This window comes from Musca vetustissima, unplaced genomic scaffold, assembly GCF_032173495.1.
Source record: "Musca vetustissima isolate MV318-11 ecotype Yass unplaced genomic scaffold, APGP_CSIRO_Mvet_v1 utg315474, whole genome shotgun sequence".
Taxonomy (NCBI): Eukaryota; Metazoa; Arthropoda; class Insecta; order Diptera; family Muscidae; genus Musca; species Musca vetustissima.
In genome coordinates this window covers 6,919-79,007 of record NW_026886693.1, presented here as the reverse complement: position 1 = coordinate 79,007, position 72,089 = coordinate 6,919, and the positions used below count along the sequence as shown (strand labels likewise).

General features: G+C 33.9%; 3 protein-coding genes across 3 annotated transcripts in view; 2 read left to right on the top strand and 1 right to left on the bottom strand.

The window, feature by feature from the left end:
- The window catches only part of LOC133334181 (mitochondrial DNA helicase-like), a 1,633-nt gene extending 1,305 nt beyond the window's left edge, over positions 1-328 (bottom strand). The window contains exon 1 of the mRNA XM_061542476.1: positions 1-328. This exon is cut by the window's left edge and continues 54 nt beyond it. Within this exon, the coding sequence (XP_061398460.1) occupies positions 1-328 (328 nt within the window).
- Positions 329-4,343: 4,015 nt separating this feature from the next.
- On the top strand, positions 4,344-11,061 carry LOC133334182 (heterogeneous nuclear ribonucleoprotein 27C). Its single transcript, XM_061542478.1, has 3 exons — positions 4,344-4,519; positions 9,341-9,981; positions 10,197-11,061. Exons 2-3 carry the CDS (start codon positions 9,487-9,489, stop codon positions 10,968-10,970), a joined length of 1,269 nt encoding a protein of 422 aa, XP_061398462.1. The 5' UTR covers positions 4,344-4,519; positions 9,341-9,486; the 3' UTR covers positions 10,971-11,061.
- Positions 11,062-27,593: 16,532 nt separating this feature from the next.
- Positions 27,594-34,961, top strand: LOC133334180 (wee1-like protein kinase). The gene is made up of 6 exons (XM_061542475.1): positions 27,594-27,929; positions 28,233-28,397; positions 28,465-28,780; positions 33,638-34,342; positions 34,605-34,754; positions 34,829-34,961. Exons 1-6 carry the CDS (start codon positions 27,659-27,661, stop codon positions 34,959-34,961), a joined length of 1,740 nt encoding a protein of 579 aa, XP_061398459.1. The 5' UTR covers positions 27,594-27,658.
- The last annotated feature ends 37,128 nt before the right edge of the window (positions 34,962-72,089 follow it).

The window sequence follows — 72,089 nt, the reverse complement described above, 5'->3', positions numbered from 1 at the left end:
CAATGGCTTTCTGATTAGATCCTTGTTCGTATAGTAACATTCCAGATATATTTTCATTTTGGTGTGTTACCTCCAAACCATTTTTCAAATGGAATAATTTTTCACCAACGACTACATTCGCCACACTTTTCAACGGAAATTGTAAGACATTGAGTATAGGATCATATCCCGCCTCAAGTATTTCAAAATCCACTGTTTTCAGTCCCTTAATTTGCAAGCCATCACAAACGCTGGCCGGAACTTGCGTAATCACATTACAAGTGGTTCTAAAAACATTTATGACCCTTTTGCAATCGATTATGGCCCTTTCCTTCTCATAGGCGCTCATTACCTGTCGCAATGGAACTTTCACATTTTATCGAAAACATAACTTTTTCCCGTGCTTAAGCCTCTGTTCTGTCCACAATTATGCAAATTAATTCTTTGAGGCCATTTCGAAAGGTAAACAAAGCGCCTCAAAATCACCGGTAGATGTGACATTATAAAACAAAGACACACCAAACCATGGTGAATGCATACGCGGGCAAAGCAAACAGCTGATACGCCCTTGTGCTGTCAAATTCTTTCTATTTTGAATTCAATCACAATGGAATTATAGCTTTTGGATGACCTTTGCCCATGGTACAATTATAGAACGTAACATCAAAACACAGCTGATTTGATTCGAACGTAATACTCGTGTCAGTGTGAATATGACAAATTATGTTTTTAAAAATGACCCAACTGGAAGATTTGGTACGCATAAAATCTGAAATTATTCTTTATTATAACCATGGTACAATAATACAAGGTAGGGCAGCTTGAGGTGAATAACAAAAAAGCAACCAAGGTGTATTTAATAAGGTGTATGAATCAGATACAACAACAAATATTTTACAAAAACAGCATTGTTGTTATAGAAATTAAATTGCCATGCTGACAATAAGTTTTTGACAAAAATAAACAAAAACAATGATTAATTCTTTGAGGAATAATAATTAATGAATTCGTGTATTCTTGGGTTATTGGCGGTTTTAGGTCTGTGAAAAATAAAGTTTAAGACCTGGTCGCGATTAATTTTAAGTTTCCCACATGTAACCCATGGCTCCTTGTGATGTTGTGTATATTGTGGATTAAAATCTATTTTTTCTGTGGAGTGGCTTCAAATCTTGTCATCTTAAAGAAAATTGAAGTGCATAAATCCACGGCCAAAGACTAAATTATGGAAATTGTGTTGACCGTATAATTTTTGAATTTTTATAATTTAAAAAGCCGAAATGTAATATTAAAAATGTTTTTGACAGTTTACTTTACAAACAATAATGAAAAAAGTTTGAAACCATGTGATTGTCACTTACACCTTATTAAATACACCTTGAAAACAACTATTCACGTGTGGCCTCTTCTGCCAAAAATAAAATAAATATACGCAACAAGTGTTTGTGTTTATTTGACATTTATTCAACACAAAACTAAAAACGCGAATGAAATGAATGAATGATTTCTTCCCAAAATCCAGTAGGGAATACCATAAAATGTTTGTTTCATCCATAACAAAGTAATTACTTTCAGACGAACGTGATAAAAAATCATTTTCATTTCAATTAAACTTGAATATATTTCAATTTGTTTTGAATTTATTTGACATTGTATTCAAAACACAAAATTGGTCTGTTCCCGTACTGCAAGAATCTACTATTTTTACTTCGATAACGAATTTTCTTTTATGACATCGAATAAAATAGTAAAATAGGGTAGATTCTTGCAGTACGGGAACAGACCAAATATGTATTTTGATTTGATTGAACAAGCCACCTTGAGAAAAAATTGTAATCAGTTGGTAGCTGTGCCCTACCTTGTAATAGTTATACCATAATATATTTAACTTCCCCACTATGGCAAAATGTTTTTGTACGACAAAAATACGTTCTGTCATAGTTGATTTTTTCAACCTTGAAAATTCGTACGTCGGCGTATTCATACAAATACATGAGTTTTACTTTTGTTGTCAATAACTTCGAACAAGCAAGTTCAATTCTAGGTAGTGCTCTTAAATGTCCTACCGTATTCAATTTACTCAATCTGCCTGCTGGGAAATTTTAAAGGTACGTTTAGATATACGAAATACACTCGATCTCAAATGTCAATTTCATTGCTTATACGTCAAATATAATCCACTAGATTTGTGAACAGCATTAACGTGACGTATACGTAATGGAATTAAGATCTGAGATCGAGTGGATTTAGTAGTCTAAACGTAGCCTATGAAGACACCAAATCATTCTTTATAGAATAACTCGCAATTTCCAGCATTTGCTCAAAGATGTGGAACCCATAGAAATATAAATTTGATAGGAGGATTCCAAAATATAATTTTTTTAAAGAATATAGTCCCAATTTAGATTAGGCGAGTTTACTTGCGGCAAGTCTTTTTTTGTAGGAGAGAGGGGCAAGGGGAATAGAAATGAAAACAAATTTGCCCGTACCGATAATTTTCTGGCAATTCGTTTTTGAATTTCGTATTTGTTGACATTTTATATATATTTAAATGTGAAAAAAAAACAACAAATAAAAAAATATTTTGGAAACCGAATTGCCTTGTATAGTCGCATGAAGCAAGTTCAAAAGAGAACGATAAGAATTGCCGCAAGTAAACTCGCCTAATATAAATAAGGACATATTATAGATTTAGTTATTTCCATGGTATAATTATTACAAGGTAGGGCATACCTACCAACTGATTACAAATTTTTCTCAAGTTGGCTTGTTCCATCAAATAAAAATACATATTTTGTGTATGTATTGTTTAGAATACTATATCAAATAAATTCAAAACAAATTGAAATATATATATATATATATATATTTCGCGTCCTTCTGGAGTAATTACTTTGTTATCGATGAACTAAATATTTCATGGTATACCCCATGGTATAATAATAAAAGGTAACAGCAAGTGTTGTTGTACAAAAAACGATACAACAACCACATGGAAATTTGTTGTTGTAAGTTCTACTAGTGTCAACTCATTTGACAGAAAAATGTAAACAAACGAACAAATTATCATCAAATTATTTTTATTTTGAAAATGGAATATTTTCGAATCCTCAAAATAAAAATTGAAAAACATGAATGAAAATTTATCAAATTTATATTTCTATCGCTTCCACACCTTTCCTTTAATTGAGCCATTGCCATATATATGTGTAACACATATGACAATGCTGGGAATAGCGAGTTATTCCTTCAAGAAAGATTTGCTTCCTCAAACTTTCCCAGCAGGCAGATTAAGTAAATTGAATACGGGAGCACATTAATAAAGAACAATTGCAAATTGTATGCGTTCCCAATTTTCCAGTTGGGTGATTTTTAAAAACATAATTTGTCAAATTCATATTGACACTAGTATTACGTTGGAATCAAATCAGCTGGGATTTGTTGTTACCTTTTATAATTGTACCATTGGTATACCCCATGGTACAATAATACAAAGTAGGGCAGCTTGAGGTGAATAACAAAAAAAGTAACTATGCACGTGTGGCCTCTTCTGCCAAAAATAATATAAATATACGCAACAAGTGTTTGTGTTTTCTTTGACATTTTTTCAATCTTGTAATAATTATACCATGGTATACCCTACTGGATTTTTAAAAGAAATAATAACCTTTCATTAATTTTTCGCATTTTTATTTATTTATTTTGTTGTTTGTTTTTGTTATTCAAATTAAGCTGCCCTATCATTAGTTGTAGCATCTGTATTTATAGCTTAAGAACAATGTGGGTAAAAGTTTAGATATTAATACATTGCATTTTATTGACCGCAAAAAGTTAAAGTATATCTGTACATAGCATGTATATTTATATGCAATTATGAATGAAATTATCCATCTTAAAGTGCTTAACATCTTTAGAAAATATACATTTAAAATTTATAAAAAAATATATATGCCAATCGACATGCATAACATTTCATGGAATTTATTTTTCAAACTATTTGAAATTTATAGATGTGTTCCAAATTAAAATGGAAAGGATGACTGAATTACAGGAAAGATGTGGAAGCGATAAAAATTACAATTTGATAGATTTTCAACAACACTTGCTGCTACTTTACATTATTATAATACGTTTACATTTAACAGGATTTCGTTAACCCAGTGGGTTTTAATTGTCAATTCCTTTGCATATATGTCAAATAAATAAATCAAATAGAGATGTTGCAATCTAAACGTTATAAACACTCTTTTTTTCATTCATTTCCAATGCTGGTATTTAGGTTGACGTTGTAGACTGTGGGCGGATATGATTACCGGTTATTGATATCTAGTATTCACCACAACAATATATATATTCACCTTTGCTGTCAGCAGCTACAAAGCATTTGTCGACGAAATTCATATTTTATCATGGTTAAGTTAGGTTATATCGTCAACTCATAAAAATTATTTATAAGCTAGTTTTTTAAGGAAAAACTTAAATTTAGTGAATTTGCAGTGCGAAATTTTTTAAGATTTCCTCAGACGAACACCTGGCGAAAGCGGTGAGACATAAAAACATTTTTTTTTCTTTATTATACATATTAATTTACATAACTAAAAAATCAGACAAAAACAATTTCATCAAAACCGATCGACGACCGCACGGAATCTCGGTCGTCGTTTTAGGTCAAATGGATACGTGAAATTACAATCTTATATTTTGTGTATTCACAAATTTAAGGTAGATATTGTGTGGCTCGTGAAATGTGATGTGGTTCCTTATTAACAACAACGTAGACAAAATTAGTTAAAAATGTGGTTGTGAGTGATACATAAATATGGCTTCTTTAAAAAAAAAAACAACTGAAAATTTTCGAGAAGAAAAACACATGGATTATGCACAAAATACCATATTGGACATGACATTTTGAATGCATATCCGCAGAAAATAGTTAACTAAATCTTCAACCTCATTTTTTTTTTTTTTTTTGGAAAGTGAAATTTTCTTTTTATTTTTTATACATACAAAAAAATATACGTATGTATAACAATCATATACTGGTTGTTGGTTTACACACAACATCATTGGTGGTACACCAATCTACTGGTCGTCATATTGTCGTCACTGCTGTTGTATAAAGAAAAATTAGCAAATACATACAACACAAATAGCAAGAAGCAGCAGCAGCAGTGTTTGCAAACTTTGTTCAACATAAAGAAGCGCGAACTAGGAACCACGCCGCAATGAGGTTGCACTGCATGTTTTACCAAAATTATTACAGTGCGGCAGCCACTTGCATCGTATGAACTATTTCTATTTTTTCCACCACAAATACTTCTTGTTTTTGAATTAAATGGTTCCTTTCACACTCTGCTCAATGGCTATTTGTTGTTTTATAGAGTCAAAACGACAGAAAAATATGTATGTACCTATATTGGAAAGAAAAACGTACTGCGTAAATATGTTGTCTTGGTTAACACAACAACGAACGGTGGAGAAATAATGCATGTGTATGTGCGTGCGTTAATGTGTTTGTACGTACGTCGTACAAACACGAAATGGCGAATATATAGTATTTTCTTTTATATTTATATGGATTTGATAACATGTCAAAAGAAGAAGAAGGGAATTGATCTTTATCCAAATATTTGTGTATAAAATTGTTAATTGCATTATACAGTACAATATTTTTTTATAATTAATTTCTGTTTCTTCGTCTTTCTCAACATTGCCCGGCTGTCATCCATTTTGTTTTTTTGTGTGCATGTTTCGTTGTGTGAGATTCTCCAACAAAAGAAGAAAAAACAACGTGTGGTGGATTGTTTATTGTTGCCATATTTATGTTATTTTGTTTGCTTTGCTTTGGACTGTTCGCCGCCACGTAGTTCTTCAAATGTTTTCTTCTTTAACACACATTCTAACGAGCAATGATTAAAAACCGGTTTCATATCGGGGAAAACGAATATATATCCAGCCGCAGTTTTCACATCTTTAATCAATGTTCAACAAATTGTATATAATTATGGTTCTGTGAAGCAATTGATCTTAAATTATTATTTTTTTTATTTATTTATAATATCAATACAAAGGAAGCCTGAGAGGCCTATTATACATGTATTGATAGAATAGATTCTTAATCTAAAAGAAATTAAATCAAAATATAATATTTATAAGTGGCTCCCCAGCCATATGAATATTGTATATAATTATTTTTTTTTAATCATGGGATAACCATATAGTTTTAGCTTAAATATATGATAAGAGTATGAAAATATTTAAAGACTGTTGGGAAGATATAGTTCCAAAAGCCATAGACTCTAACAAGATATGAATGTTCATAAATTGAAGAGTGAACCAAAGGAATATCGATTTGAATATTACGCGTAGAACGAATAAAAGAAAAAGAATTTGATAACATTTCAGGTTTTTGGGGTTTCTTATAACTTTATGAAAGTGCAATACTATTCTTTGGCAAAGATAATCTCTAAAGGTACAACCTAAAAATGCATAAGAATACTCAATTGCACTAACATGATCATATATATGCAAAGAGTAAACATATCGTATACTTTTTCTGAATATTCTTTCTAGTTTATCAATATTATATGACCAAGTTCCTGAATAAATTTCTATACCGGTAATCAATTAATGTCATCATTAAGGGAAAAGCCAGTCGAATCTTCACAAATCTTGGGGGTATATATGACTTGCTAAAATTAAGATTGGAGTCCAGTATAACTTCAAGACATTTCAGGGAATCAATAAATTCAATTCGAACATTATTAAAATACAGTGCAGGGTAAATTATCTGACGATTTCTGGAATGGAAAATTATACATTTTGTTTTAAACGGATTTATTTAAAGTTGATTGCGAACCATTAGATTAGATATATCGTTAACTAAAATGCAAAAAGGCGTAACTAACAAAAAATTGAAAATTGACTTTTTGAATGAATATTGTGATTGTCAATAAACTACATGTGTTGACAAATGTGATTCTATTAACAAAAAAAAAAAAAGACGTAACTACAATTGGGTTTATTTGATAAATGCAAAAAGCGTAACTAACAAAAAATTCAAATTTTTAGTTAATTGTTATGACTGTCATTAAACTCAAAAACTAAATTTGTTAAAAAAAATTATTGTTTATTATATATTTTATTATATTATATTAAAAGTGAACTTTGAGAAATCTTCATTTGACATGTTTATAGTTTTCATTCAAAACTGTTTTTTTTACTTCTCCTAAACAATTATGCTTTTGTTAGTTACGCCTTTTTGCATTTTAGCTAACGATATTTATATAAGTGGGAATTAATGCTATATTCAGAAGAACCAGATTCAAATAATAGAAGAATGTCATCAGCAAAGACGAATGATATAAGAATGAAAAAATATGAGTCCCAAAACTGAACCTTGTGGTACACCCGATGTCACACATCCAACACTAGAGCAGAAACAGTTTGCAGGCACATATTGTCGCCGATCAAATAAATAATAGAAATTTAATTTGCATACCGTTTTTGAAAAATTAAAATTATCGCGTAGATTAGCTATTAAAATATTGTGGTTTATATGATGAAAAGGTTTCGTTATATCCAACGACCCCATTAAACAGCTTACATTGTCATCCAACTTTTTTCTGATAGAGTCAGACAAAGTAATTAACCCTTTCAGTGTCAAAAAAAATAAAAAAAAAAAATGGGATCTAAAATTTTGTATTTAAAATTATATAAAGGGACATAGTTTAGAAAAAAGCAACTGTCATTTTAACCCTCGGCCTGTTTCGTCTGTCTTTCAGCAAAAATAAAAACACCTATAGTAACGGTACATCGCAAAGAAAGAGAGTACTTTTAAATGTCGAATATATTCGACAAAAACACTGAAAGGGTTAATGCAGATGTGCTGTAGTTAGATCCAAAAACAAATTGATATGGGCTAAAAAAAGAAAATAGTTGATAATGTTCCAATATTCGACTTTTCATAATATTTTCAAGAATTTTAGACATTGAAGAAGTTGGTTAAGAACAAGTCTAAGTTTTCAATCTGATGGAAATTTAGAAGTGGTAAGAATTGTATTTATGAAATGTAATAAATACGCAGAAATTAGTGGATCGCTCTTGGCCCTTTGGCTAGATTCTCGTTTGCTTATGCTGTGTTTAGATTTACGAAATCCACTCGATCCCAAATGTCAATTTCTCATAGCGTATACGTCAAATATAATCCACTGGATTTGTGAACATGTTTAAGGTGTAACGTATACCCTATGGAATTGACATATGAGATCAAGTGAGTTTAGTAGTCTAAACGTGCTCTTACAATCCATACACATGCCATTCTTAAACCTAAGCAACATCTCATGCCATTCAAACACACTTAGGATCTTTGGTGTTTTATTTTTTGAAATCGAACAACGGTATCCTGGAGCACAACGCATTGTTCAAAATTTCAAACGTTGCATATTTAATGCACAATACATAGATGCTATATGCTATATATATGGGCTCAATTTGATACGTTCATGGGTATTTGGTGCAATTTTTAGATAAAATGAGGTATGTCTCTAAATCGATTTTGGTAAAACTCAATACTAGTCATTCTAGACTTCATAAAGTACACTGTACAAAGCTCTATCTCAATCGGAAACATATTGGGTCACCACCTGCACATTTTCCTAACAATATGAAAATGGTTTTTAACTATTTAAAATATCACTGAAACTTGATGATCAAATTTTCTATAAGATTGTTATTTTAAAACTTCACTTCACACAAAGTGTTATGGTTGTTGAACAACAGTCAGTAATCGATATTTTTTTTTTTTTAATTTGTCCAAAGTCCCAAAAAACGTTTCATCAAAAATTTCCTAGTAGTTTGTTATTCTATATCTTGTATATCGATGTATGTATTGTTCGCCAAAATAAGACATAAGATGCATAATATGGCACCTCTACGCATAGAGCTTGGCCTTATTTGGAAATCAAAAGCAAAATAAAAATTTTCGTTGTGGTGATTTATTGTTGTAATTTATGAATGATTTACATACCGGTATTTTACATTTCTCAGTTAAATAAATTCACCACACACTGGTGTGTATTAAGAACACCAGAGAACGATACACATTTTGTTAAAAAAGACAATAGTGTTGCTCCCACAACAACATATTTTGCATAATAGAAAAGGCTTCAAGTTCTTTAATTTGATCTAATACAGTCAAAGGCAAATGTATGAAAAAATGGAAACATATGACTGCATGAGACCACCTTGTATAATTATGCCATGAAACTGTATTAACCCGTAATAATAAAGAAAATGAAATTTCTAAATTGATGTTAATTGTTTTTCTTTAATTTAATGATATATATTTAAATTTCTCTTGCAGGACACAACCAAACATAACTATAGTGGTAAAAACATAACAAAACATCATCCACAACATTTTGTACAATAGTACTCCTTGAGCGGAAGGTTCTCCAAAAAAATCTTGGTTTCAAAATTACGTCAATTAAGAAGAGTCCTCAGAAAACCATGGAGGAAGATGAGAGGGGCAAACTTTTCGTTGGTGGTCTTTCTTGGGAAACCACACAAGAGAATCTTTCACGTTACTTCTGTCGTTTTGGCGAAATTATCGATTGCGTAGTAATGAAAAATAATGAGAGTGGTCGTTCACGCGGTTTCGGTTTTGTTACATTTGCCGATCCGGCTAATGTTCAACATGTTCTGCAAAGTGGACCCCACACTTTAGACGGGCGTACAATCGACCCTAAACCATGTAATCCACGTACATTGCAGAAGCCCAAGAAAGGCGGTGGTTTCAAGGTATTCCTTGGCGGTTTACCCTCTAATGTCACAGAAACTGATTTGCGTACATTCTTTGGCCGGTATGGCAAAGTAACTGAAGTTGTTATTATGTACGATCAAGAGAAAAAGAAATCACGCGGTTTCGGTTTCCTATCGTTTGAGGAAGAATCATCTGTCGAACATGTTACCAATGAACGTTACATCAATCTTAATGGCAAACAGGTAAGAAATATATAAAATTATTATCAATTATATACATAAAAAATTAATATCAATCAAAATCGTCGTCGAAGACAATCGTCTCGATAGAAATTACAATATAAATAAATGAGGGGTGTAATTAAAGAAGCATGATGTGAGGTTAACATAGCAATAAGCCGAATATTTTTTATATTTCAATTTCCTAATTCTGGTTTTTGTGTACAATTGTTATTCAGGTTGAAATTAAAAAAGCTGAACCACGTGATGGATCAAACTCACAGAATGCCAACAACAGTTCTGTAGGTGGCGCTTACGGCAAGCTCAGCAATGACCCCAGTCACTGGGGTCCACCCCATGCTCCTATTAATATGATGCAAGGACAAAATGGACAAATGGGAGGACCACCTTTGAATATGCCATTGGGAGCACCTAACATGATGCCTGGATATCAAGGATGGGGAACATCGCCACAACAGGGTGGTTATGGTTATGGTAACAGTGGCCCTGGTTCCTATCAAGGATGGGGTGCTCCACCAGGACCCCAAGGACCACCGCCACAATGGTCTAACTATGCTGGACCCCAGCAAACTCAGGGTTACGGGGGCTATGATATGTACAACTCAACATCAACTGGTGGTCCCTCGGGACCATCTGGCGGCGGCAGTTGGAATGCCTGGAATATGCCACCGAACTCGGCCGGGCCCACCGGAGCACCTGGAGCGGGTGCTGGCACAGCTACTGATATGTATTCCAGAGCTCAAACTTGGGCAGCTGGTGGTCCATCAACAACTGGACCCGTCGGAGGTATGCCACGTACAGGACCAGGAAATTCCGCTTCTAAATCTGGTTCTGAATACGATTATGGTGGTTATGGGTCTGGTTATGATTATGACTACAGCAACTATGTTAAGCAAGAGGGTGGTGCCTCCAATTATGGAGCGGGTCCACGATCAGCATATGGAAATGACAGTTCCACTCAGCCCCCCTATGCTGCCTCACAAGCTGTCTAAAAATGTTTCATAATAAAAATTAAAATGTTTGCGCCTACCTGTTGCATAATGAAAAAGCTGATGCTGTTATTCACTTCCAACATCAAAAATGTTTCAAACAACTATTGAGAATTCGAGTTTAAATATACTTTTACCCAAATACATTGACAACAGTAGTACCGGATTGATTGGAAGAACCTTCATCGGAAAAAAGTAAATACTAACCACCATCATCATAGCCACCACCATGCCCATGCATTAAGATCAAGTTATAGCCGCAGCAACTTACAAACAAATATACATCAATAAAAACAGGACATTCATTTACAGCTATTGCGCGTCGTCTGTTTCGTACAGTACAATTCAGTTGTTAAATATTATTTTTACGTATAATACAATAATTAATAACTAATTAATAATTAATGATAAACAGTTCATAAATAATATTGCAGAACTATATATAAATATGCATATATGAAACTTGGAACCGATTATATACATACATATATATTTATACATAAATATATATTAAAAGTAAAAACGCAACGGATATTCATAAAAGTACTAAACCATTTATACCATCAGGTGATTACAACCAACCAATTATATATGTATGTTAAAAAAAGAACAAAAACAACAACACTTAAACAATATTACTATAAAGCTCTTAAAAAAGAATTTTCAGAAACGAGAGTAAATTAAAGAAGTAATTAATAATAATATATATAATATAAATAATTAATAGTACGAAACAAATTAGTTAATTATGATGTAAACCAACTTAAAAACAACAACAAAACAATATGTAATAGAAACGAAAAAAGTAAACTGAAAACAAAAAAAGATACAAAAGAAAGTTTAGGTTAAAAAAGAAACAAACAACACTTAAAATAGGGGTTTAAAGAGAAGACTTTAGAATTACTATTTTTACTGTATAATTACTATTACTCTTTTTTACGCGCGAAGACATGTCCCTGAACAGAAAGAGGAATGTTGTTAGTAGTTAGGATCCCATCTAAGGCATCGCTATAGCTTAGCCTTTCAAAAAGAAAAGCTATTCGGTCACAAACAAACAAACTGTGTGCGAAAAAGATGAATGAAGAATGTAATGACAAATGAGAGTATCAGTTTGTTGCCAGTTGTACACAAAGAGTATAACATGGATACTAAACTATCTGATGAATATTCATATTCATATATATGTATTGCTCATTACATTGATTTTGTTTTCTTTGGCAGCTATTGTGCTTTGTGGCTTGCTGAAATGGAATTAGATTCGACGATTTCTCTCTTCTTTGTTCAGTTACTTTGTTTGTACGAGAACCTAGCAGCAGGACGTGTATAAGTTTTATATATGAATTTTTATGTTTAATTTCGAAGTAAAATGTTCTCATAATTTTTTTTTTATGATTAAACTTTAATGTTAATTGCAAAAACAATGTGTCTGCATGTAAAACTATTAGACCTAGAAATGAATTAACTTTTAAAATTTACATTTAAATTTACCTACTACCACAGACATATTCATTATATAGTTAAAGAACAACCCATACAGTTAGACATTTGCATATATAGTTTAAAGGTTAATATTTAAAATTAAATATTTATAAATATAAATTAAAACATACAATAACAACGTACATATTAAAGTATAATGGAAACTACAAATAGCATTAAAGACGGAAAATCGAAAAAATCAAAAAAGTAAGCAAACTGAGCACGTCATCGTTGTCGTGATTTACAACTACCCCATATTTTACCTATCCCCCATCAGATCTTAAGGCGTTTTATAAATTTACCCCATGTTTTATAATTTTTTTTAAATATATACTTTTATGTTATAATTTTTTCATTGGTGAATTGTAGTATATTATAACATAATATTTTAATTATTAATAAACAGAAGAAGATGAAACACAAACGTTTTACATACATACAAATAGTCTTTAGGCATGCTTGTTCTTTGTTTCATTGTTCTCTACCTTTTGGTAAAGTAAATTTACTTTCTTTAATTTATGTAATGAAAGGATATTACCATCTGTGTTACACGGAAGTGTCGTAATTAAAATATGAAAAGTTGGTTACACATAAAATATGCACTAATTACAAAAATTTTTTTTATTTTTTCAAATTATTTATTTACATTAAATTTTTTTTTTATCAAGAGTTGTATAAAGAAAAAGAAAACATAAAAATCAACACAATAGCAAATATAATTTAAACAATTTGATTATTTAAATAACGACAGAAAAAAATAAGTTAAAATTGTGGTAATGATGAGTATAAATCGTAACGCGCATTTAAATTCGAAAAAATCAAAACCTTTTTAATAACCGCAAATTAAACTATAACATTTTTTGTGAAATTTTTGGTTGATTTATTCACAACGCTGTTGTCTTTAGATTTTTGTTGTTGATTAATTACTGTTGCTAAAAAATTGTCGACATAGTTCAAAAGTGGAATTAAAGCAGTATCAATTTGTATATTTTTTCATATGGTAATAGTTTAGTTCGCATATTTTATTTATTAGAATTTATATTCGAAAATTAATTGTGTGAATTTGTTATTTTGTTTTAGTATGCAATCATAATATTGAAAATGTACGTATAAACTTAATTTCCTGTTGTTTGAACAGTCCAGTTTCCTTTAATTTAGACAAATGCAGCTACTACATTACAATTTTGTCAGTTTTTATTTAAATCTTCTTGGGTATTACACACAGCAACTCGAGAATACAGCAACAGCACTGAATTATTTTATTAACACCTGCGCAAGTTTGAATCGACTTTTGAACAGAACATTGCAGAAAACAGTAGGAAGCAACATATATTAAAAAAAAGAAATGGAACATTTATTAGAAAAACTAATTAAGAAGATAAAGTAAATAGTTTATATACATATTATATGCATTACTCCATATGTGTACCATTCTATATATAACACATACAATCTATATATTTACCCTATATTATTATAAACAAAAAAAAAAAAAAAAAAAAAAAAACAACAAAAATGGAAAAAGTAAACAAAATGATAATGGAATAAGTTTTAAAAAAAAGTTATAAGTATAATATTAAAATAACAAAGAAAAACACAAAATAAATATACACATATTAAATCCTTTAAAGTAAAATCTAATATAAAACGTAGTTAAAATAACATATAAATAATACATGTTTAGCCTCACAACACCTGAAAACCTACCATCGTTATATATTTCATAAAAATACTTTCTTTTTTTGTTTTTACATTAACCATACATTAGATTTAAAAAACAAAAATGTTTTATTCAAACAATTTTTAAATTTTTCGTTGCCTTTATTTAATTTTTTTTCTACAACAAACTATATTATAGAACAAAAATTTTAACATCGTATTTAAAAAAAAAGTAACGTAAAATAAAGAGATGTAAGCATTAATTTCATAATGAAAGAAACAAATATGAATAACTTGTAAACATTAAACTAAATTTTAAAATTAACCAGAATTAATTAAATTTAAATGAAAGCCAACACTGACTGTTAATTGTAAAACAATTTCTTTAAATTATTAAACAAATTTATTCTATATGATTACGTTTTAAATTTAACGTTATATTTTAATGAAATATATAAATACACATAATATATGATCAATTACAACACATTTATTAACAAATTAAAATATTCCCTTACCCCTCATTCTCCTTTCACAAATAAACAAATCAGCCCATTTTATATTACTGTGTAAACCGTCGACAAAATATTCATCCATTTTATTGTATTTTTTATTTCTTCTCATATTAACTTCATATACCGCAGCAGAAAATACAGAAAAAAACAAAACAGAATTTCATTTTTCCTAATTATTATAATTTTTCAACATTCTTTGACTTGATTTTTTTTAAGAAAATATATTTTAAAACGCAAACACTGTTTTTTATTCCAATATGAATGAAGTTGAACACAACATTGCTTCCAAATCGTTTATATATAAATAGGTGGGTAGGCACTATTACATGATAATGTGTTTTTGGCTGTTTCCTCCCCTATCGATATGTACAAAAATTGTAAATAGCATTTGGAAGTTGTCGAGTTTTTCTATTTCCTGCATTGTATTCAATTGTAAAGTATAGTGCGCATAGAATATGATGAAAATGGGATTACTGTATGACATTTCAATGTCGTTTAAACTGTAATTTTCTTAGTATATATACCTTATTCTGGACATCAATTGTTCGCTCTTCCCTTTTATGTTATTCAGCCTTATTCTCTCGCTCCCCTTGTTCTGTATGGACAGGGAAGAGCAAAAAACGGGAACTGTAGTTTCGAATTTAAGATAATGTTAATTAAATTATAATAGCTTTGGCTGGTTATTTCTCCAGAAAAATTTACTCAGTAAGTCCGGCGTTTTACTCTCTTTTGCAATAATCAGCCCAATCGTCAAAATGTGGGAGAAATTCTATTCCTACGGAAAGCATTTCTCTCGAGAGAAAAATCCTCCAATCGTTGAAAATATGGGAGTAAAATTTTTCGATTATGGCAATCAACTGTGGGTCTTTTTCATACTTCTTGTATCCTTATTTGTTTGCGCAAATTTAATGTGTTTGTGTTGTACGAAATAATTAGAAAGAAATAAAGAATTGAAACCAAAAAAATGAATAGTATTATACTTAGAGCATATTTAAAGATGTTGCTACTTCCAGAGAGCAACAAAGAACTTCTACAAGATTGTCAAGAAGGCAATTGCGAGATAGTTCCAATCATCTTGAAGTGCCACAATCATTGTAAGTGCATAAAAGTTAAAAATAATTGAAACATCTGATATGAACTTCCCAACAGATTCAAAAAATACTACCGGGTAGCGAACCAGCATTCCAATACTTGTTGGAATTTTTGGCGCAACATACTCCTATAATGAAAAACAAGTGTGGAATTCCAACGATTACCAAGTTGAGTGCCGCGTTACGTTTTTTTTTTGCTGAAGGTGGATATCAAACTCGCGTTGAAAGGATTCTGATGTTGGTATGGCACAATCTTTTGTCTTAAGTGGATAAAAGTGCCAAAAAGCTCTGAATTGGTATATCCATTTGGCTGACTTCATTAAGATGTTCATCTGATCCTGTTTCTACACAGGCAGTGCTTAAATATTCGTTAAATATTCGCTACGTCTATTCATCATCATTTAGAGCTGATTATGGACAACACATATCAAAAGAAAAATCAAAAAATTCAAATTTTTGGTAAAATTATGACCTTTTCAATATAGAGAAGAGGCCAAAAATATGTACAGTACTAATTTGTGTATACAGTCCAAAATACTTAAACTTAAATCGCTTCGCATTCGAATTGTATGAATACTGTCGTCCGAATTATTTTTGATTCTTGTAAAAAATAATATAGAGAATAATTTAAAATGATTTTTCCGTCGATTTAGCATTTGCTTTTCTTGATAATGGACTTTTATTCTTCAGAAAGAATGTAATGTATCTCCCGAATGCAAGGAGGTAGCGATTTAAAATTTTGTTCATATCCTATTTAGGATAGTTGCATTAAATCTCTGAACAGAAAATTGTTCTATGTTTACGGAAAAAAAATCGGACCACGAAGGGTTAAGTAATTTTGAAGAATGAATGGATTATTTCAAGCAAATGAATGTTAAAATGTTATTACTAAACCTTTTTCTATTCGGCGATGCACATATTTGGTGGTCCCATCGAATTGAACTCATTTTCCGTTTTTTTTTCCAAAACGGAGTAAGGGAAATTCTTTACGATTGCGGAAAAGGGTAAAAGTAAATAATACTTACATTTTCAGCAGTTTATTTCATTTTTCCGCACAAAATCCCAAAGTATGTAGTTTTGAATAGCATACTACCTATCGTGTGCAACTTCGAGTAGAAACATTACGATACTGAAGTACTCGATTTCGAGTGTGGTGATTTGGCCCCTGTTCTGGTTGGTATTTCGCAATTAAAAGAGAAGACTAAGGCATGAATTCGCCACCCGGTAGACCTTATTTAATAGGCCAGGTATATAATTGTGCACGTATATTATGGTTCGAATAAGTGTATTGCGTTTTCTTTCATTTTTTTTTGTCGGTAAACAAACACCAAACCAGTTAATAAAATAAATATAAAATTTTTTCTAATACAAAAAATATTCACGACTATGGTGTCCCGAGTTGAATAAAGAGCTTAGGAAATGCATCAATTTGATGCAAACATTATTTGCTTGTCTAAACATGAAATTTTTAAGAAATTCGTGTATAGTTTACAATTTAATTGAAATCGGCCTTAATGGCTTCAAATTGCATTTTTGGAATAAATAAAATTCGAAAGAAAATTTGCCATGAAATTATGCACATGTGTCTACTGTCTTAAGTACTCATCCTTATTTATTTGACATGTATACAATGGAATTGGCATTTGAAACCCACTGATTTAACGAAATCCGGTACAAGGTAAACGTACTATAACTCAATTTGTATATGTTTTTGGTTGGTCTGTTCCAGTACTTTTTTTATTAGTAAATCCATTGTACAATTATACAAGGTAACTGCAAAACTTAACAAAATATTTATTTTCAAAATGTAATTTTTTGAATTTTCAAAATATAATTGAAAAATGAAATGAGTAAAAATTTATAATTCTTTAGCATTCGCCAAATGTAAGAGGATAAAACCGCATATACATTAGAACTTTTTTATATGCAAAGGAATTGACAATTGAAACCCACTCGTTTAACGAAATCCGGTTAAATGTAAACGTACTATAAGGGTGGCTGATAAAATCTAAGATCTATCAACAAGGTCACAAAGCTAACGAAAGTCTGCAGTTTTTTCTGAAGTCTATTGTCAATAATTTGGCCTTTGTTTACGGTTTCATAATGGAAGTCAATTAACAATAATGGTTTTTTAATACAAACTTTAGAGACAACCGGTAACCAGTTTGTCTCCCTGCTAAACCATGGAACTAAAGTAACGAGCTAGTTCCTATTTTTGTTCTTCAATACATCAAGTATGCCTTTTCGGAGCCGGTCGAATACGATCGAACCGCTTGATGATCGAGATTGTCCAACTCTAGTGACTGGAGACATCTAGCGACATCATATGACTAGGCCCAGTCATATCGTTTTAACAGATGTAATTAATATTCGTGGCCGTGTGGTCTATATAGTGGTTTAATTATTTAAGGTAGGCCATAGCAACTTGTAAATTACAAATTTTACTTAGTCACAATTTAGATTAGGCGAATTTACTTGCGACAAGTGAATATAAATGAAAAAAATGCTCGTACCGGCAATTTTCTGGCAATATATTTATATATTTATATTTATTTAAATGTGAAAAAACTATTTGAAACAAATAAAAAATAAATATTTTTGAAACCGAATTGCCTTGTATAGACTCATAAAGCAAGTTCAAAAGAGAACGATAAGAATTGCCGCAAGTAAACTCGCGTAATCTAAATCGGGAAATACTGTGGCTTTTTATGCCAAAGACATATATAAAATGTGTTTTGAGTAATATAATAAAATATATTCGAAAATAGATTTGTTTGAAAATGAATTTTACAACATTTGTAAGAAGAAATGTATTTGTGAATGAATCAATATGTAAATCATATCCCCAACTCGATTTTGAAAAGATAAAAATTGATTTTGATAAAACGTTAAAAATATTTCAAATGAACAGAAAGGCTTGTTGCATTTGTTTTCATTTATTCTGATATTATCGGCCATGAGTTAGAGGTGTATTTTCTCCTTTCTGACAAAATCTACTCTTCCTTGTATAATTTTACCATGGTCTATATTATGTGTACAGTACTTATGTCATTGATGGCTCGTGTATCAAAAGCTTAACTAATACAATTTGTAAAGTACATTTACATATACGATTTTAAATCGACTCGATTAAGGAAATCCAGAAATACACCGAATGTAATTGTTTACACATACCTTTAATCATAATCTAAATGTTTGTTAGTATACAAACAAAATTACAAATTTGCCCCAAAAATATTAGTTTGCACTTTTAAAAGGAAAAGAAAAATTACAACAATGCATCAATAATCAGGCTAAAGTTTCCATAATATATTCAAATCATCATTACGAAAAAATAAATCTATTTCAGTATGAAGAACAATTTGAAACTGTTTTCACATGTTGTTTGCTTTAATTTCCAAAAGTTGTCAAATGCAAAATGAAGGAAAATGTAAATTATATATAGAATTATTGTATTTAGCAGGTATTTTGTACTTTCCAAACAATTGCATGAAAAATTGTTAAAACATTTCTTTTCATTTTCGAAGTGCAAAATTTTTGACGTAAATTAATAATTTAGTGTGTATACTAACAAACATCAGGAGATTGACATTTAGATCATGCTAAAAGGTATATGTGAATAGTTAATAAAGTCGATTTGAAATCGTATTTGTAAATGAATCTTTATTGTTTACTAATATGTTTGTCGGGAGTAGAACAATTTTTGGATTTGTGAACATGGTTAAGGTGACATATACGCCATGGACTTGACATTTGACATCTCGTGGATTTAGTAGCCTAAACGTGCACTTAAAATTATAGATTATACAGTTAATAAAGCTTTAAAATATTACATTGCGTAGATTTCGAAAGAGGATATTCTCATTTCAATTTTAAAAGCTGAATGTTGTCAAAAGTAAAATTATGAGAAAAAAATCACTTCCTTTGAACAGATGTCATATTAATGACAACACACCTTTTATGTAAATGTAGCATTATAAATTTATATATTTTTGGGGGGTCTGCTATGCGTAACTCTATCAAATACTTTTTCTTTCCCCCTTTCACAGTTTTACAAAATTATTTTTTGGTTTGGAATTTGTTTTTAAGTTGATAATTAATATCAGACTATTTTTAATAAATACAAACCTATCGCAACTTATATAATATTGAAATTTTTATTTGAATTCTGTTGTTTTTGCTAGTATATGATTAAAATAAACTGTAATGTGGTATGAACGTAAATAAAATCAGGTAGTAAAGCCATTTATTTATAACAATTAAAAAATTTAAAATCGATATATACACACACCTAACACAGAGAGATAATTACCTAATAAGGACTGTATGTTTAATAGCATTTCTAGGTTTGAAACATTTATTTTGTTAGAAAATCAAATATAATATTATAAACTTTTTTGAACTGCAATTTTACATAAGTAATTCGAAACAATATCAGATTCAAATAGGAAGATTATGTAAAGAACTACAAATATTGCTCCATAAGCTATACAATAATTAATAGAAGGTAACAACAACAAATCCCAATAAGTAATAACAAAGACAGATATGAAGAATAACACGACAAAATATTAACAACTACAAAATTACAATATTTAAATTTATTAATCTTTAGTTGTAATAAATTGAACACAGTGCCTATGTAATCAAAAGTAAAGGAAGAACATGACAAAAATAACAATCTTTCAAGGACATTGTTAAAAAATATATATTACACACAAACAATTACAAATCGGATATGTGTTTATTATATTATAAAAATATAAATATACATATAATTCAAGAAACGATTAATGAAACAAACGTTAAAAACATTAGAAAGTATTTTAATTACAACAAGCATATTCTCTCTTCGATTGCGACACTTATCTCGGACTAAAAAAACTAATGAAATGCAAAAAAACAATAAAAATAAAGAAAACAAATTCTTGAAAGATTATTTAATACCACGAAAATCTAATAATTAATTAAAAGCCATAAAAAGTAAGTGTGTGTTATGTGTATACTCTTCAGCAGAGTTTTGTTAAATTTACTTATAAGAAGAACTTAATTAGTAATAACCGAAACTCCCCCAAATAATTTAATACTACAGATATAAATTGTAATTACCCATAATTATTATATACACTATATAACAATAGCATTAATTTCGACGTAATACAAACATAATGCAAACAAATATATTTATTAAAATAGAAAAAACAACACAACTTAGAAACGTGAAATATACTCTATCTCAAAAAAGAAAAGACAAAAGTAACATGTAGTGGACTATTATATTAAATTAATATAACAATAAAAATAAACTTATGTAAACATTAATAAAAAACACACACCCATGTTCTTTAATAGTCTGTGAAGTGAATTTCTTTGGAAGAGTTTTATGAAATAAATTTATCTAACCGTGTATTTACAAGGAACGATGATTAAATGAAGCGCCCTTTGACATATGTAAATATGTATGTAAAACATGTACAGTGTAAATCGGGGCTTAAAGCGAATTTACATATAACATCTAATCATGATTAAAAGGTGAATCAGGGTTTATTTTCTTAATCGGGCTGAATTTACCATGATTTATCATACAAATTTAAATCATTGTGCGGCAGGGTTTATTTTAAATCATGATCGAAATCATGATACTACTGAGATACAACGCGGGTTTTGTACGAAAAAATACGACTCTCTTACAAAGTACCAAAATTTGCAACTGTTTTTACATGCCGTTTATTTTTAAATTTAACGGTTGACAAATACAAAAATGAAAGATCAAAGAAAATTAAAAATTATTTATAGAATTTTTGTATTTTTAGTTCTTTTTTTACTTTTGCATCAAAGTATTGTGGTAATTCTTCTATTCTTTTTTGAAATTGCAAACAAATATTTTTGGCGCAAAATAATAATTTTGTATGTATACTAAAACTCCTTGTACATTGGAACTTTTTAAAAGGTTAACCTACTTTATGAGGATTTATTTGACATACATGCAAAGGAATTGACAATTGAAACCAACTGAAATACGGTTAAATGTAAACGTACTATAACAAACATCAGCTGATCGGCATTTAGATCATGATTAATAATATGTGTAAACAATTAGGGTGTATTTCTGGATTTCGTTAATCGAGTCGATTTAAAATATTATATGTAAATGTACTTTCAAACTGATTTGTTTGTACTTCCCTATGTCAGTGGTCACACGTGCAAATTCTCAAGGCCTATTAACAGGCCTTGCAAACTTCACTATTGTAGACAACGTGAAGTTGGCTGCAGCTTATTTTTGTACTCGTCAAATCTGTTAGTCGGTGAATGGCGTGGAGAGCCTTTCTCGACATTGGTATAGCAGTAAAAAAAACAAAAAGCTGTATTATTGAAAAAACCGCAAAGTCAGGGTATTTTTTCAGCAGCACAAAGTTCTGACCCTAATCCGAAGGATAATTTGGGGCCAATCGTAAAGAAACGGGTGTGACAGTATCAATCAGCCCCTAATAATTTAAACGAACTTCGCCAGAGAGTCTGATGTGATTGGAAGAATATTTCAAATAAAATTGTACTCAATAAACTTAACTTGTACTGAAATTGGTTGAAATTATGCCAAATTACATAAATGACACATTAAAAATATAAAACTACGGTATAAAAATAAAATTATTTGTGTTCTGCAAAATGAGTACATTGGAGATGATTTTGTTTTGTTAATTTTTTTCTTAGAAATTGACAAGTTAAATTTTTAAATTTAGTTTGTTTTGTTAAGTACAAAATACCTAATAAAATATTAACATTTTTGAATTTGCATTTTTATTTTTAAGACGTAAAAAGTGTTCAAACATGTACTCGTTTCTTTTTTAATGTAATTTGCCATACATTTTTCCACGATTGACTACTGACTTTCGTGGCATAATTATAAAATATACAGCCCAATCGTCAAAATGTGGGAGAAATTCTATTCCTACGGAAAGTATTTCTCTCGAGAGAAAAATCCTCCAATCGTAGAAAATATAGGATTACAATTTTTGGAATATGGCATTTTTTTAATCAACTGTGGTTCTTTTTCATACTTTATTTACCCTTATTTGTTTGAGCTAATTTAAAGTTTTTGTGTTATACGAAATAGTTAAAAAGAAATAATGAATTGAAACCAAAAAAAAAATGAATAGTATTATACTTAGAGTATAATTAGAGGATGATGCTACTTCCAGATAGCAACAAAGAACTTCTACAAGATTGTCAAGAAGACAATTGCGAGATATTTTCAATCCTCTTGAATTGCCACAATTATTGTAAGTGCATAAAAGTTAAAAATAATTGAAACATCTGATATGTATTTTTGAACAGATTCAAAAAATACTATCGAGTAAGCAAACCAGCATTCCAATACTTGTTGGAAGTTTTGCGCAACATACTCCCACAAGGAAATACAAGTCTGGAATTCCAACGATTACTAAGTTGAGTGCCGCGTTACGTTATTTTGCTGAAGGTGGATATAAACTGGCGTTTTTTGGTCAGCCCATTTTTTTTGGTCAGCCCAAACTATTTTAAGTAATTTTGAGGAATGAATGGATTATTTTATTCAAATGAATGTGATAAATTTAGGTTTTTTTCCATTCGGCGATGCCGTTTTTTTTTCCAAAACCGAGTAAGATACTCTTTGCTCCCTTTATAGATTCCACGTGAAATGTCAGGATGTAATTCCAAAACTGACACTAAATGCTGCAATTGGGTTTTATTTGTCTTCGACCTACAGATAATTCATTTATTTATTTCTATTTCGATTTATATTTGAAAAACCATACTTATATTTATATCTCACTTCGATTTTGTTTTTTTGGGATATTTTGAGAGGAAAAACACAAATGGAACTTTCTTATGGTGCCTACTTTTTCTCCTTTCTCCCTTTAATTCCGCGCGGAATTGTCTTTACGATTGGGAAAAATGGAGAATAAAGAAATTCCGCACAGAATTATTTTTGACGATTGGGCTGTTTGTCTCTTTCAGATGATTTTCTTTTGAGAGAAAGCCGAAAATACGTATTTGTGAAGATAGAAATATTATAAATATCAATTTCTAATAAAAATTTTAATTAAAATTTTTTTTTTTTTTTTTGAATTCGTGGTAACATTTTTTTTATTTTTTGTAAACAATTGTGAGTGTGTGTATATGTTAACTAATACCAGCTGACACCCATTTGAAATGACATGATGTAATAATAAGGTGATATATCTCAACAAAAGACTTTGTTTTTGTCTCGATCATCTGTCAAATTTTTCCTTATAATATTTCACATGTTTGGCAACATTGCACATCGAATTCAAGTAGTAATTACGCACTTTGACAGTTAATCAAGACATCAGCTGTTCTAAATGGAATACCTATTTATTGTGCCATGCTGTCAAAGATAAATTTATAAAAAAAAATGGAAACATATGACTGCATGAGACTACCTTGGATAATTATGCCATGACCAAGTTAGAAGATGGGACCCATTAATCCAGTCCTTCTGGTACCTCGCCCATAAAATGTCAGAATTTTTAATATTTAGAAATCCAATATCAGGCAAATGGAATATCCGATTTGAACCAAAATTTGTATAACTTATTTTCATTAAATACCTAGAACAAGTAGGAAAATGGGACCCCATCGGTCTACTCCTTCTGGTACCTCCCCCACAAACGGTCAATATTTTCTTACGTAGCTGGCTTGTTACAGAACGGTTGTTCCATAAGCCGAGCTTAAAAAAGATTTACAAGCGCGTCGATCTTGTGCGCAAATCCACCAATTTGGAAGACCACGTTCCAAGATGTTGATTTCTACTTGGTCTTTCCATCTAATTCGTGGTCTACCCATGCCTTTTGAGCTGGGGCATTCTCATTCATTCGCACAACATGGCCTAGCCACCTTAGTCGCTGCAGCTCAATACGACTGACTATGTCGATGTTCGCGTATAAATTGTAAAGCTCGTGGTTCATTCGACGCCGATATTCACCGTCGACGCAGATCGGCCCGTAGATCTTTCGTAGAATTTTTCTTTCAAACACCCCAAAATGCTTCAGATCCATATAATAGCAAGGGTAGTATCAGCGCCTTGTAAAGTGTGAGTTTGGTCTGGCGGGAGGTGGCCTTGTTTCTAAACTGCTTACTTAGAACATAGTAGCATCTGTTGGCCATCACAATACTTCTCTGAATTTCAAAACGGATGTCATTCGTTTTATTTATGGCGGTACTAAGGTATATAAAATCTTTAACTACCTCGAAGCTGTAGTTCTTAAGTTCCACAGTTGGACGTCTTGCGCGTTGAAACCATCAGCTTGGTCTTCTCGCCGTTTACTGCCAAACCCACTTTGGCCGACTCCTTTTCAATTTGTTCAAAGTTGGCTGTTACCGCTCGCAATGTTCGACCCATTATATCGATGACATCAGCGTAACATGTGTTGTTTGGTGCACCGAGTGTAATTTCTGTTCACCTTTGCGTCTCGTATGGTCAATATTTTCAGTATTTAAAAATCAACCAATTCATATTATTAAAGTAATTTTAAAAACAACATGTATCATCAGATTTTTTTTACTTTTCATTTTATTGAGCTAACCGATATGTGCACTGAGCGGCTGAAATGAAAACCGGAAATACGTCTTCGAGAAAATAAAAATATTATAGTACGTTTACATTATACCGGATTTCGATAACCCAGTGGGTTTAAATAGTCAATTCCATTGTACATTTGTCAAATTAATTCTCATAAAGTGAGTTAACCCGGTAAAAAGTTCTAATGTAAATGTACTTTTATAAATTCTAATAAAAAATTGAGTTAAAATCTTATATGATTATTTTAAAATTCGTGATAAAATTTTGTATCTTTTGTAAACAATTGTGAGTGTTTGTGTGTATATACCAGCTGGCACCCATTTGAAATGATCTCAAAGCCAGTGTAAATAACCATGGTATAATAATAAAAGGTAACAGCAAGTGTTGTTGTACAACAATCGAAACAACACGACAGAGGGGTCACAAAGAAATTTTCAGCCCATTGTGTAAAAGCAACAGGGCTGCTACAACAACAACAACAACCACAAAGAAATTTTGATTTTGTAAGTACTACTAGTGTCATCGACACATGAGTAGAAATGTAAACAAAAACAAATAAAAAATATGTATACATACATATTTTGATGTTTAAATTTCAATTCAAATACTTTTTGCAAACGGACAATTCGATTTCAACGAAACCTCATACATCGTATTATCTTTACCAAGCATAGATCAAGTAAGAAGATGTGACCCGTTGGTCCATTCCTTCTGGTACCTCCTCCACAAACGGTCAACATCTTCATCATTTGTAAATCCAACATCAGGAGTATGGAACGTCCGATGTGAACCAAGCGTTGCACAACCCATTTTCTTTACGAAGTCTAGATTATGTCCGAAGATGGGTCCCGTTGATCCACTTCTTCTGATACCTCCTCCACAAATGGTCAACATCTTCAATATTTGTAAATCCAATATCAGGCGATGGGAATGTTCGATTTGAACCAAACTTTGCACTACCAAGCCTAGATCAAGTAGGAAGATGAGACCCATCGGTCCACTATTTCTGAAACCTCCCCCACAAAATGGTCAAAATTGTGCTAAAAATTAATTTTATAATAACATGCAAACGGACTATCCGATTTTAATGAAACTTTGTACAACCTATTATCTTTACCAAGCCTAGATCATGTAGGAAGATGGGACCCATTTGGTCCTCTGCTTCTAGTACCTCCCCCACAAATTGTAAAAATTTTCAATATTTATAAAGGCAAGAAGATGGGACCCGTTGATCCACGTCGTCTGGTACCTCCCCCACAAATGATAAACATTTTAAATCCAATTTCAGGCGAATGGAATGTCTGATTGAACCGAACTATGTACAACCTATTATCTTCACCGATTTCTTTGCAAAAAAAAAATCAAAATTTGTATTTTTATATTATATTTAATTCATTTTTTTTTTGAAAAAACGTTTGACAAAAGCACAATACAATGACAAAATGTCAAATGTTGAATTTGACACTAATAGAACGTACGAACCAAATCATCTGGGACTTGCTGTTACCTTCCATAATTTATTTTCAGGATTTCGTAAATCCACATCATATACAATTTTAGAAACAATCCTCTGTAAATGACCATCGCTGATTGGCAGAAGGCATAAACAGTTTAGATGTTATGAAATTTATAATCTAGCCTTCTTCTCTAAGACCCCAACCAGATCCTAGGCTTTGTCAAAAATCTGACATGGCTAAAATAACCATTTCTCCGCTCTCCTTCTCTCGCTATCTTTTTCCTTGCTCTTCCACTCTCTCTTCCCTTTGCAGGTAAAAAATGATGATCACAAAAGATCATTAGTCTCCGAGCGTTGTTTAAAATAAAAGACGCTGAAATTTATTTTTGTTTGGTAAATGTCGCATTAATCATGCTCACAAATCCAGTGGATTATGTTTGGCGTATACGCTAGAGAATTGGCATTTAATATGGAATGGATTTCGAAAATATATACGCAGTTTTATTATACCATGCGTTCTTCAAATGTACTTTCAGTCATACGCGTCGGCCATAGTCGTACGATAAATTGCACTGTGTGAAACGTCATATTAATTTTTGACATTTCAGAGATTAGTGGCAACACTGTCAGGAACATTTAGTACACATAATTTAGAACCCCAGCTTTTTAAAATAAAATTTAATTCCTTTAGTTTCCTATTTGCACTTTTTTGTTTAGCATTTTTTCATGTAAACTGAGTTTATGAAATTATTTTGTTCCCCATATTACAAACAATTGACAAGTTGCAGAACAACAATAATTATTGAGTATATTTGTAGAATAGGAAGTGTTTTTGGTGTGATAAAATGGCATTTCGTTCGCGTTTACAAAATAATAGTGGTGGTAGTTCAATAGAACAGCTCGAAATTGAAATGTGTTCGCCTTCATCGTCGCCTCCAATACCTGTTTCTCCAGTGTGTACGACTATTTTACCACGAAAATTAAGGTTTGCATCACCTAGTCGAGACGAGGACGACGAAGGAACAAGTGGCAGTGATGATAGTCCGTTTAAGACGAAGTCTGACAACAACAATGAAAGTGACAAAACTCCAACAACAATGTGTATATCGCCACCATACCGCAAAGTACGTGCCTTGAGACTCTTTGACACGCCTGCAACACCGAAAACTATTTTGGAACACTGTGGTCCTGCTAAAAACGGTGAGACTTTTTGTTTCAACTTGTAACAAAATTACAAAGCGAAATTGTTGTTTGCGGGATTGATTTTTTTACCTTTGATTATTGGAAATTTTTACGACAGTCCCAACTTCATTACTTAATAATGTATTTTCGTAAACATAATCCATAAAACCTTTTTGTAAAGGGTTTTGATACCATTATTTAAAAATGAATACAAATAAAAAAATATTTTTGTGTTTTTGTCAGTTTTTATAATATGATATTTGATATTTTATATTATATTTTCAGAACAATCTTCCGCAAAAGCTTTAAATCACTTATCACTGGCTGCAGCTTCAGATATTACCAAACGACAGGAATCACTTTTTCTTAAGACAGCTGAAAGACCACGATCGCTACCATTACACAATCGTGCCTTGGACAATGTTATGCAACAGCAAACAGCTAATGTAAATCCATTTACACCCGATAGTAAGTTGGACAAAAATATACTAACTGTGTATATGATGCTAATACAAATTTGAATTGTCTTCTCTAGGTCTTATGGCCCATAATAAAAAACGCTGCAGAACTCAAATTGGTCGTGAGAATTTAAGTAACCGCTCACTGCAAATGTTTCTAAATAGCGATGAGGATATGAACAATGATAATGAGCAATCATCGGAAATGCATCAAGCTCCCAAAAGACTGGCTTTACAAGATACTAACATCAGCCGATACAAAAAAGAATTTGTTGAATTATCTGTAATTGGAATTGGTGAATTTGGAATGGTTTATCAATGCTTAAATCGTTTAGACGGTTGCATATATGCAATTAAAAAAAGCATTAAGCCTGTTGCTGGCAGTTCATTTGAGTAAGTTGTACAGTTTTATTTACATATACAGAGTGTCAAAAAAAGAATTTTGGCTCCATACAAGTTTGACAAAATTCCAATGTATGTATGTGCCTAAAGCCAGCATATCAAAGAAGTCAAATGAATTATGTATTATGGAATAATTTTGTGTGTATATTCCGATCTTCCAATTTTGCAATATACAGTGCGAAGGACATATTGGTCTTCAAGTTTGGTCAAATAAGTCAAATTCAAATTCGCCGAAAGTGCCACATACGGAGTAGCTTCGGCATTTGATAGGGAACATTCGGCAACTATCAGTCTGTTTGGAATTCAGTTCCTCCAAAGGTTCTATTTTGTTTTGTTTTAATGTGCATGTTAGATGCATATTTTAGGAGTAATTCATTGTGACCATGTCAATGGCATGTAAAAAAAAAATCGAAAATATATTTTACATATTTAGGATGTAATATATTTATTTCATTTTGAGGAGGGTCATAATTTAACATCTGTTCAATATCGCATATTTCTTCTCATTATTCGTAGTTTCTTTGAAATCTTTGAACAGAATATTTCAGAAAAACTAATTTTAAGTGATGATAAGCTCACTGGAACAATTTTTGATGATAAAAATTATGTGCAAAACGTATCATCTATTGGAAGGCATTTAAGAGATAAATCCCGACGGTCAACAGCAATTCCTCCTCTCTTAAAAGTGTGTGCAGCTCTAAGGTCCACAATGTCGGTGGTTTTGACAGAAATTGTCCGGCTAATAGAGGAAAAACTGTGTATAATTTAGATTGTTTCCAAATAAACAGAAGAGGAAAATGGGGAAGAATAATGGGTCGTTATGGAAAGCAACAAAACTCCAGTTATGATTTCAACTGGCAACGCCACTGGAATAAATTGAATAGTGGAATATTTTTTTGAGGATGAAAATGATGTTCAAGGCGTGACATCTATTAGAAGATATTTAAGAGATAAATCCATTAGAACTACCATCAGTTCTTTGAGTAGATGCTTATGTTTAATCAACTGCTCATTTTAGCTTGAAGGTGTATTTTCGGCTACCAAAAGATGCGGTTGTGTACTTAGTTGAAGGCTTAAACCATGCTTTCCGAAAAGCCCGGTGGTCAACAGGAATTCCTCCTCCTCTCTTAAAAGTGTGTGTAGCTCTGAGGTTTTTTTCGGAGGCAATGACTTCAACCTTGGCATGGCTCAACCCACAATGTCGGTGGTGTTCGCCGAAGTTGTCCGGCTGATAGAGGAAAAACTGTGTAAAATTTTAATTGTTTTAAATTAACAGTGGAGGAAAAAGGGAAGAATGCATTTTTTTTCATTCGCTTTGGTTTGACCATAAGTCCGCACGCCGCGTGCTACATTTGGGTGAGCTTCCATCCGGGCAATTAAGACCTCAAATTGTTCTTTTGTAGGCTTAAGTTATTATTGTAAAACAGGACTGAACAGCAAGAGATTAAAAGAAACCTTCTACTGTATAATTTCAAATTTGAGGGTAAGGTTTTTTTTTTTTGGCGAATATGGTTCGATATATACATAACTCCAGGGTTTAAAATGCTAGCGCCAAAATTGCAAAATTTTTGTGATGCTGCATTTTAAACCCTGCATAATTCATAATAATTCTATACATCTTATTATAGGCTTTCTAAATCATGTTCCTCAGATTTTATTCCTTTAGGAGCCATTTTTCGTATGCATGATCGCTCCCTGTCACTATTATTGCTGTTGCTAACCCCGATTTTTCTGATGTTGCTACTGAAGGACTGTCAGGACATTTCTCTATTGGATGTTGTTGTGCGATGCAGATGGAATTTCAGCACTTCCCATCTCGTTGTTGGTCGTTTTTCGCCTTTCACCTTCCTCTGCCAACTTGATTCTTAGCCTATTCAATGTGGGCAACTTATCCCTTGCTTCTTAGTTGGCCGAAAGATCTCGACAAACTTGCTAGAAGCATGATAACGTACAGCTCCTCTTGCAGCTTAACACCCATTTCTGCCAACTTTTCGACTAACGACATAAACTTATCTCTGAATGTCTTCATTTTCGCCCATGCGCATGACCAGTAATTTTTTAAACAGGGTGACTTTTCTGACTGTTCTTTTTGGCCTGTGCAGAATTTCCCATGCTTTAGCCGACGTTTTACAACTTTTGATGTAGGGTATCTGACCCGGGGTGACACTCAAAATTATTGTGGCCAGTGCCTTCTCGTCCTTCTTTAGCCAGATTTGATCCCCGTTTTGGGGTTTCGTGCTACTCTGACTTTACTCGTAAAACACCGGCGAATGCACTTAATAAACTGGGCGAATACTTATTACAAACTGGAAGACTATACCTTATGAACTGACATTACTTTCCATAACTGACAGATGTTTTCTACGTTACGTCTTCTTTCATACGTTTGCATTTTATTCTGATGCATCGATTAACTGTCAATGTGGTTAATTTTACTTGAATTCGATGTGCAAAGTTGCCAACCATGTAAAATATGATAAATAAACATTTTACAGATGATCGTGGTCTAGATCATGATTAATCCAGGGGGAAGAACAAATAGATGCTGCTTGTACTGATTAGGGTTTGGGAACTCCCGACTTTTTTCATTCCAGGGAAATCCGGAATTAAAAATTTTCATTCCCGGGACTTTTCACAACATTTGTAAGTAAAAATATAAAAGGGCAGCAATGATATATTATTAATTAAATAATAAATTATTTTAGTATGTTTTTGGCAAAACATTGTATTGAGAAATATTTGTGCATATTAACATATAGGAGGTGATGCAAATGTGGTATAGCCATTTGTTTTTAGATTGCCAAATTTTTATTTTTTATCCGATTAAATTAAAATTTTTCGCTTAACATGTATCAATTTGAAAATAATATTATTCTAACAATTTAAGAGATATTTGAGAAAATTCCATTATAAGTGCAGGCAATGTGGTATACCACATGATGTTAATGTGATATAGTATAATTTTCACTTCCAATTGATATCATATATAATGTATTGTTTTTAATGAATGCGAATTAGCTCGAGATTTATGTCTGTTAAGATTTTTAACGGATACGTCGAGTGGAACTTTAATTTTTTTATATAGTAATGTCTACACATGGCAATATTTAATTTTTGTATGGAAAAGTTGTTAAAACTCATAACCTTTGTTTTTCATCCTTGTGATTCATGGTAGGCACTCGTAGGGGACAAATGTTTCAAATAGTAATGATATTTTGTCTTGTGCTGTTGTTTTTTTTTTTTTTTTTTGATGCAGACTCAAGGTATACCGCATTACCTGCACTTGTGTTTACTGAATAAACGTATAGTTTTTTCTTAAATTGTGAAATATGTGGTCAATCGCGCATATTATTTGATTTTTAGTACTTACTTATTATTTTAATGCTTTAATAATAAAGATTAAAATACATCTGTAGAACAAAAAAATATTTTTAAACTTCAACCGAAAAAAGTCAATTTTACAAAAAAAAAAAAAAAAAAATAGTTTTTGCTACTGACTCACAACTTGAGTTAAATAAATTAAACAGCTCATTGCTATCTTATTTTTGGAGAACAGCAATCTATAGAACATGTTTCAGTTATTCTAAAATTTTCAGTTTACAAAAAAGTGACTATACCACATTACCAACCTATATCACATTTGCATCACCTCCTCTACATATGAAGAATTTGTTATTTATGCATTCAGCAGGTTGCTTGATATATATACTGTTTCTTATGTTGATGTCAAAATTTTCATCAATTGAATATATTCTCCCACATTTTATGGACTTTTACTCACTTTATACGAAACTTATTTCTTTTGAAAAAAAGACTACTGTGACAAGATTTTGATCTTATAGGGGTTGACTTTGCAACCACAACATTTACATTTGAGTATTTTAATCACTACTAGATGACCAGATTCCACTTGAAAATCTAAATAACTTCCTCATACACCTTTGCAATTTTTTTTTTTTTGCAAATCCGTATTCCCCAAACTATCTGAGCCTTTTAAAACCCCAGTTGAGATATTAAGTTTAAGTCACGGCGGTCACTTATTTCTTTTTGTCACTTATTTTTGTTTGTTGATCTTACAATGTTTTCAAGACAGCATGAATAATAATTTAAATCAGGCATGATTGCAGCAAAGGAACCCATCTATAGGGCATTAAGAATAAATTTTATCATGACATCCGCGTTACCTGAAACAGTTGCTACAATGTGAATTTCAAAAAATTAATTAAATTTCCAATTTTCGAATAAAAACATACCTACTGTTTTGCATAATGTATTTCATTTATTGGCCTAAAGGCTTCGTTATACATGTAAACATTTAAATAAAATAAAAAAATAAAAACAACCGATAATGTTACGATTTTTTAGAATTTCTAAAAAGTATCCGAAAACGTTCCTATTTTAAAATGTTCCTTCAGAGGTTTTTTCCCGAATTTTTGCAGAACATCAAAAGTTCCTTTATATTACACGAGTTTCGTGATAAATTAGTTTAGAATTCGCAAAGAAACTCGAATGTTCCTTCCGATTTTTTTTTTCAGCCAAACTTTCCGAATTCGTGGGCCCTTTAAACAATTTCGGCATCAGAATCGGAAACTTTGTATTCGTTCCGAAACATGGAACAAATTGTTAGTTAGATTTTTACACAAGGTTCTTCATATTTCGCATTTCTATCGTTAAAAAGTTAAAATTATTGACAAATATTATGAAATTAAATTACAATGTCAGAGGTGGTCCGTCCGAATCAGAGAGGAAAATGACATACATTTGTATTTACATCACATATTTGATTTTATAAATTTTCTTAATTTTTATTCCCTTATATAATTTTGGATTGACCTTGCCTCTTTACAGGAAACAAGCACTTAATGAAGTATGGGCCCATGCGGTTTTAGGAAAACACGATAATGTCGTCCGTTATTATTCTGCCTGGGCTGAAGACAATCATATGCTGATACAAAATGAGTATTGTAATGGCGGTAGTTTACAATCTTTACTACAAAAACGTTGTTTAGTAGAATCCGAACTCAGGATACTTCTACTGCATGTGGCCGAGGGATTGCGTTATATACATTCCAATGATTTAGTCCACATGGACTTAAAATCGGGAAATATATTTTTAACTAAAGTTCCTTCGGTACATAAGACAGCAATGCCACCACTTACAAAGGAGTGTTATGAAACCGGCATGGATGGCATTTATGAAGAATTAAGTAACTCGGAATGGTTAATTACGTACAAAATTGGAGACTTGGGACATGTTACATCGGTTAAAGAACCATGTGTGGAGGAAGGTGATTGCCGTTATCTGCCAAAAGAAATACTCGAAGATGATTTTTCGAATTTATTTAAAGCCGACATTTTTGCTCTTGGCTTGACGCTGTACGAGGCTGCTGGTGGTGGTCCATTGCCGAAAAATGGCCCAGAATGGCACGATCTAAGAAATAACAAAGTACCCGATATTCCAACCTTAAGCAGAGAATTTAACGACTTAATAAAAATTATGACACATTCTGATCCAGAGAAAAGGCCATCATCTACGTCGATATTTAATCATTCGTAAGTAGTAACGTATGCAGGTTTTGCCATTGAAAATATAAATTAGGCTATATTCCGCTTCCCAACATTCTCAAATATTTTAACATCTAGGAAACAGATGCAAAACTATGCACTTCAATAATAATTAACTTTTGTTAGTTTGTGATTTCTCAAACTAACAAAAGTGTACGATTATAACAAGCCCATAATTATTATTTGCCTTATAATATTATGATTTGTTTTTATTTATTTATTCTAATAAACGTTTTCCTCCTCACTGCAGCGTTCTGAATTCTCTGGAATCAAAAAGCAAAGCACAACTCAGCCAGGAATTAACAATTGAAAAACGTAAAAATGAAATACTTTTACGCAAGCTGAGAGAAGCACGAAAAACAATCAAGGCATATGAACAAAATGCAAAAAGTAAGACAACGTAGTTTATATTTTTCTCTAGTTGTGTAATGTAGTGTTTTTCTTTGCAGGTCATCAACACTCTCACTTTAATAGTCCCCAAAGGTTAACAGATCAGCGCTGTCTTCGCTCACTTACGCGTAAGAAACACAGCACACCTAGTTTGAACAGCAAATTGGAGAGCCTGCGAGACCGCAATAAAAATGTTATTAACAATTTTAAGTACTAATAATTTGTTACTACTGTCGATTTTTTATATTTATTATATAATGTAATTAATTTAATTTGAATTCTTATTTTCATTTCGTTCATTACAATATGTGAATTTTTGTCAAACAATAGCTTTTACCATGTATGCGTATATATTTTCTCATAAACATAACAAAAATTAGCCTGCCTATTCGTTCAGAATATGAGATTCCTAATTTGTATTAGCTTTTATTAATATATGTGTGCATATGCATTACATAGAAGTTATATGCTCTTTTAATGGCCGATTTCATTAAAATGGGACATATTAACAACAAAAAAGGGAGGTTGTTTCTGTAAATACAAATATTAGTTTCGTAATTACCACTATATATTTATTTTTCGTTTTAGTGATACAAATTGTTCCGCTTATATATATTTCTTTTTTTGTTAAAATAACAAAAAATTGCATTATCTTGTCTTCTCAATTATCCAAATATGACTGTAAAAAAGTATTTGAATTTTAAAGTGTTTTCGAAATTGATATCAAATATTTGTTAAGCTTTTTATAAATAAATAAGATGAAACAAAAAACAAATATTTACGACATTATCTTGTATGTATATGGGAAACAGGCTTAGAATGAAAACTAAGCAACACACAAAACTCGCAAGACTTGACACAATGCATTATTTAACAAATTTGTCGAAAAAAATATGTTGGCGACGCTTCTCATTACAGAGGCATAGATCAAAAGGATCATGTTGGATTTTTTTGAGAATGTACTGTACTATCTTAATGCTTTTCTGCCTTACAACGTTTGCCTACATTCCGACGTGACGTATACAAATATTCAACTAACCCACTAGGGCAAAATGTTCTGTACGGTCATATTACCAAATACCTCGAATCCGTCTATACAAGTAACTCCACACATTCGAGGAACAAAATTGAAAATAACATTTTCCTAAATATAGAAAAAAAATTATAATTTCTTTCAACTTTGAAAATTTGTACGCTCGACGTAATTCGGAAAGATTCATATACAGCCTTATTCTGGACATAAATTCACCGTGAATTTGTTCGCTCTTCCCTTCCATTGTGTGAGGATCTGTTTATCCAGAAAAACATATTCAGCATTATTCTGGATAATCGCTAAGGAGAGATCTCGCTTGTGAAAATGTTTTTCTTTCACATTCTCGAATCAAAGATTCGAGATGCAGAATCGAATTTTCGAAAAGGGTGGTTGTAAAATAGTGGTGTGAAAAATAAAGTAAAGAGTAAATGCTCAGAGAGTAAAAGAGAAACCGCCATATGAATTGACTTACAAAAAGAGAACGCAGAGAACGACCTTATTGATACATGTAAACAAGGGCACCAGTTCCCATGCTTGCCCAGCATTATTGTAAAAAGATTCGTGTTGCCATTGTAGTTTAATTTTGTAATATTTTTCAATATTTTATTTATTGATTTTTTTATAACAATATAAATGTAAAATATCAAGAATCCGCTGCAAAACTAATTTGTAATTAACTTCTTTTTTTGTTTTTTTTTTTTGAGTTTACCAGGACACCCAATGCTCAGTATATATCCAAGAAAGATATTGACAGCAGAGTTTAAAAGACACCAACGAACGCAGATTTAGTCTGTTGAAACAGAATATAGTATATTTCTTTTTTTTTGAAGTAGACGATCTCCTGCCTAAAAACAGCACTAATGACATGCACAGGCGTTTTTTTTTTTTTTTTTTTTTGATACTCGGAAGAACATTGCGCTTCAGTTGTAGACACTTCTGTCGCGTAATTCCTTGAATTCGTAGTAGACATGGCATTAACTTGATTTGACCAAATGGTTGTCTGAAACTAGATCATATAGAACATCGTTATTAAACATGACCTTAACCAATTCTTTCGAGGTGAGCCACATGTCTCTATATTTGGGAGGTAGTTCCTGGGCGAGGGTGTATATTACATGTGTCGGCGTAGATTTGAAAACCACAAGACATCGACTCACCAGATCACTTTGGAGAATCTCAATTTTTTTATTGGCGTAGTTTGGAGCATGCGCTGTGGAAGTTCTTCCATATTCTAACTTAGGCCTGACGACACTTTTGCTAATGTTCAGAGCATTTTTAGGATGCAGGTTGGCCGATTTTTAACATATGCAAAGGATCTAGCTGGATAAACTCCAGTATCCAATTAATCTTCAAGTAGTTTTCCCTTTATCATCAAATTGCAACATTTCCTAAGGACAGAAATTAGTACAATGGGTCTGAATATCAGCTCATGGTTCTTATTGGGATTAGGAATGCCATTGAATTGAGTTCAATGGCATTATTAGTTGCCGTAAGAATAGCCTATTTGGGTGTTGAAGACGCCCAGTATCAAAACCTCTCATTTGTCTTCTAAAATGTCAATAAACTGTTCATTTCATTGGTTAAGTCTTCCACTCTTATCGCCGGGGGAAGTAAAAAGATGAAATATGAAAATTAGGATATTGGTTAAACGTTTTAGCAATAATCGCATCGTACTCCGTATTATATACAACCTTAGCAATTTTAACGTGTCTTTTTAGAGCAATGGCCACACCTCCGCAACTATCCGGTCTACATTTTTGAATCAAATTATAATTTATCATTTTATTTGTACTATTTGCTGCGATGTCAACATTGAGTTATTGCAGAGGAATTCCATATATTGCTTATTAGCATGAAAATACTGAATATTATATTGTAAGATTTTCAGACCCATGATTGTAGGAGGAGGACTTTCCTTCCGACCAACTGCCAGTAGATACACCGCAATTATGCAACCTGTCGGAGAAGTGGTTAACAGTCATGCATAAATTTTAACAATTCACAAGTCACCTTCTCGAGCTCCGATAATCTTTGAGTCTCTCTAGGAAATATAGGGGCTGTCGAGGACGGTTGACCAAACATTCTCTGGTGCATTTTAGCCAACGGGGCATGCACGTATATCTTCTTTGGCACCTTCACAACAGAACTGTAGGTATATGGAGGCATAATAGTATTTACAACGTCCACTTTCGCAGCATTTCTAACATTTCTACCCATCGTACGCCCTTCAGTTAACTCCGGATAAGTTGAATTTTCCCCATAAAGATTTTGGACTTCCCTTTTCGACATTTTCTTATTCATAATTTTATTTGTTTCCACTTCCTTCCTCCAAACTGTATACTTCCTTCTATCAGTGGCCATATGTCCTTCCTTGTTACACAAAATGCATTTTACCACATCACATTTTCCATCACATTTACCCTCGCCCAAACCACATCTTAGACATCTGTCTTGAGATCTGCATCTCAATCTGGTATGACCTGGGGTGCCCCATTTGAAGTATTGTCTTAAAGCCGGATAGTATTTATCTACCACAAGAACTGTGAAATTGAAGATAACCCGTTCTGGGTGAACATCACCATAAAATTCAATTTTTATAGATTCAGTTGTAATTGAATTACTTAGGCATTTCGGGTCCCTTTTAATAAATCTTTTGACTGGTGCAATTTTCCTAGAAGATACATACCACCTAAGATGTCTTCCTCAGACCAGCATAAAGGAACATCCCTGATTACACCAAGGTCTCTATAAAATTCCTTGGAATAAATGCTCTTAATTTCCTCTCCTTAAGATCACTACTATTAACAAAGCCAATGGGGAAATACCTGGTAAATTGGGTAAATACCCATTTGTAGGTATTATTTGGGTATTTACTATATTGAATCGGTAATACCAAGGTGTATTTAATAAGGTGTATGCATCACCTACAACAACGAACATTTTGGAAAAACAACATTGTTATAGAAATTAAATTGTCATGCTGACAATTAGTTTATGTGGTGAAGAATCAAAAACAAATAAATAATTTTGACAAAAGTTGTACAATTAAAGAAAAAATATATCGAAAATAGAAAATAAATACCTTTAAAATGTCCATTCTGGTCGGAAGCGCCATTAGTTTTATATTGCCGCCGATTTCCTGATAACAACCACGCATATTTTTCAAGAAATTCCGTACTACCCGAAAATCGGCTTCCAAAGCTGCCCTTCCAAATATAAAATTGAGGTGATTGCCCGGATCTTGGGGACAACTTCACTTGGAACCTACCCATATAAATAAAAAAAATAAGGTGGTTGGCGGGATCTCGGCAAAAAACTTCACCATCGACAGATTCTAATGCATGATACATATGCAACGGAATTTCTTATACAATCAAAATTACTTCTATATATTGCTTTCTCAACCTTTCTATATATTGCTTTCTGAAAAATAGAAGTAGGGGGCAAACATTCGCTGCAATTAAGATTTTCGCCTACGCAATAAATCTCCTTTTTTATGCAGAAATTTTGTCGGTGGTTAGCCTTGAACTAAATATCCCTAATTCATGCTATAGCCCATGAAAAAAATATATATCCGTTTGCAACTGTTTGAAATGATCCGCGACAGGGCTTTAAATTTTGTTCTTTGGGAAGTTAAGAAATGATTCATTCGTTCCAAAAACTATTCACCTTCGCATTTCTTTATAAAGTTTTAGAATTAAAAAAAAAACTATTTAAAAATGTGAAAATTAGATTCACAAACAAGAAGAAAAAACGATGAAACCATATGATTGTCACTTACTCCTTATTTAATACACCTTGAGTAATACAACATATTACGCCCTATATCCGGGTTCTGTTATCAAATCGATTTAGAATTGATAGTTCTACCATACTTTAAAGACTTGGGAAAATATCCGAGTATTTACCCAATAATAAATTCATTAATTGGCAAACCACTTGACATATTCGGCCAAAATTTGGCTTACATGTTTTTAATGTCAAAGCGAATATTGCTATGAAAAATGGGGTCACATGTACCGTACCTCCCGATTTAAGGTTTTTTGTCTATTAGACACATTTCACGACAAAATTGGCTGTAATTTGGCACAGAGAGTTCTCTTTGCGTACAAAATATCCACATATTTATGTATATGTGACAAATACATACATACAGTTGTTAGTTACAAAACAGAAAAAAATGTGTTTACAAATTTAAAACAATGTTTTCAGAACAAATTTATATAAAAAATGTTTTCCGAATATCTGTGAAAGCTGGAGAATGCAATCTTGCAAGGATAGGTAGCCGCCAAATGGTAAGTCATTCAATTTGTACTAATCTGTTAATAATAACTTTAAATATTTCCAGAAAGGGTGGTATTTTTCATGCAATGGCATCTTCATCAGGAAAATGAGCTTAAGCAACATCATTTTAAAAATGCTGAAAATATGCATATGGAAGTGAAAAACATTAGCGTCGTTTCTTAAAGGCAGATTTTTTTTAGAAGTGCTCAATCTTTTTTATTAAAGGAGAGATATTCTTTTATAAGAATGATAGTGTTCTATTTGTAGGTATTCTTATAGAGTTCGGGTCTTATAAGAGATCTGGAGGTCTTCTTATGAAAGAGCTGGTTGTCTTCTCATAGAAGAGCTGGATGTCTTCTCCTAGACGAGCTGGTGGTATTTTTATAGAAGAGATAGATATTTTTTTAAAGTAGATCTTCCTTTAGAAGAGTTTGTACGGAATAAAGATCTGGATGTATTTTTAAAGAAAAGCTGGAAGTCGTAAAGTGATAACTTATATTTTTATTTTGTACAATTTTTTTGGAATAACAATAGTTGGGACCACCACTACCAGTGCCTTTTATTTTGCGATTTACAAACGATGGACGAAGGTGGTGAATGGCAACAAGTGAGATACGCCAAGCCGCAACTTAACGTAAATGCGACTCACCAACCAACTCCGAGGTGGATGCCGTCATCAGACAGCTTGAAGAGAAGATTTTATTTTTGGAGAATCAAAATAAAGTGCTGACATCAGAACTTGCGTCTCTAAAAAATATGCAGAATGAATCTCCTCCGAGTGTTTCTTGATGAACATCGCCCGGATGTGATGATGATAGCAGAACTAAAATTGTCTGATCACCATAATCTTTATATAGATGGCTACAGTAGTTTTGTCCAAAGAAAAATGAGCGGACCAGGGGGTGGTACAGCTATTCTATTTAAGGACAATATTAAATGCGAGCAAGTGTTTGTTGAGTCAGGTTCAATTGAGGCCACCTGTGCTAAAATGTATTGACGCGACGGTACATTCATGTACCTTGTGTCTATGTATTGTAGACCACAGGTTGACTTTGATGCGACAGACCTAGAATTTCTACGAAATCTGCTTCTAGAGGGAGAAGTTATCGTAGGCGCTGACTTAAATGCCAGACATGCGAACTGGGGGAGCCATGTCACTTGCTCCAGAGGCAGAAAAGTTAATGACTTTTTACTTGCATGTCCTGATTTAATAGCTGTACCAACAAAAGGACCTACTAGGATACACAGAGACTCACATTTTTTTTTAGATTTCTGTTTGGTATCATTAGGAGTAGACGTATTTGATAATGACGGAAGAGGTATAAACACTCTAGACTGTAACTCTGACCATTTAGCCATAGAAATGCTGGTCAGTGGAATAACTCCTGAACGGAGAGACCGGCGTACACTCTATGACTACAGGAAGCTGAATAAGCGTAGGTTAAATGGGTTACTTTCTGAGGTTTTGCCATTGTGCCAGCTTCCCCCCGACAGAAATGTCGGCGTGGATGAAATAGACCAATGCGTGGGCTCAATGGCTAACGCATTTAAAAGGGCTATGGACGAAGCAATACCCAAAGTTGCCACAGGGCCTAGAGGACCGCGTAAACTCCCGGAACACATTTTGAGTTTCATTAGGAAAAAGAAGCGACTCCGTAGAATACTGCACCGTATGGGAAACCCGGAGCGGTATGATACTGTTAGAGCTGAAATCTCAAACCTCGATAGAATAATCGAGGGAGCTATCGCTCAGCACGAGAGAACGCACTGGACTTCATTCCTGAATGGAATTCAAATGAACGACAAAGTTTATGGCAGAGTCAAGGCAGCTGCGGGTATTAGGCACAAAGCTATTCCTGACCTTATTGATGATAATGGTGGTCTCGTGGTCCTTGACTTGGGAAAAGCGAACAAAATTGCTGATAGCATACAAAGTTCAGGGATTTCTCATGACAATGTAGATGATAGAGTCCATAGTGAGATCTCGAGCTTTGGAAGTCTGGTCCAATTCTCGTCTAATCTCTCGTCTGGCAATGCTAGTCTATGGCGCCAGCACAATTTTATATCCCCCGCTGATATAGGCTCGGCTCTTAGATATAGACCCAAAAAGAAGTCTAGTGGACCTGATGGTATCCCGGATATTGTTTTGAAGGCTACAGATGGGGTTTCTTGGCAAACTCTTGCAGTACTTTTCAACCATTGTTTTAACTTAGGTTACTTTCCTACTGCGTGGAAGACATCCATCACAGTCCCAGTGCTTAAGCCAGGAAAAGACCCCTCCAGGTTGGACAGCTACAGGCCAATAAGCCTCTTATCGGCATTTGGGAAGTTATTTAAGTACTTCTTGTTAAGAAATATCAATAATTTCTTAGAGGACAGAAGTATACTCCTAGATAGCCAATTTGGTTTTAGGAAAGGACTTTCTACCTCTCATGCTCTTACAGCCCTGGGCGGTTATGTGAGCAAAGGTTTAAATAATAGGCAAATAACAATAGCCGTTAGCCTGGATTTTGCGAAGGCGTTCGACAGTGTCTGGCATGAGGGTATAATATACAAGATGCATAGGCTAGGCTTCAAGCATAACGTCTGCAGACTTGTTTCTGACTTCCTAAGGGATAGGAAATTTAAAGTCAGGGTGAAAGATGCTTTCTCTACGTGCAGAGAAGTTAAAGCTGGAGTCCCTCAGGGGTCCCTGTTAGGCCCAGTACTCTTTAATATTTTCCTGTGTGACATCCCGCAACCGCCTGTTTGGGATCTGCTCCTTATTTATGCGGATGACATATTCATCGCAGCTGCAGGAGCACACGCAGAAAATACAAATATTCGGCGTAACAGGTACCTGGCTAGAATAGCCAACTTCTGTGAGAGATGGAGGCTTAATCTTAATGTCAACAAATGTGAGGGCATAACGTTTAAGGGACTCAAAAAACATCTCTATGCTAGCGCCAGAAGTTTTGAGGCAGCCATTTCTATCGCAGGGCAACAAATTAGAACGTCTGAGCAGATAAAGTACCTAGGGTAGTCTTCCACTCTAAGTTTAGCTTCATAAGGCATGTTGACTATATCTTAGCAAAGGCGAAGAAGATGTTTTGGGCTTACCAGCGCATAATAAGGGCTACTAATGGTCTTAGCCAAGAGATTAAGCTATTAATCTATAAGCAGATCATTAGGCCCATAATTGCATATGCGTTTCCTGTATGGTACAGCATCTCTTCCCATCAGATGAAAAGAATTCGGCAATGGGAAAGAGGGATCCTAAGATCTTGCCTTGGTATGAGACCCCGTCTGGACGAGGATGGCGTTTGGAGACAAGCTCATTCTTGTGAGCTCTATCAAAATACGCCCTTTGACAGAATAGACAAGTTTTTGGTTAGGAATGCGCTTAAATTTCTCGATAGAGCGTCATATCTAGAAAATAGCCTCGCTGCTGATAGCATAGCACAAAATGTCAATATAAATGAACTTATCGAGTCCCAACTATCAAGCTCCTAGTAGCCTGATAACGCTGGACAGAGAGGGTTTCCTGTATAGAAACGAAAGACCGTTTATCAACTCGCCCAGTAAACGATGAAGCGCCCACGTGGTATTCGTAAATAATTAGTCTGTAAATTTTTAGTATGTAAGATAGTTTTAAGTAATAACACAAAAAATGTTTATGAACTCCTTTTTTTAAATGATTCATTTTTTGGGAGAATTTTTTGTTTTTAGAGTTATAATCCACCTAGTTTTAATGATATTGTTACGTTCTTGGATTTTACTTAATCCCGTGTAGACGTTGTTTTATTTCCCGAGACAATTTGTATCAAATAAAACGCGGGTTCTTTCAGATTACGATTATTACAATGACTTTATTCACACAACTTTACTTTGCACTTTACTTCACACGACGGTTTCAATTCGCGATCTGATTCACAACTGACTAACTGCCTTTCCATTTCCTCTATTTATATGAGCCTTGCCTGTCACTACAGAAGTTTCTAGACGATCTGGTAACGCCTAGATTACGAACAATCTACCAATGCAACAAACACATACAAACTTACATTGAGTGAACAATAACAACAACACATACAAACTTACATTGAGTGAACAATAACAACAACACATACAAACTTACATTGAGTGAACAATAACAACAACACATATACAGGCGAGGGGGTAACAAAGAAAGAGGAATTAAGCGATCATCAATGATGACGTTTAACAAGAATTGTACGTCAGCAACAAAATAGACAATGAAAGAGGAAAGGGAAGGATGTAGAAAAATCTATATAGTAGTTGTTGTTGTGAAGTTATTTAAATAAACTGCGTAGTAGAAATTTACGTTACAATTCAAATTCTTAAATTAACGGAATTAATCTAAATTAACTTAAATCTAAAGTTATATTCGTAACATTGGCCCCCGCTTAAGCCTGTTCGTCCCGAATAGGCACAGTTCCCGTTCCGTAGGGGGTCAGCCGCTCCAAATGTACAACTTTCATCTTCGACCTGGGACTGTCGCTCCTCTGGATTCGATAAACGACGTCATTTATTTTCGTGACAATCTTGTAGGGTCCTTCCCAGTGTGTTTGCAATTTGGGGCATAGTCCTTTTTTCCGTTGTGGGTTGAACAATAGTACCAGTTGCCCTTCTTGGAACCCATCGGTATTTGCCGCTCGATCGTACCTTGCCTTCATGCGGTTGCTAACCATTTTTATTCGATGGCGAACTGCATCGTGGATTTTACTAAAAGAGTTCTGACTGTATTCTTCTTGGTTCACATCGTCTGGGACGATGATCAAGTTCCGGTGAGATTTACCGTCCTCACTTTCCCATTTGCGATGTAAGCATCCATCTATCATAAGTAGACTGTCCCACTGGGCCCAATAGGATTTTAAAAGAGGGCTTTCGGAAGTAATTTCTTTGCGACTAGGTCGCTTGCCCGTTTCTATGGCCGAAATTATTTTGCCCAGAATGGGATCTCTTCGTTGTTCCGTCGACCAATCTTCACCTGACTCAACCTGCAATAGTCGGACATCAACTATATTCTCTTTACTGTCAGCCTTTGAGCAATGCCTGCCTTCTACCTTGCATGGCCGACGAGACAGGGGATCAGCATCACCGTGTTTTCCGCCTTTTCTGTGCTCGATTCTGTTTAACGGTGACTCATTGGTGGACTGTTGAGCCGCTCTTCTACCATCTTTCGTTGGAGGTGGTGACGATGACCTGGATCGTTTGCGCTTAGCTCTGCATTCGCGCGCAATATGACCTGCTTTATCGCAGTTGTAGCATCTAACCCTGGACTTAGTCATCCCTACTAACTTTGCTTCTTTTATTACCCGCCTCATGGCGTCCTCGATCAAGTTAACGAGAGATTTGGGTTCGCAACATTCGGTCTCCAGTTGGCGAATCTTGTGGGTCTGGGGCTTAACAATTATTCTTGCCGTCTCTTGGGCAAGGGCAAACGACACGGTTTCGGCAAATGACGCTTTTGGTGACGCATATGTTGCACATTTAATCTCAGGGTCACGTATGCCATTCACAAAGGTTTCGATTTTAATACGGTCCACCAATGGGTGATTCTCTCCTGGATACACCATTAGCACCAAACGTTCCACCTCAGCTGCAAAGTCTTGCAACGTCTCGTTTGCCCTCTGCACTCTTCCCCTTAGTTCCAGGTAGATGAGGTACAAGAGAGAGGTACAAGGTAGATGTTTTGTTTATATTCGCCACTGTACTTACGTTCCAGTGCAGCAATAACATCTTCATAGTTGTTCCTAGAAGCGACAGGAATACTCTGTATAACATCAGCAGCACTGCCCTTCAATGCCAGAAGTAGTGCAACCGCTTTGTCGCTGTCGTTCCACGAATTTTCTAGAAGCCACTGTCTCGAACTGTAACTTGAAAACATTGAATGACGTAGAGCCGTCGAATACTGGAGGTTTGATTTTTAGTGCGTTATGAGGAACACGCACCGGACCACCTTTAATTTCCAGTTCCGACATTTTCTTCTCCAGATTCGTAAACCTGTGGTCGTGGGCCAGAAATTTCTCATCCACAGACAGAATCTTCTCGTTGACCGACTGCACTTTCATATCCAACTCTTTAATTTGGACTTCCACGGTTTCCACTCTCCTTCCAATAACTTCTGTAATTTTCTCGAGTTTTTCGTTCATTATTCTCGAATTTTCGTCAAACATTCTACAATTCTCCGCCTTGAGTTCATCTAACTTTCTGGAATTCTCTTCGAACATTCGTCTCGAGTTTTCTTCTGACTTTCTGGAATTCTCTTCGAACATTCGTCTCGTGTTTCTGGAATTCTCTTCGAACATTTTAGCCAGCATTTCTCTGAAATCGTCACCCCTGGCAGCTACTGACGAGACTTCCCCACCGTTGGATTCGCCCATTTCCGATAAATCCACTTCATCCTTACTGTCAAACTCATATGTATCGATGTTCATACCACGGCGCTCGAACTCATACAACAGACGTTTTTGGAGTTCAGCCTTGTTGCCAGTAGAGGACAATTCCAATTTATTCAGCTCCTTCTTCAAGTCTTCCAGGATCTACGAGATCCTTAAACTTCATCGTAGTACTATCGTAATCCCACTTCTGACACCAATTGTTACGTTTTTGGATTTTACTTAATCCCGTGTAGACGTTGTTTTATTTCCCGAGACAATTCGTATCAAATAAAACGCGGGTTCTTTCAGATTACGATTATTACAATGACTTTATTCACACAACTTTACTTTGCACTTTACTTCACACGACGGTTTCAATTCGCGATCTGATTCACAACTGACTAACTGCCTTTCCATTTCCTCTATTTATATGAGCCTTTCCTGTCACTACAGAAGTTTCTAGACGATCTGGTAACGCCTAGATTACGAACAATCTACCAATGCAACAAACACATACAAATTTACATTGAGTGAACAATAACAACAACACATACAAACTTACATTGAGTGAACAATAACAACAACACATACAAACTTACATTGAGTGAACAATAACAACAACACATACAAACTTACATTGAGCGAACAATAACAACAACACATATACAGGCGAGGGGGTAACAAAGAAAGAGGAATTAAGCGATCATCAATGATGACGTTTAACAAGAATTGTACGTCAGCAACAAAATAGACAATGAAAGAGGAAAGGGAAGGATGTAGAAAAATCTATATAGTAGTTGTTGTTGTGAAGTTATTCAAATAAACTGCGTAGTAGAAATTTACGTTACAATTCAAATTCTTAAATTAACGGAATTCATCTAAATTAACTTAAATCTAAAGTTATATTCGTAACAATATGCTTGCAAACATGTTGCAACATATGTATGTATAATTTTGATAAACTTAGAAAAATAGTAATATGCTAAGTACTTTTAAGTAATAATGTTAAATATAAGATATTGAATTATTGTATTAGTGATACGTTCGCAAGCAGTCATTTTGAGCAAGTTGATTCTGGCTGTTGGGCTCCCTTAAAGAAGTAGACCTTGTTTAGCTTGTAAGCAAAATGCAAACTGAGTTGCTGAATGCATTCATATATAAGTGATAATATTCATAAAGATGAAGAGAATGCCTTCCTATGGAACAGGGTTTCAGTTGTGCGACTGAAGTCGTAATTTGCAACCTTTTTGATGCTCTGTAACTCTGTTTGCAACTTTTTATGCTTTGTGTGACTTTTCGTTCCTGTTGTTCTTAGGTTATATTTTCTCTTCTTTGTGTGTAAATTCAAACTTATTTTGATTCGTCTACTTCGTTTTTGAGGTCCAAGGGTATCTGACATATTCTAGGAACAGTTTTATTGAGTATTTTACATTTCTGTGCGACTTTTTTTTCAAGGGAACGACTTTTTGTGCAACTTTTTTAAAATTCCCAACGGTAACACTGCTATGGAATAACTGAAGGCTTTAATTTAAAATGCTTATGTTGGTTTTGTTCTCTGTTCTTCTTTTATTTCTCAAATGAACGAAATGAAACACAAAACTTAAATAAACAAAACATTTTTTTGTTTTAATGACATTCAATAACAACAAAAACATTCATGTTGTATTTGACGTGCTCAGGTACAAAAAGCGCACTGTTAATGGCTGGCTGATGGCTAATGATTGGCTAAATGTAATTTTCTTCAAGTTTTGTATGTCACGGCGAATCATTTATTATTCGCCTTATTAACAATTTTGACATTTCATATTCCCAATTCGCCGATGCGGCTACCTTATATACCTTGATAAAATTTTTATAGTTGTTGCACCAACTACGTTGCCACATTTTCATTTATTTATTAGCTCAATACAAAGAAAGTTTCTATGGCTATTAATTTAATTTCATCTTTATTTACTTTGCAATGCAATCCATCACAAATGTATTAGAAATTAAATTATTAAAAATTAAATTAACTGAATGCCTTCCCCCTAACAATTTTCGCAGTGGGCTCTGATATTAGATTTTTTCCGAATTCTCTAACTTTTTCCCGAGTAATCTGTACATTCTCTAAAGGGAATTTGAATGTATTTTGTTAAAAACATTTCTGGTGAGAGTTTGCTCTATATTGTCTACTGTCTCGATTACTTTCTGCAAATACTTTGAAAAGAAAAAACGAAATGTTTGTATTTTTTTTTTGTTTTGCTTTATGTTTAGTTGTTGGCAAGCAGTCAAGGGGAAAATTTTAAATTGTAATTTGGAAAATAACAAAAAGATACAAAAATAAACATAATGTATATAATAAATTAAAATTTAAGAAGATTGTTGAAATTTAATATCGATTATGATCAATAAATGAAACACGTATAATACAGGGTGTTGACAGACTTTATTAATTACTCCGACTTTACACGTACATAACTGGCGAATACATTTTATAAATGAATTCTTATTACAAATTATATATATATACATTAGGATTCATTTATAGCCCATTAAAGGGCTTAAAACGAAATTCGGATATAGTCAAAATTTGCTTATAGTCCACAAAAATTGTGCAACTATAGTTGTGGACTATAAGCGAAAACTACTGTATGTATATAATTCCAGGGTTTAAAATGCTAACGCCAAAATAGCAAAAACGCCGAAAATTACAAAAAATATCGCATGTGAGCACGAATGCTACGAACTAACAAAGGTAGTCCTTTGCTGATTTAGTGTTAATGTCAATATTTTTAGGTGTAGATGTTTAAAGCTAATACTAATATTTTTGATGCTGCATTTTAAACCCTGCATAATTCATAATAATTCTATACATCTTATTATAGATTTTCTAAATCATGTTCCTCAAATTTTACTCTTTTATGACCCATTTTCCTTATGTATGATCGCTCCCTGCCACTATTATTATTGTTGCTACCCACGAATTTTCTGATGTTGCTACTGAAGGACTGTCTGGACATTTCTCTACTGGTGTTGTTGTGGGACGTAGACGGCATTTCTGCACTTCCCATCTCGTTGTTGGTGGTTTTTCGCCTTTCACCTATCTCTGCCAACCTGTTTTTTAGCCATTTCAATTTGGGCAACTTATCCCTTGCTTCTAATGCCACCACAAAATTCTCGAAAAATCTCGGCAAACTTGCTAGAAGCATGATAACGTACAGATCCTCTTGCATCTCAACGCCCATTTCTGCCAACTTTTCGACTAACGACGTAAACTCACGTACATAACTCTGAATGTCTTCATTCTCGCCCATACGCATGGCCAGTAATTTTTTGAACAGGGTGACTTTTCTGACTGGTCTTGTTGGCCTGTGCACTTCTTTCAGAATTTCCCATGCTTCTGCCGATGTTTTACAACTTTTGATGTAGGGTATCTGGCTCGGGGTGACACCCAAAATTATTGTGGCCAGCGCCTTCTCGTCCTTCTTTAGCCAGATTTGATCCCCATTTTGGGGTTTCTTACAAACTCCACTTACAATGTCCCAGCACTCCTGGTGGATTAGCATGGCTTTCATCGACACCCTCCAGGAGTCGTAGTTGGACTCATCCAACTTCTCAATATTAAACATCGAAGAACTCATCTTCTTTTCCAATGCGTTTTCTTTACTTTGCTATTGACACACAATAAAACGCCTGCGCGCACAGCTTTTAACAGCTCTCTGTTTTTGTTACCGGCACACGGTAACACGGCACAACTAAATTTTATTTGATGTTCTTCTGGAATACACTTTATCTTCCAGAGATCTCCTGGGCAATACTTTATCCAGAGCTTCCTGGGTAACACTTTATCCTTCTGAAAACAAATTATACACGGACGATACAGGGTGTTGACAGACTTTATTAATTACTCTGACTTTACACCTACAACACCGGTGAATGCACTTTATAAACTGGGCGAATACTTATTACAAACTGCAAGACTATACCTTATGAACTGGCATTACTTTCCATAACTGGCAGATGATTTCTACGTTACGTCTTCTTTTATACGATGTAAAGTTGCCAACCATGTGAAATATTATAATGAGATGATCGAGACAAAAACGAAGTTTTTGTTATGATTCATCACCTTATTATTTCATCATGGTCTAGATCATGACTAATCCAGGGGAAGAACAGATAGATGCTGCTTGTAATGATTAGGGTTTGGGAATTCCCGACTTTTTTCATTCCCGGGAAATCCGGTATTAAAAATTTTCATTCCCGGGACTTTTTACAACCTTTGTAAGTAAAAATATTAAAGGGCAGCAATGATATATTATTTAAATAATAAAAGTATTTTAGTATGTTTTTGGCAAAACATTGTATTAAGAACTATTTGTGCACATTAACATACATATGAAGAATTTGTTATTTATGATGTCAAAATTTTCATCAATTGAATATATTCTTCCACATTTTATGGACTTTTACTCACTTTATATGAAACATATTTCTTGATTTATGAAACTTATTATTGAATAAAAAAATCTACTGTGGCAAGGTTTTGATCTTATGGGGGCTGACTTTGAACCATTTTAATCACTACTACATTACCAGATTTCACTTGAAAATTTAAATATCTTCCTCATCCACCTTTGCGATTTTTTTTTTTTTTTGCTAGTTGAGATATACAGTTTAAGTCACGGCGGTCACTTATTTCTTTTTTTAATATCTGTGAAATTGAATAGATGGGAGTTTGTTGATCTTACAATGTTTTCAAGACTGCATGAACCATAATTTAAATCTGGCATGATTCCAGCTAAGGAACCCATCTATAGGACATTAAGAATAAATTTTATCATGACGTTCGTTTTTCTCCCCTTGTAGTTGTTGTATTGTCGATAACAAATAATACGACGGATGTATCAACGGCAAGCATTAACATTTTTAATTCCGTATTTATATTTATTTAGAAATATAATTTCCCATTTTCTCGGGAAATACTATCGGATAATCCCGCGAATATCGATGTTAAAAATCGGAAAACCCCAAACCCTAGTACAGATATACATTTCTTTATTCTAAAAATAAAATGGATTATTTTTTGGAATAAAACATCCAATAATTTTCTGAATTTCGGATCAAACATCCGATAAATTTCCAAATTTCGAATAAAAACAACCGATAACATTATGATTTTTTAGAATTTCTAAAAAAGTTTCCGAAAATGTTCCTATTTTAGAATGTTCCTTCAGAGCTTTTCTTTCCGAATTTGTACAGAAAAACCAAATTTCCATTAAAAAGTCCCTTTATTTTACCCGAGTTTCTTTATGAATTTGTTTAGAATTCGCAAAGAAACTCGAATGATTTTTTGGCCAAACTTTCCGAATTCGTGGGCCCTTTGACACAATTTTTTCCGATATCGGTACAAATTCGGCATCACAATCGGAAACTGTGTATTCGTTCCGAATTCGGAAAAAACATGGAACAAATTGTTAGTTGGGTTTCTACACAGGGTTCTTCATATTTCTCATTTCTACCGTTAAAAACAAGGTATATTAAGAAGGAACCCGTATCAAACCAGATAATGGTAACATTAACAACACAACAATTTACTTATTTTTAATTCATAGAGGCCATTAAAATAACAGAAGTTGGTTTAAACCGCTTTTGAAATTATTTTTCATTCAAAAATCTTATATTTGGACCAGCATTTAATATTTCAAAATGCTGAATTCTGATTGGACGAATGTAATTTGCTTCAAATTTTTTATGTCACGGCGAATCATTTATTATTCGACTTGTTAACAATTTTGACATATCATATTCTCAATTCGCCGAACCGACCGATACCTTGCAAGGCCTATATATATATATGGGCAATAATGCCAATTTTTTAACATACCTGAAGACGAGGTTCTCGCATTTATAACTCGGGAATTACTTAAGTATATGAAAAAAGTGAATAGTTTTGGGTTAAGTGATCGGTCATTCAAACTTTTCATTATATTGACCTCCAAACATTATTTGGTTGGAAGATGTGTTTACTTTATTTGTGACTAAGCTACTCATTTCACGGTCTTCGTGTCAATGTAAAACTATAAGCCATCATTTTGTATAATTTTTCAAAGTTTTAACTGCATCTACCTTTAAATTATGCCGATTTTGAGTGTTTTTTTAATTTTACTTCTAGCTTTAATACGAAAACAGGAATTTATAAAAATCGATTATAAGATTATTGTTGTCGCGAATCTGAGTAATTTGGTATATATTTTGTGTATGTAGTATGCACAGCTTCAGAGTAATACTCATCCGAAGGTGAAAATTTTGAGCGATCAAATTTCTAAAAAAAACCCTATTTTTCGGGCCAATTTTTTAGATCTGTTAAGGTTTTTTACTTTCGGATGAAATAAAATCGTGAAAATCCATCTGCTAGAACGGCGGGAACTGGCCTTCCAAATACGAAATTTGGCAAAAGTTGTTTTTGAAAATATCGCGGATTTAATTGCATTTTTTATGGATCATTTCCGTTTCAATAAATGGCCTGATACGGATTTTGATCTTTTTCGAAAACACAACTTTAAAAACTTCAGCCGAAAGAGAGATGTACCCAATTTATCTCAAAAAAAGTGTGAGCTAGGTCATCCATGGTTCATAATGGACCGCATTGAAATCTGTATAGATCGATTTATTTTTTTAGGGTGCACACCGAAATCTGATATGCGTTAATGGCATATGGAGTTGTCGGAAATTATTCGCTTTTTACGAGTTTTTGGGCACTTCAATACAACATGCAGTACATCTTAGCCGTCAAATGAAATTTCGTAAAATATACATGGATTGTAGAGTTGGGAAATCTAGTTCACTTAACGGATCGATCTTTCTCGTTCCTTTTTTAAAAAGGAACTAGTTCCTTGATGTAGTTTCTTTGCTCCATATAGTTCCTATGCACCATACAGTTCTTGTACTCCATACAGTTCCTTTGCTCCATATAGTTTCTTTACTCCATACAGTTCCTTTACTCCATATAGTTCCGACTCCTACATAGTTCCTTTGAATCTCTCTCTTCCATCATTTTTTTCGTTTTTTGTTTTTTTCCATATAGTTCGTTTGGTCTATATAGTTCCTTTGCTCCATATAGTACCTTTGTTCCATATAGTACTTTTGCTCAATATAGTTCCTTCACTCCATCAGTTCCTTTGCCCCATATAGTTCCGACTCGTACATAGTTCCTTTGAATCGCTCTCTTTCATCGTTCTTTTTTTCGTTTTTTTTTTCATATAAACCCTTTGATCCATATAGTTCCTTTGCTCCATATAGTTCCTTTGCTCCATATAGTTCATTTACTCCATACAGTTGCTTTGCTCTTTATAGTTCGTTTGCTCCATATAGTTCCGACTCCTACATAGTTCCTTTGAATCTGTCTCTTTCATCGTTCTTTTTGTTTTTTTCATATATTTCCTTTGGTCCATATAGCACTTTTGCTCCATATAGTACCTTTGCTCCATATAGTTCCTTTACTCCATACAGTTCCTTTGCTCCACATAGTTCCGACTCTTACATAGTTCATAAATGCAAAAATGAAATGAAGCTACAGAATTCAACTGCAGGACTATTAGCACAAAATACTTTTATTTTATATCTAATAAAAAATTTTAATACAAAAAAATAAATAAATAAAATTTAAATATTTACACAATTTGAAATACGAACGAATGAAGAAAATGGGAATAAAGGAAAGAGATTAGAAAAAGGAACTATATTAATTAAAGACCTGGAACTAGTTCCGATCGTTCGTTTCTCGGAATAGTTCCAATGAACTAGTTCGTTCCGGAACTACCCTACTCTAATGTAAATCTGGAAATCCTCATTTAATAATTTTACAAACATCTGTGAAACAGAAATTTTAGAATAATCCGTACACATTGCATAGAATTCTGTCTAATGAAAGACAAATTTGTTGCCATTACGTTTTTGACCAATGAACTAGTTCTATCCGGATCTACCCTACTCTAATGTAAATCTGGAAATCCTTATTTAATAATATTACAAACATCTGTGAAAACATAAATTTTAGAATAATCCGTACACATTGCATAGAATTCTGTCTAATGAAAGATAAATTTGTTGCCATTACGTTTTTGACCTATCAATTCGGTTGTAAAATAGTTTCCTGTACTTTTTTCTTGTTCTTTTTTTTGTTCACGAAAACAATGATTTTTTCAAATAAAATTATACAATCTGGTATGATAATTATTACATCTACAATAAAGAGGGCATAGTTTTAATATATATATATATATATATTGTACGAAATATATGTTATAGTACATTTACATTGTACTGTACTATAACATACATTTTTTTCATTTTCGCACAATTTTCAATTTTTGAATTTATTACCTATGTAGAAGTCGGAACTATATGGAGCAAAGGAAAAAAATCGCAGAATGTAAACAAATTTCTAAAATACTCGAGTAGCACAACATAAAATAATAATAATAAAAATTGAGAATTTTGTATGTGCCACACACTTCGGTCATCATATTTTATGATTTCACAATATCTTAAAATAAAAATAATATCAACAAGTGGTTTGGAAAAGGTGACAATATGCGGTATTGCAAACCGCAGACCACAATCTCAGTGGCTTGTGCCGACTTCTACATTTTATGGCACGAAAGAAATACAACAACAACAAATAAAAACATTTTAGAGCAAACAAAAACAACAACTCTTATATAGACAACACGAGATGTTCAAGATCATTTCCTATTAATTATAACATTTATGATGAGGATTTTAAAATACGAATAATATAAACAAGTGGTTAGGAAAAGGTGACAATATGCTGTATTGGAAACCGCAGACTCGCAATCATTTAATGTTAACCACAAGCTCAGTGACTTGTGCCGACTTGAACATTTTATGGTATAAAGGGAATGCAACAACAAGAAATAAAAACATTTTGAGGCTAACACTAGCGGTATTGCAAACCGCAGACTCGCAATCATTTAATGTTAACCACAAGCTCAGTGACTTGTGTATATATGGAATACAACAACAACAAAAACAACAAATAGAAACATTTTCAGGCTAACACTAGCACGTATTAAAAAAAACAACAACTCACGTATAAACAACACGAGAAGCTCAAGATCATTTCTTGTTCACTACAATCTCTACGATGGGGAGAAAGAATATCGCGTGAACAGCATAATCTTCTAATTTGTAGAGCCAAAAATGATGAAGGAGTTTTTTATATGGGGAAGCAATAGGGTGTCACAATAAATTTGTATGGGGACTACCAGAAAACGTGGACCTAGATCCATACATTTTGCATGGATATTTGGTACCCAAAGGGAACTCTCTGTGCAAAATTACAGCCAATTTGATCGTATATATTTCTAGTATGGGGGTTATATCAAAACTTGGGCCCAGGGAACCCATTTTCCATAGCAAACGCTTTGACATTAAAAAGATGTAAGCCAAATTTTGGCCGCATATGTTAAGTGGTTTGCCAGTTAATGAGTTTATACCCAATTTTTGGGTAAATACTCGGGTATTTACCTAAGTATTCACCCACGTTTTAAAGTATTGTGAAACTATCCATTCTAAATCGATTTGATAACAGAAGTATAGATGCCAGAGCCTGTACAGTTCATGCCTGAAACATAAAAAAAATGATATAGTTAGCCAGTACTTATTTGTTCGTTTGGGTTTATTCATCTGCCTACAATATTTGGATTGTTATATTTGTCTATATTTATTTAATTGATGTTAATACCACCAGTACCAAGTGGTGGTATGAAAACAGCTGATTGTGGAACTTGTTGGTTAGACAGGCCAGGGATGGAAATGTTATGTATATGTCGGATAGTGGTATGGGAGAGCGTGCGTAAGAGAATTACACACGTAAATATAAGCGAAAATATGAACATCTCAAGGCCACGCGACCATTGGACTGGGACCGCTGTTTAAGCATGAGCATTTTGTTGGTAATAGAGAACCGTTCTAAGGCTACCTGTGAAGATGATGTTCTCAAAAAAATGAGTTGAGAAAAGCAACCGATGATTGTAAGTTTCTAAGCTGTAGTATATGGCGATACAATTAAACATATATATATATATATATATACAGATTTATAATCATTGCAAACCGTTTTTAATTGTGATACAATTTTAAAGTCAACTTTTGACTAAATTAAAAGTTTGAATAATAAGTTTTAACTTGCAGTGTGCATAATATATCTGGAATAGCGAATTGTTTTGGACAAATCTAACGAAACCACAAAATTTGAATTAAGTTGCACGCTGGCTTTTGGTGCGCACCTTTGTATCAGTGGATAAGGTGGAACTCGAAGCGAGTCATTCATAAATACACACCAAGTCCCACTTGGCGTCCACTAGCTGAGAGTTGTGGTGGAGTGGATCCAATAAAATAAACAGCTAAGTGATAGCATATTTTAACGAGTTGCTCGATTTTGGCGGGTTTATGTTTTGTTGTGCCTCTGTGTGTGTCCTAGTTAGATTTCTGTTACTTTTAAGTTTTGTATATTTTTGCTTATATTATATATATTGTTACGAATATAACTTTAGATTTAAGTTAATTTAGATTAATTCCGTTAATTTAAGAATTTGAATTGTAACGTAAATTTCTACTACGCAGTTTATTTGAATAACTTCACAACAACAACTACTGTATAGATTTTTCTACATCCTTCCATTTCCTCTTTCATTTTCTATTTTTGTTATTGTCGTACAATTCTTGTTAAACGTCATCATTGATGATCGCTTAATTCCTCTTTCTTTGTTACCCCCTCGCCTGTATATGTGTTGTTGTTATTGTTTACTCAATGTAAGTTTGTATGTGTTGTTGTTATTGTTTACTCAATGTAAGTTTGTATGTGTTTGTTGCATTGGTAGATTGTTCGTAATCTAGGCGTTACCAGATCGTCTAGAAACTTCTGCAGCGACAGGCAAGGGGCATATAAATAGAGGAAATGGAAAGGCAGTGAGTTAGTTGTGAATCAGATCGCGAATTGAAACCGTCGAGTAAAGTAAAGTGCAAAGTAAAGTTGTGTGAATAAAATCATTGTAATAATCGTAATCAGAAAGAACCCGCGTTTTATTTGGTACGAATTGTATCGGGAAATAAAACAACGACTACACGGGATTAACTAAAATCCAAGAACGTAACAATTGGTGTCAGAAGTGGGATTACGATAATACTACGATGAAATTTAAGGACCTACGAGTGGAAGACTTAAAGAAGGAGCTCAATAAATTGGAATTGTCCTCTACTGGCAACAAGGCTGAGCTACAAAAACGTCTGTTGGATGAGTTCGAGCCCCGTGGTATGAACATCGATACATATGAGTTTGACAGTAAGGATGAAGTGAATTTATCGGAAATGGGCGAATCCAACGGTGGGGAAGTCTCGTCAGTAGCTGCCAAGGGTGACGATTTCAGAGAAATGCTGGCCAAAATGTTTGAGGAAAATTTCAGAAGGTTCGAAGAGAATTCCAGAAAGTCAGAAGAAAACACGAGACGAATGTTCGAAGAGAATTCCAGAAAGTTAGATGAAAATTCGAGAATAATGAACGAGAAACTCGAGAACATTACAGAAGTTATTGGAAGGAGAGTGGAAACCGTGGAGGTCCAAATTAAAGAGTTGGATAAGAAAGTGCAGTCGGTTGACGAGAAGATTCTGTCTGTGGATGAGAAATTTCTGGTCCACGACCACAGGGTTACGAATCTGGAGAAGAAAATGACGGAACTGGAAATTAAAGGTGGCCCGGTGCGGGTTCCTGATAACACACTAAAAATCAAACCTCCTGTATTCGACGGCTCTACGTCATTCAATGTTTTCAAGTTACAATTCGAGACAGTGGCTTCTAGAAATTCGTGGAACGACAGCGACAAAGCGGTTGCATTACTTCTGGCATTGAAGGGCAGTGCTGCTGATGTTATACAGAGTATTCCTGTCGCTTCTAGGAATAACTATGAAGATGTTATTGCTGCACTGGAACGTAAGTACGGTGGCGAACATAAACAAAACATCTACCTTATGGAACTAAGGGGAAAAGTACAGAGGGCAAACGAGACGTTACACAGTTTCGTTTGCCGAAACTGTGTCGTTTGCCCTAGCCCAAGAGACGGCCAGAATAATTGTTAAGCCCCAGACCCACAAGATTCGCCAACTGGAGACCGAAGGTTGCGAACCCAAATCTCTCGTTAACTCGATCAAGGACGCCAAGAAACAAAGTTAGTAGGGATGACTAAGCCCAGGATTAGGTGCTTCAACTGCGATAAAGCAGGTCATATTGCGCGCGAATGCAGAGTTAAGCGCAAACGATCTAGGTCGCTGTCACCACCTCCAACGAAAGATGGTAGAAGAATGGATCAACAGTCCACCAAGGTGCCACCGTTAAACTAAATCGAGCCAGTCCAGCGGGGCATGAACTGGCTGCTATCGACGATGGCCCCACAATCTCCATAGCAATAGTACAACAGAAAAGTCACAACCTAACAACAACTGGGTACATCAATGGTGACAAGCGAGTTCTGACGTTAGATACTGGCGCATCAAAGTCCATCATAAGATCAGATTTGGTAAAGGGAAAAATAACGCAACTTAATGGAGTCAGACTGCACACAGCAACGGGGGAGCCCGCGGCAGTACACGGCAAGATTACCCTGAGACTAACTATTGCCAATAAATCGGTGAATTACGAGTTTATAGTTGCCGATATCGTAGACGAAGTGATAATAGGCGCAGATTTTATGATTGCCTTTGGTATCAATCTGGATATGAAAGAACGTGTAATGACCTGGTCTGACGTCGAAATTCCGTTAAACGTGGGCTACGATGAAAGTACACCCATTAGACGTCTGACTACGGACCATCCAGAGATAATACCGCCCTGCGCCGAAGCAATAATATGGGTACCAATGAATGGAGATTGTGGAGCCGAGAAGTTGTGGGTGGTGGAACCAGCAGAAAACACAAACAGTAACATCCTAATAGCGAATGCCCTGGTGAAAAGCAACAAGGACGGATTGATTCCTGTTAGAGTTTTGAACCTGTCAAACAAGCAAGAGCAGATTTACCAATTTTCCGATGTTGGACAATGCACACCAGCTGAAGCTGTAATTAATTTGGAAACTAGCACCGAAAAGCCAGCAGCCATGGAGAAGAAGCACCTCGACGGCTACATAAAAGAGTGGACACACCAATTATCACCTTCCGAGAGGAACAAGGCTAAGCAGCTATTATGGAAATATGCCTCTACCTTTGCGTTGACAAAGGAGCACCAAGGAAGAACATCAGTGGTGAAGCATGAAATCAATACAGCAGACGCGAGACCCATTAAACAGCCTCCAAGAAGTGTTCCCCTGGCAAAAAGGGACGAGGTCCAGAAGCTGATAAGTGAAATGGAAAAAAGTGGTGTAATAGAACCATCGTCAAGTCCATGGTGCTCCCCAGTGGTCTTGGTCAAGAAGAAAGACGGAAGCACCCGATTTTGTGTGGACTACCGAAAGTTGAATGATGTCACCAAGAAAGACAGCTATCCGCTCCCAAGAATCGACGACACATTGGACACATTAGCCGGGACGTCATGGTTCTCCACCCTCGACCTGCAGAGTGGGTACTGGCAAGTAGAGATCGCCGAGAAAGATAAGGAGAAAACAGCGTTTGGCGTAAATGGGGGTCTCTGGCAGTTCAGTGTCATGCCATTCGGTCTCTGCAACGCCCCGGCTACATTTGAAAGGCTGATGGAGCGTGTGTTAAAAGGGCTGCAGTGGAAGTCGTGCCTCGTATACCTGGATGACATCATAGTCATGGGACGCAACTTCGACGAACACATCAAGAACTTAAAGGATGTTCTACAGCAGCTTTCGTCTTCAGGCCTCAAGCTGAACCCAAAGAAGTGCAGTCTCTTCCAACGAGAGGTGAAGTTCCTGGGGCACCACGTGACGCCGGAGGGCATATCGACGGATAAGGAGAAAATTCAAGCCGTCAGAGATTGGCCGCAGCCCCGAAATCTCCATGAGCTGCGAAGCTTTCTGGGTCTCTGCACATACTACCGTCGATTTGTCCCAAATTTTGCCAACATCGCCGCCTGTCTACACCGCTTGACGCAAAAAGGCCAGAGGTTTCAGTGGGGCAACGACCAGGAGGAGGCATTCAGAAAGCTCAAAGACATGCTATGCAGAGCCCCCATTTTGGCATACCCTATACCTGGCGGCAAGTTTGTTCTGGACACAGACGCAAGTGCGTGCGGCATCGGTGGCGTACTTTCCCAGGAAATCGACGGACAGGAAAAAGTCATCGGGTACTACAGCCGGACATTGTCGAAGCCTGAGAGGAATTACTGTGTGACGAGGAGAGAGCTGCTTGCTGTCCTTGAGAGCGTTAAACACTTCCACAAATACCTATATGGCCAGCATTTCCTGCTGAGGACCGACCACGCTGCTCTCCAATGGTTGCTGCAGTTTAAGAATCCGGAAGGTCAACTAGCCCGTTGGATCGAGAGGCTCCAGAGTTATGACTTCAGAATCGAGCACCGAAAAGGCGGAAAGCACGGTAATGCTGATGCCCTGTCTCGTCGGCCATGCAAGGTAGAATGCAGGCATTGCTCAAAGGCTGAGAATAAAGAAAATATCGTTGATGTCCGACTATTGCAGTTTGAGTCGGGTGAAGATTGGTCGACGGAACAACGAAGAGATCCAATTCTGGGCAAAATAATTTCGGCCATAGAAACGGGCAAGCGAAGAAATTACCTCCGAAAGCCCTCTTTTAAAATCCTATTGGGCCCAGTGGGACAGTCTACTTATAATAGATGGTTGTTTATATCGCAAATGGGAAAGTGAGGACGGTAAATCTCACCGGAACTGGATCGTCGTCCCCGACTCCAAAATAAGAGATGTCTTGTCGGAGTTTCACGATGGGCCAAGTGGAGGACATCTTGGCATATCAAAGGCCGCTAAAAAGGTAAAGCAGAGATTCTACTGGGTCGGCTGTCAAAAATCCATTGCCGACTGGATCGCCAATTGTGAAAGGTGCATAAGAGCTAAAGGTCCAACACGGAAGAGTCGAGGCTACATGCAGCAGTATAATTCAGGAGCCCCTTTTGAAAGAATCGCAATGGATGTAGCTGGACCGTTCCCCACAAGCGACTCTGGGAACCGGTATGTCTTAGTGGTCATGGATTACTTCAGTAAATGGCCAGAGGTTTATGCTATCCCAAATCAAGAAGCCAGGACAATTGTGGATGTGTTCAGCAAAAATTGGATTTGTCGCTATGGTGTTCCATCTGAGGTTCATTCCGATCAAGGTAGGAATTTTGAATCAGCGATCTTCAAGGAAATGTGTGACTCCTACGGAATCAAGAAAACCAGAACGACGCCCCTACATCCACAATCAGATGGCATGGTGGAAAGATTCAATCGCACCCTGGAAGAACATCTACGGAAAGTGGTGGACAGTGGCCAACGAGACTGGGATGAGCATATTCCAAAGTTTTTACTGGCTTATATATCGGCCATTCATGATTCCACATCCCGGACCCCAGCCAAAGTTCTGTTCGGAAATGAATTAAAGCTACCTGGCGATTTGATATTCGGTGCTACCCCAAACGACGATGTGAACCAAGAAGAAGACAGTCAAAACTCTTTTAGTAAAGTCCACGATGCAGTCCGACATCGAATAAAAATGGTTAGCAACCGCATGAAGGCAAGGTACGATCGAGCGGCAAATACTGATGGGTTTCAAGAAGGGCAACTGGTACTATTGTTCAACCCACAACGAAAGAAAGGACTATGCCCCAAATTGCAAACGCACTGGGAAGGACCCTACACGATTGTCACGAAAATAAATGACGTCGTTTATCGCATCCAGAGGAGCGACAGTCCCAGGTCGAAGATGAAAGTTGTACATTTGGAGCGGCTGACCCCCTACAGAACGGGAACTGTGCCTATTCGGGACGAACAGGCTTAAGCGGGGGGCAATGTTACGAATATAACATTAGATTTAAGTTAATTTAGATTAATTCCCTTAATTTAAGAATTTGAATTGTAACGTAAATTTCTACTACGCAGTTTATTTGAATAACTTCACAACAACAACTACTGTATAGATTTTTCTACATCCTTCCATTTCCTCTTTCATTTTCTACATATTTTGTTATTGTCGTACAATTCTTGTTAAACGTCATCATTGATGATCGCTTAATTCCTCTTTCTTTGTTACCCCCTCGCCTGTATATGTGTTGTTGTTATTGTTTACTCAATGTAAGTTTGTATGTGTGTTTGTTGCATTGGTAGATTGTTCGTGATCTAGGCGTTACCAGATCGTCTAGAAACTTCTGTAGCGACAAGCGAGGCTCATATAAATAGGGGAAATGGAAAGGCAGTGAGTCAGTTGTGAATCAGATCGCGAATTGAAACCGTCGTGTAAAGTAAAGTGCAAAGTAAAGTTGTGTGAATAAAATCATTGTAATAATCGTAATCAGAACGAACCCGCGTTTTATTTGGTACGAACTGTGCTGGGAAATAAAACAACGTCTACACGGGATTAAGCAAAATCCAAGAACGTAACAATATAATTGGGCAATTACTATAATTTTTCATCGTTGTTCCTCGATTTTGTTTAGTTCGCTAAGAATTTGTATATTTTTGAGCACCTCGTTGGAATTTAGGTAATGTTGTAATAACAGATAAATTAAATAACGCATTATTTTGTTAATATTAATATTTTGTTAATAATTGATAATTAATGGTTCGATTACGGATGGTAATCATAGTTTAGTGGCGTTGCCAGTTGCCAAATTTGAATTATGGATGACAACTGTTGCCAACTTCAGTTGCTTCAAATAGAATTTTTCGGCAATCATTTATTTCTGGCTGCTGTTTAGTCGTGTTTAGCAATAACAACTTGGGACCATGATATGTATGCCATCTATACATGCGACAACTCCGGGAACTTTGTTTTCGAATAAAAAAATTGTATTCTTCCCCTTTTCCTCCTCTGTTAATTTGGAAACAATCCAAATTTTACACAGTTTTTCCTCTATTAGCCGGACAACTTCGGTCAAAACAACCGACATTGTGGATTGAGCCATGCCAAGGTTGAAGTCATTGCCTCCGAAAAAAATCTCAGAGCTGCACACACTTTTAAGAGAGGAGGAATTGTTTTTGGACCTCGGGATTAATCTCTTAATGCCTTCCAATAGATGATACGCCTTGCATATCATTTTCATCATCAACGAATAGTTCCAGTGAGCTTATCATCACTTAAAATTAGTTTTTCTGAAATATTCTATTCAATACAGCAACTGAGAAAAGTTGATATTCATAACAACGTTACCTATAATCCGACGGGGCGTACAGAAAAATTCAACTTCCCCACTTTTCAAAATGTTGTGTACGGCCGTATTTCCCAAATACGTCGAATACACATCTTCAAGCGAATAATACAAACCGCAGAATAAAGTTGAAAATTTATTAAATTAATCCAAATATTTTATGTTCACATTCGAAATTTCATATTTTCTGAATGTTTTTGTTTTTATTTCCAACAAAAGAAAAAAAAAACAAAAAATACGTTCTGTCAAAGTTGAAAATTTTCAACTTGAAATTTTGTACGCTCGGCGTATTTGGGTAACATTCATACAAATACATGTGTTCTACTTTTGAAAACGAGCTGGTCGAACGGGCTAGTTGAATTTTAGGTAATAGCCTAGACAGACGACAGCCTTAATTTGCATTAACAGTCTTAATTCAAATTAACTTGTACATTATCCTCATTTTTATGTGTCGTAAATGATTTGTTGTCAAATTTGTTTACGTTTATGAAAAAATATTAGAAATAAAGGCAAATTTCAACATTTTTTGTCAAATCGGGAGCTGTTTTACTACCATTTTAACTGTTATCCTTCCATTCTGTCATGTATCTATTTCATAAAGATGTAATCCCAAAAAAATATTGGAAACAATTGTGAAATTTTCATCCTACACACAGACAAACAATAGTTTTGAAAGAAAAAGCTGTTTCATAAATGCAGAAACTCTCGTCTGTCAGGGTAAATATTAATTCAAATTAAAAACTTTTTAATGCAAATTTAGGTTGTCGTCTGTCTATGGTATAATAGCCTAGACAGACGACAGCCTTAATTTGCATCCTCATTTCCTCATTTTTATGTGTTGTTAATGCACAAAATCAAACTGAATTTATACTGAATTAGGCAATTTCAATATGGCAATGCTGTCGAAAATTAATTGTTTCTTGTCAAATTTATTTATATTTATATTTATGAAAATAAAAATAAGAAATGAAGGCAAATTTCAACAATTTTTTAAATTGGGAGCTGTTTTGCTAAGATCCTCCTTTATGTCATGCACTTATTCCCTAAAGATGTAATCCCGAAAGATATTGAAACAAATGTAAAAAATGTTCATCTTACACACAGACAAACGATTGTTTTGAAGCAAAAAAAAAAAACTGTTTCGTAAATGCAGAAACTCTCGTCTGTCAGGGGTAAATATTAATACAAATTAAGACATTTTTAATGCAAATTAAGGCTGTCGTCTGTCTATGGTATAAGGCTGTAATGTTAAGTTTTATTTCAGTGGCGTTGCACGAAATTTGGTATAACGTGCAGAATTAAACCTAGAGTGATGTATGCCAAGTTTGGAGAAAATCGGTCCAGATTTAGATATAGCTCCCATATATAGTTTCGTCCGATTTGATGTAAATGGTCCACCAAAGTCTCTAAATATCTTTCGATTTGCACGAATTTTGGCATAACGTACTGAATTGAGTCTAGAATGATGTCTGCCAAGTTTCGTGAAAATAGGTCAAGATTTAGATATAGCTCCCTTTTATTATAGATTGATTTTAAGTAATTGACGTACTAAGGAACCAATAGGAACAAAACGTTCTGAAATTAGTATAACCTAACCTGTGACAAGTTTGTTTGAAATCGCTCAATATTTGGATAGAGCTTCCATATATATTTTCGCCCGATTTCAAGTAAATTGGGCATCAAACTCCTCATGTTAGTCAGATTGACATCAAATTTTGCACAACTTACAAAATTGAGCATAGAATTACGTAGTTGCGTTTTCTAGAAGTGCAAACATAGCCCAACGGATGACATATTTATATTTGTTTGAAGTCGATTGACATACTTTATGGATAGATCTAGGTAGATTCACATTTAGATAAATATCACATTTTTTTCATCCAATTTTATGTTATAGTCCTGTTTAATATACCCATAGTGGTGAAGGGTATCATATAGTCGGTCCCGTCCGACTTTACTACTTTTCTTACTGGTTAGTATATGCATAGAATCACTTTCTAATTCGATTTATGCATGTCCGCCCGTCTGTCCATGTCCAATTGTAAACAAAGTACAGGTCACATTTATGATCCGAATTGGATGAAATTTGGCATAGGTCACTTATTTGGCCCAAGGACGAGCTCTATTGAAATTGGGAAAAATCGGTTTAGAATGATGTGTGTTAAGTTTCGTGAAAATCATTTTAGATTCAGATATAGCCCCCATATATATTTTCGTCCGATTTTATGTAAATGTTGTGCCAAATTCCCTATATATCTTTCGATTTGTACGAAATTTGGCATAACGTACTGAATTAGGTGTAGAATGATGTGTGTTAAGTTTCCTGAAAATCGGTGCAGATAGCCCCCATATATATTTTCGTCCGATTTTAAGTAAATGATGCACCAAGATCTCAAAATGTGGCCGATACTGATATTAGTATATCTTAACCAGTGACAAGTTTCGATGAAATCGGTTTAGATTTCGATATAGCTTTTATATATATTTTCGTCCGATTTTAAGTAAATGGTGCACCAAACTCCTCAAGTTTATCAAATATTTATCAAAATAATCAAGGGGTGTCCGATTGATATGATTTAGTGTAGGTGAAAAATTTAGTATAGGTTGCAGAATGACATGTTTTTGGATCAAATTTCATTTTATTGGTCCTTCAAAAATGCATCATCTGTTAGGATTCATCTGTTGAATATACCCAAAAAGGTAAAGGGTATCATATAGTTACCCCATTTTTCGGTATTTTGGATACGTTTTTCAATCGAGTAGGTTCTAATTTCTTATTTTGGGTTCTCATTGGGTGTCTAATCCATTTTTTTACAAAAAATATCGTTGTCTGTCCGCGATTTGGTATAGACCTCACAAAACTGTACACCAAATTTTTGACAATTTGAGGATTTCGGTGTGTACAAGGTTCTAGCCCAAATTTCCAATAGCCTTTATTTTTGATATTTCTCTTGGTAGTTATTTACCATGGCATAAAACCCACATAAAAATACCGATCAATTTAAAAATTTGACTGTTCACCTCACAGCGGTGAGTATAAAATGGTCGGCCCTGTCGAACTTAAGGACGTTTTACTTATTTTTATTCATATTTTTTAATAAACAATCTCTACTCTACTTAATAATGTAAAAAATCAACAAAAGTACACATTTATTACAAAAATTAAGAAATGTAATGAGAAACAATTTGTAAGAAAATGGCCTAAGTACACGAAAACATGAAAAACAAATGAAAAGTCTTTAAGTCCCAAAAAAGTGCGTATGTATTTCCGCAAACACTTATTTGTACTCTTCATATAACTTTGTACTCTAATTTGCAATATTTGGGGACATTTTCTGCATAGGCCTATTTTTGTATATCCCTTAAGGAAGATTCCGCCGTTTTTTCTTACGTCATTTCATTTAACTTTTACTTATTTTTCTAGAGTTTTTAATTACTTGTATTTAATAGAAAAAAAAATAAAATACATTATTTCTCACTATTGCTCACAGATAAAGTTTTAAAGAGTGTACAAGGTAAACATTTGCATGAATGTACCTGTACAATGAATGCCCACCGTTAATGTTAAGTCGTTGAATGAAAACAGAGAATACAAAATACAATGCATGATGTTCGCTCATTGGACTCATGGATGTTGTATAAGTTGTTCTTGTAATCCATCATACTGAATGTTGTGCTTTCGAGTTTGATCGTTTGATCGGACAAAGCACAGCGAAGAACAACACATCTTCGGTGGTTGAATTCATTTGCACTCATTCAATATTGTTGTGTACTCTGAATACGACTTAACACCCATGAATGCGGATGGGCATTCATTGTACGAGTACATTCTTGCAGATGTCTAGAATGAGACCCACAAAACCCCTTGGAAAAATGAGGGGTCAGGAAAAATCACCAAAATCTTGTGGGCTGACCAAAGTGAAGACTAAACTAAGCAAATCCTAATGCAACTCCGATCATGTAGCTCATCTCGAAAAAGAAATTAGTAAAAAACATTTACATTAATGATCTTTCGCCCTAAAAAGGCATAAAACTCAAAAATTAAAAAAAGAAATAAGTCGACTTACGGATATTCTGACGGGACACCTCAGCCTGAAGGCACATCTACTCAAGATTGGTTGCGAAGGTAGCAGCTTGTGAAGAGCGTGTGGGAACGACAGTAAAACGCTGGAACATTTCCTGTACAATTGCCCAGCATTTATATGTCTTCGGACTAATCGATCTGAGGGCGTATGCATAGAGAGGTCTGAAGGAGTTGTGCTCCAGAAAAATTATTAGCAGTGTTACCGCTGGGCATTTTAAAAACGTTGTACACAGAGTCGTTCCCTTGAAAAAAAAGTTGCACAGAAAAATAAATTTGTCAGATTTGCCAGATACCCTTGGATTTCAAAAATGACGTTTGGGAATCCAAACAAAGTTTGCATTTACACATAAAAAAGAAAATATAACTTAACAAAAACAGGAAAGAAAAATAGCACAAAGCTTAATAAGTTGTAAACAGAGTCACAGGCATCAAATATTTTGACTTTTGTCGCACAACTGTAACCCTAATTATCAGAAAAAATCTTAAAAGGGGGGAAGATAATATGACGGACTTTAGTTTCTATTGGGATATAAACCATCAAAAATTTACTTTTTTCATCACTGATTAAAAATAAAAAAGAGAAATATGAAAAAAATGTTCGTTGTATTCGTTTTCTACGGTGGAAATCTTCGTTTTATCTTTCATGTACATATAAAAATCGTTTAACACCTCCGTTATTCATGATTGCCTCAAAAACAGGGAAAATTACCTCTATTCATCCTGTTATTGAAATATATTTGTTTCCACTTGCTTATCTTCTCAATTACTTTATTTATAAAAGACCCACACACTTCTATTTGTCGTACAAGTGCTTCGCTGTATCCAAACCAATATTTGAGTCCTATCTTATTTTGAAAAAGTTTCCCAAGAGTACTACCTAAAATTCAACTAGGTCGTTCGACGTTATTCACAAGTTCACAAAAGTAAAACACATGTATTTATACGAATGTTACCGAAATACGTCTTCGCACAAATTTTCAAACTATGACAGAACGTATTTTTTGTTTTTTCATTTGTTGAAAAAGGAATGAAAACATAAAGTAAATATGACTTTTTCAATACGAATATAATATAATTGGGCAATTACTATAATTTTTCATCGTTGTTCCTCGATTTTGTTTAGTTCGCTAAGAAGTTGTATATTTTTGAGCACCTCGTTGGAATTTAGGTAATGTTGTAATAACAGATAAATTAAATAACGCATTATTTTGTTAATGTCATAACATAAACATTTATAAACATTGTGTATTTTAAATTTAGTAAATAGAACCAACGTATTTTATATTGAGGTAATTACACACAAAAAAAATATATAATATAAAATATAAGTAATGTCGTCATTATATAAACATTTGTTATTCCTCGTCTTCATCTAGGCCAGAGAATTTATTCATGGACACCAACACCTAAAAATGAAAAGAAACAATTATTTATTTTATTGTGGAAAATATATAATACATAAAAATAATTGATAATTAATGGTTCGATTACGGATGGTAATCATAGTTTAGTGGCGTTGCCAGTTGCCAAATTTGAATTATGGATGACAACTGTTGCCAACTTCAGATTAATCTCTTAATGCCTTCCAATAGATGATACGCCTTGCATATCATTTTCATCATCAACAAATAGTTCCAGTGAGCTTATCATCACTTAAAATTAGTTTTTCTGAAATATTCTATTCAATACAGCAACTGAGAAAAGTTGATATTCATAACAACGTTACCTATAATCCGACGGGGCGTACAGAAAAATTCAACTTCCCCACTTTTCAAAATGTTGTGTACGGCCGTATTACCCAAATACGTCGAATACACATCTTCAAGCGAATAATACAAACCGCAGAATAAAGTTTAAAATTTATTAAATTAATCCAAATATTTTATGTTCACATTCGAAATTTCATTTTTTCTCAATGTTTTTGTTTTTATTTCCAACAAAAGAAAAAAAAAACAAAAAATACGTTCTGTCAAAGTTGAAAATTTTCAACTTGAAATTTTGTACGCTCGACGTATTTGGGTAACATTCATACAAATACATGTGTTCTACTTTTGAAAACGAGCTGGTCGAACGGGCTAGTTGAATTTTAGGTAATAGCCTAGACAGACGACAGCCTTAATTTGCATTAACAGTCTTAATTCAAATTAACTTGTACATTATCCTCATTTTTATGTGTCGTAAATGCACAAAATCAAACTGAATTTATACTGAATTAAACAATTCTAATATGGCAATGCTGTAGAAAATAAATTGATTTGTTGTCAAATTTGTTTACGTTCATGAAAAAAATATTAGAAATAAAGGCAAATTTCAAAATTTTTTTTCAAATCGGGAGCTGTTTTACTACCATTTTAACTGTTATCCTTCCATTCTGTCATGTATCTATTTCATAAAGATGTAATCCCAAAAAATATTGGAAACAATTGTGAAATTTTCATCCTACACACAGACAAACAATAGTTTTGAAAGAAAAAGCTGTTTCATAAATGCAGAAACTCTCGTCTGTCAGGGTAAATATTAATTCAAATTAAGAACTTTTTAATGCAAATTAAGGTTGTCGTCTGTCTATGGTATAATAGCCTAGACAGACGACAGCCTTAATTTGCATCCTCATTTCCTCATTTTTATGTGTTGTTAATGCACAAAATCAAACTGAATTTATACATAATAAATAAAAATAAATAAAAATTAGGCAATTTCAATATGGTAATGCTGTCGAAAATTAATTGTTTCTTGTCAAATTTATTTATATTTATATTTATGAAAATAAAAATAAGAAATGAAGGCAAATTTCAACAATTTTTTAAATTGGGAGCTGTTTTGCTAAGATCCTCCTTTATGTCATGTATTTATTCCCTAAAGATGTAATCCCGAAAGATATTGAAACAAACGTAAAAAATGTTCATACTACACACAGACAAACGATTGTTTTGAAGCAAAAAAAAAAACTGTTTCGTAAATGCAGAAACTCTCGTGTCAGGGATAAATATTAATACAAATTAAGAAATTTTTAATGCAAATTAAGGCTGTCGTCTGTCTATGGTATAAGGCTGTAATGTTAAGTTTTATTTCAGTGGCGTTGCCAGTTGAAATTGCAACTGGAGTTTGGTTGCTGTCCATAATCGACCCATAAAATTCTTATATAGACATTCAAACCAATTTGCAGTAGATGGGAAAATTGGCCCGAAACGACAATTAAACGCGACCTGTACATTATAAAATATAAATATCATGAATGGTGGGCACAAAGTACTTTTTAAACAAGCTGTTTGCTTGGGCTGTAAAACTGCAAACAAAATTAATTGTATATTACATTTTAACAGTCTGTTTATGTATTTCGAAACAAAGATTTCTTTCACTTTTAATGCAATGGATAATCAATTTTGTTTTATATAAAACTTTTTATGACACATATGAGTCGAACGATAAACAACTCGAAAGAAAACGTATACGTATACTTTTTTACAAATTTACGAAAGCGCTGTCATCAAACGAACGAGAATGTCAAATTCACTCATTTGCTTTATAGAGTTCGAATAAATTGCAATTCTCGAAATATGTATCAAAATTTCGCGTACTTTCACACAACACAATCTCTAAACAAAACAATTTTATTGGAACATGTTTTATAGGTATCGCTTGGATTTTTTATTCATGTTTTTGGAAAATAAAATTGTAAAAAAATTTGTAAGAATTTTCATTTGACAATTTTCATTTGATTTTATTTGTGTAGTTTGTTCTCATTTCCCATTTGACTCTCATTCTATTTGCAACTTTTTAAGCTTTGTGCGACTTTTCCTTCCTGTTTTTGTTAAGTTATATTTTCCTTTTTCCCCCACGGTAACACTGATTGTTGTAAAACTTTACATTTAATTAAGTAGTTTTTCGCATGGTATGCGTAACGGCAAACGAACGATAGCTTTCGAAATACATGAACGCTTTTGGATTCGTAAGTGAGTGATTGTCTTTCGTTCGAAATAGAAAAACAGACTGTAAGAAATTAATAACACTGTGCTACAAAACAAAAAAAAATATTCCGGGTTTCTAATATACCAATTCTGTTTAATTGGAGTCCCTCGAACACGAAAATACCCTTGGTTTTTCTGGGTCACTTCCAAAATTAGTTTTATAACGGTAAATGTAGAGAAAAACGTGGTCTCATAGATAGAGTTTAATATAGACTTTAATTTTTCCTTTCAAACAAGATATATATTTGGTAAATCGGTTGAGGA

What these genes read in the sequence shown, in the direction of transcription:
- LOC133334182 (XM_061542478.1), top strand. Translation starts at nt 9,487, where the DNA reads ATGGAGGAAGATGAGAGGGGCAAACTTTTCGTTGGTGGTCTTTCTTGG. An exon ending in TCAATCTTAATGGCAAACAG is followed by an intron (nt 9,982 to 10,196) that starts GTAAGAAATATA and finishes ATTGTTATTCAG; the next exon opens with GTTGAAATTAAAAAAGCTGA.
- LOC133334180 (XM_061542475.1), top strand. Translation starts at nt 27,659, where the DNA reads ATGTGTTCGCCTTCATCGTCGCCTCCAATACCTGTTTCTCCAGTGTGT. An exon ending in GTTGCTGGCAGTTCATTTGA is followed by an intron (nt 28,781 to 33,637) that starts GTAAGTTGTACA and finishes GCCTCTTTACAG; the next exon opens with GAAACAAGCACTTAATGAAG. An exon ending in ACGTCGATATTTAATCATTC is followed by an intron (nt 34,343 to 34,604) that starts GTAAGTAGTAAC and finishes TCCTCACTGCAG; the next exon opens with CGTTCTGAATTCTCTGGAAT.